We start from the raw sequence: 72,089 nt of genomic DNA, 5'->3' as shown, positions 1-72,089 counted from the left end.
ATCAAATCAAAGAGAAATACCAATTTTGAAGAATGAGATTCATATGATATGTGATTCATAAATTATTTTCATTTATTCAAAAGCACCAGCAATCACTGATACTGCAGATATGCTACTGTCTAAAAAGATCTAAAACTTCAGAAAATTCATGAAAGATAAAATTCCTAATTATCGGCCTCAAATCATCAATTCTCAGACCCTAATAATGACCTAAAAAATTATATTTATAGGCTCCACCATCCTGGAAGCTTGGGGTAGATCCCACCCAAAATACTATTGCATTCTAAGGATAGACATAGTTAACATGCAGGTTACTGTTCTCTAGACTAAGTTAACTACCAAAGAAGTTACTGTTCTCTAAACTAAGTTAACTACCAAAGAAGATGTTGTCTTCAACTAGTACTAGTAGTTACACTCTTCATTCTATGCAAGTCTCTCCATCATAGGTGTCATGAGAGTGTGCATGCCAAGGAAGAATATTGTTAGACTAGTCGTTCAAAAATAATATTCTCCCTTTGATCGCTTTAAGTACGTCAATATGTTGCAATTACACCTCTTTTTGTTGAGACAATGAAGACTATAACTCCAGTTCTCATCTACTTATCTCTTGCTTTTCTTCTTAAAATTTTGCAAATATCATTTGATGGAGGATTGGGATGTATTAGGAACCCATTCTATCCAAAATTTAGAAACTTTAATAGTTTCCCTTAACTCTTCCATTTTTTCCACTAAGTCATCCACTACCTTGGTCACTTGATAAGACTACAAGACAAGGTATGTGTACCTTTCCATTAACATTTTGTCAAACTTAACCTTGTTGGAATCAATGAACACTAAAAGGGTGGCGTGAATCAGTGTTCTGCAATTTTTAACCTTATTAACTTGCTCTTTCAACCACTTATGCAAATGAACAAAAGAGAAATGCAGAAACACAAGGCAATCAACAACAACACCATAACACCAAGATTTATATGTGGAAAACCCAGTTAAGGTAAAAACTATGGTGGGATTGAGACCCATAATATTAATATACTCTGTTAGAAGTATAGAAATATTACAATGGGGAATGCACATGCATTCAGGCACACTGCCTAGAACTCACTGTTCAAATTACAAAAGGGCTACAACCCAAAAGGCTCACTACCTTACAAATGATAACAAAGATAATTGGAATGTCTAAACTAAAATATAGCATCTACAAATACCTGGGTACAATTCTGGTTAAGTACAAAACTCTTAATCATAATTTTCTCTACTCTAATGTTCTTCAGTATTCCAGAGCAAAAATCTTTCACTTGCCCACGTGAAACTACGCACAATCAATCACAACCACTTTACACACACACCAATACAAAAAATGATCATCCATTGATCTTTTATGTCCGCAACATGAAATTTGATCTTCTACATGTCGGTCCAAAAATGCATAACACATAAATGAAACGTGTATACCAAGTCGGTTGAATCTGAACCAAAACAATCATGAAGACCAAAAAGAATTGTCCATACACTTCCCATATGTTGTCTGACCATCCTTGAACACAAAAACAACCACCAAAATGATCCACATAATTCATAAAATGATTATCCACATGAGACTTCTAATGAACACTATTCTATCCAAAAACCTATATACCGGATCTTCTAACTCACTCTAGAATCAACACTGGAGGCCACAAACCTGGAAAATGGTAGACAACATATCCATAATGCTTCTTTGAGATCCGCAACACAAGATATTCAATGTAAATGAGACGAAAACCAAATTACTACATACTATTGGATGCCCTGGTCTATCTCGCAGGACCTAACCAAAACTCAATCACTCTTCCGGTATGAATAAATCATGAACTGCGGATGGGTGCAATAGCATTAGTTGCTATCAATGACAACATCTGACTACCTATGAAGTATCTCTTTCCAAAAATCTCCCCCTTTAGCATTGATGGCAACACTTAGTGAAAAATGACTAAGTGTCAGACCAAAACCAAAACACTATACACTGCAACCAAAAATCCAAAATTGCAAAACTCCAAAGGACTCCCCCTAAGCTTATTACAACATTTTTCATTCTTCTACACTCCCCCTTTTACATTAATGGCAAAGATGGGATTCTAGATGTCAAAATTCAAGCCAAAATTCTATAAACATATATACACACAGTCCTTACAAAAAATTGAAAATATATGCAAAAGAGTTCTTCAATGAATTCAAGTGGCTATCCCAGCCCTTCTTGAGACTTTCCAAGATAGATATGAGCCCACTAAATAGGTATGCTTGCAATTTTGTTGATTTAAATTTGTCGATTCACTAGCAGCCTGAGCATTCTGAACATTTGTCAAGGCACTAAGCATAGTGTCCAACTTAGGAGTAATATGATTTCAAAGTTCACTAACTTTGTCAATTATTCTTTCCCTAGCATGGCTCAAACTCCTGATCTTTTCAAGTAAGGATATTACTTGAGCTTCATGACTACTCACATAAATTGACAGTGGATCAACTGACTGAGATATCTGGGCTAACTAAGTTTTAAGTTCCTTGTCCTTCTTCTCAATATCCTCAGTAAATTTGGACAGTGATAGACATGATTTATAAATGTTACCACCTTTGGATAAACCATCTTGCATGCTCTTGACACAAGTATCTAATGTGTCTCTATCATTAGTAATCACCCTCTTCAACATCCGGAGCCTTTTTTCATTAAACTCACTGTGGACCTTTACCTCAGGAGATTTCTCCAGAGACTCAAAATGTGTATCCACCAAATTTATCAACCTCTTCAGTTGTCCAGATGGAATGTCAAATGTGTTCTTATGAAATGTGGGCATTAGATTTTCAAGAACACCAAATGCAAGGGTAAGCAACTCACTATATTCAATGTGAGAATTCAACAAATCCTCACTTGCCTTGGCTTGAGCAAATGAAGCTAATTGAAGCTTCTAAATAGGAGACAGAGTGACAAGGTTGATTCGGCCTTGAACAAAATATGGATCATCAATGATCTTCTTACCAGTGTCCCTTGTAGTGCCTTTGCCCTTAGTGTCAGCTTCAACTTTAACCTCAACCTTCTCCTTCTTTGCTACCTTCTCTACATCAACCTTAGGTGGGATTTCATCCATAGATGTATCAACAGTGTCAACGGGAGGATTCTGAGTATCCTCACCCTCATCTGCTTCTTCTTCACTCTTATCCACCACATCCTTGTTTGTAGCATATTCCAGATTATTCACCTCTATCTAATCAACTATTTCCACTTCCAGAAAAGATGGAGTACCATCCTTTGACTAAGTTTCCAGAGCATTATCCTAAGTTTTCTCAGGGATGACCTCATACTAATTCTGAAGCAATACTTTCTTCAAGATCCTTTTTGTATTTTTAATAACTTCTTGAGTTTTGCCAATCATGATCTTGTTTACTCTGGTCTTGCTCCTAAACTCATTCTTGGCCTCCTTAAGAATTCTTGCAATCTTCTCATTTGCAATAATAGGGTAGAGTTCTACCAACACATTCAATTAATATTTCTTCTTCCTTATTAGCAGTTCTCCTCCTCATCTCCAAAATATCATACAATCTCTTAGGTATTTTAGAAATCATTTCTATTAGAGCTCTATTATACACATTTAAATACTTGACAGTAGCTTCTTCTATAGTCCTTTTCCCATTATCATCAAAATTGTCATACCATTCAGTCATTGGCTTCAAATTTCCATTCTTTACAACCTCATTCACAATTTCATCCAGTGGCATATAAGGTTTGACTGTAAATCTTACTTTCTTAAAGACTGAGTCAATTCCAAAGGCTTTTGGTTTCTTACTTCGCTTCTCTCCATTGGATGGATTCTCCTTAGCAACTTTAGTAGCTTTAGATGCTTTTGCCTTTACCTCCTTCACTACATCATTAGACTCTATTTCCTCATCATCCTTCACAGTCACAAATTTTACTGTCTTCCTCTTCTCTCCTTTGTAGGATGGCATGATTGATGATTTGACAAGACCAAAGGAGGGAGTTGTGCTCCTTGACTGTCTTGGCTTTGGAGCAGAAGGTTCTGGTTTAGATTTCTTAATGGTCTTCCCTTCAGACAAGATATTTCTTTTTCTCGCCTCCCAGACCGCCTCTTTGGAGATCCCAATGCTTTCAGCATATGCTTCAACCTACTTCCTTACTTTCTTTTGGATTTCTGGCTTCTTTAATTATTTATGCAGTTTGAGGCTCTTCTCAGCCTAGGTTCTGAAGCTCTCTTCAACAGTGTCCACTGGTTTGCTAAGCAAATGTTGAGCATATAGCTCAAGAATTTCTTTCTCCACTTCACACCCCATGGGCATGATCCAAGAAGTCCTAGGTTCCACAACTTCCATTAAGCATTGATCTGTGTCTACCATGAAGCAAATTGTATCTTGTTATTTTTCAACTATTTCCTTAGGGATCCTTTCCCTATCATGCATTTCACTCTGAAAGTTCTTGAAATAACCCCAGAGAGTAGTATTCCAAACCTTGGCATCACCAATTTTTTGATCTACATTGCCACAGGTCTATCATACGCCCATTGGACTTGACCTACTCCCGAAACTTTGTTCATGAAATAAAAGTACAAACATAGGATCAAGGTTCCATACTTGAATGGGTGCTTCTTGTCCTACTTGATCTGCTTCGCATTCTTTATTAGCTCACTTTGGAGCAGTTCACACAAGTCATATTTCTTGTTCTCCTTCATCATTTCATACGCAGGATAAATAGTTGTTCCTGATACAGAGCTATCCCTGTTGGAGTAATATATCTTGTACCTAATCACCATTGAAGCAAATCTAACATTATATTCCAAGATATCATTGATTGTCATGGCTCTTTGGTCAAATTTTGATCTGATTGCATTTGTAACCATCTGGTTTTTTACAGCCTTCAAGGTAGGTAAGTCACTGGTTGAGCAAAGACCAGTAACAACCCTAATAACATTCTTTGTGATCTTGTATTGCTTGTCCAACCACATAAATTCATCATGCATCCTGTTGAGCACGTAACGGACCCATTCAAGTTCATGAAATACTATAAATTTGACGTATTGCACAAAACCCTTTTCCTCCATAGCTTTGAATTCGGGTTTCAAACCACCAACCTCATCAATCATCTACTTGGTATATAAATTCAGCATTTGCACACTTCCAAGCTCCTAAATATTGTAATGTGTGAAAACCCTAACATCCTGAATATGAAAAATGACATGTGGAATAGATGAGAATGCACTCTTCGGATCATCCTCCATGAAAATAAATGGATGTTTCTTTAAGTCTAGTCGAGCCCTTTAAGTAATGTCTACGACTAGAGGGGTTGTGATTCTAGAGGCGGCCATTTCAAAAAAATTAAACTTCAAACTTGAAAGGTTTCATTGATAAATACCTTGACCACTGGATTAGGAAATTCACACGGAAAATCTTCTTCACACTTTGATCTATGGATATTCTGCTTGCAAATCTCTCTCTTCTTCTTCTCTCGAATACAAAGTGAGAAATGAAGTGATTAAGTCACCTTTTATCTTTTGCATATCTAACTTTTAGGTAAAATAAATGCACTTTTCCCTAATTCTTCCAAATACCTTGGATACATAGACAGTTCTTCAAGAAATCTTCTGCAAATCTTCAAATCTACTCATACTCTTCCTGAAATCCTTCAAAAACATTTGTATCACCATAATACAGCTTTTGACAATTTACCGATCTTCCGACACCAACATCTAGTAAGGGAGAAAAAACTTCTTAACCTAAGTCTAATTCACTAAGTCTCGGAGGAATTTGCAGCACCAGAATCAGGTGCGGGAGAAAAGACCCACTTCTATTACCTAAGTCACTCTTCTTAACCCATGCCTTCTTCATTTGATCTCTGATCTCTTCAACTTTCTCTTTTCCCTTATCATCTGCCTTCATATTCGTGTTCTTGTCTACTAGACCATTCCTATTCACATTTATGCTTCTACAGAATCTGGCAATGTGACCGGATTTATTGCAATTATAGCATACCACATTTCCTTGTCTAGGCCTGAAATTCCCTTGAATTCCTCTTGATCTGCATTGGTTAACAACATGTCCAAATCTACCACATGCATAACATATGATATTTATCCTATTTGTAAAGTTATTCATCATACTTTTGCATTCATTTGACTTATGACCATACTTATTGCATTTGAAACATTGACTAGAGAAAAATGGACCATTCTAATTCATTCTATTTCTACATTTACTCGCCATATGACCAAATTTATTGCAAACAAAATAGTTACCATTGAGCTTATGGGCATTAGGTTGCCTTATCGAAGACCTTTTAGCTTTGTTCTTTTGATGTTGAGACCTTTGACCAGATCCAGAGCTTTCACCTTTCTCAAATCCAAGTCCTCTCTTGTCATCTTCAGTCTTCTGACTTTCAAGCATCTCATTAAGTTTAGCTGAACTAATCCCAAACTTCTACTTGTACTCATTTGTAGCTTCAAGATCATATCTAAGAAGATGGATCTCCTTTCCAAGCTCTTCCGTGGTTTCATGCAAATCATGCTCAAGTTGACCATTCTCACAACCAAGTATGATGCATTCATTAGATCTTTCTTTAAATGATTGAGCAAGCTTCTCCTAATTCTTCTTCCTTTCCTCAATCTCCTTGGTCAATTTCATTACTAAATATTCCATCTCATGTTTCAGGGTTGCATTCTCTCTTGCAAACTTCTCACATTCCTTTGTCTTCTCCTTGAAGGGTTGGTCATCAATGCTTTCGTTTACTTTCTCCTTCAGCTTATCAACAAGTTCCTTTCTCTTCTCCCTTGACTTGTTCAACTGATCTTTCAACGATTGTATGAAGTTTTCAACATCTCTAAGATTTAGTTTCATCTGTCGGACCTCTGCTTGGGCTTGATCAAGATCCTCAAGTGCCAGAATGAGCTGATGTTGAATACTACTGAAATCCATTGATTCACTCTCTCAGATCCTCCTCATGTTGTTAGGCTTCTTCAAAGGAACTAGGATCTGATACCAATTGTTGGAATCAATGAACACTGAGAGGGGGGTGAATTAGTGTTATGCAATTATTAACCTTAGTAACTTGCTCTTTCAACCACTTAATGCAAATGAACAGAAGAGAAATGCAGAAACACGAGGAAATCAACAACAACACCATAACACCAAGATTAATACATGGAAAACCTGGTTAAGGGAAAAACCACGGTGGGATTGAGACCCACAATATTAATATACTCTATTAAAAGTATAGAAATATTACAATGTGGAATGCACATGCACTCAGGCACACTACCTAGAGCTCGCTGCTCAAATTACAAAAGGGCTACAACCCCGAAGGCTCACTGCCTTACAAATGATTAAAAATATAATTGGAATGTTTGAACTGAAAGATAGCATCTACAAATGTTTGGGTATAGTTTCGGTTAAGCACAAAACTCTTAATCACAAACTGCTTTGTTTTGTTGTTCTTCAATATTCCAGAGCAGAAATATTTCACTTACACATGTGAAACTAAGCACAATCGATCACAACCACTTTCCACACATACATCGATACCAAAAATGATCATATCCATTGATCTTTTATATCTGCAACATGAAATTTCATCTTCTACATGTCAGTCAAAAAATTCATAACACACAAATGAAACGTGTATACCAAGTCGATCAAATCTGAACCAAAAAAATCATGCGGACCAAAAAGAATTGTCCAAATACTTCCCATATGTCAGTTGACCATCCTCGAACATAAAAACAACCACCAAAACTGATCCACATAATCTGCACAATGATTATCCACATGAGACTTATGTTGAACATTGTTGTATCCAAAATCTTGTATACTGTATCTTCTAACTCACTCCAGAATCAACATCGGAGGCCACAAACCTAGAATATGGTAGATAACATATCCATAATGCTTCCCTGAGATCTGCAACACAATATATTCAATGGAAATAAGATGCCAACCAAATTACTGCATACTGTCAGATGTCTTGTTCCATCTCACTGGACCTAACCAAAACTCGATCACTCTTCTGGTATGAGCAAATCATGAACTGTGGATGGGTGCATTAGCATTAGTTGCTATCAATGAGAACATATGACTACCTGTGTAATGTCTCTTGCCAACAAACCTCTAGGGAAAACTTCTTAGCAACATATTGATCCCATTCTCTAAGAATTGATTCTTGGATATCAAGCCATCTCATGTACTTGTGAGTACACATTCTCCAAGTATCTTTATCACATATTATTCATATTCTTTCAATAAAGACAGTAAGGAAATATGTCCCTTCAACATCTTAATTATGTATCGCTTGGTTATGTCTCTTTTAAACTCCAACTTATAGATACAACCTTATATAACAATAATATCTTCACCGTCGACCAAGTCTTCTTGTTTGATTGCATCTTCTCCAGGATCCTTGATCTTCTTTAATACACAGATTTGCTTTTCATACCTTTGGGATTGTGTATCCCATTAAGTAGAAAAGGAAATCATTGCATTCTCTATAGAATGTGTATCTTCATATATTTCCATAGTCTCTCGAAGTAAAAGCCTCATATTTTCCAACTAATTAGTGGCCAATAAGTCTACAATTGAAGCCTTGTCCTTCATAGTATATAGAGATTTGATCTCCTTTTGAGGTAATGTTGATAATGATGGTTGTAAATCTCTAGACTTGGAGTTCAAAGGGGTTGCTAAGTCCATGAGCACCTGTCTATATTGTTCTAGCTAAGCTTTTGCTTCTCGTTTGGACATATGTTCCTTCTTGATCCTTGTTTGGATGATGGCGGTGGCAGCATCAAAAGTGGCAATCTCTCCCCATTTAGTTTATTTACCCAAGTTTATTTGGGTGACTTAGTAATTAGCTGGGTTTTTCTCTTCACTTTCTTTATTAGGTGTTGGAGTTGGTATACTTACCATGACTTCACCTGATTTGCTCCTAGACATTTGATGTAGAGTTTTAACTTTCTTGCTCTTCCTAGGAGAATCAACCATAATTTTTTGTGGAGTCACCTTAGGTAAGAACACTTTCTTCTTCTTTTCCAAATTGAATTTTAACTATTGAGGGACATTGGAGTCTTCTTGATTCCCTTGAGAAGTAATCTGAGTAGTTATTGCATAGCTATGAGAACTTTTTACCTGTTCCTATACTTGCTTCTCCATATGAGGTTTTGATTTCTCTTCACCTTTTGGTTCATCAGTTTACAAGGACAACCAAGACAAATTATCCATTTCTTCTTGATCTCCTTCCATGGCTTCTTCCTATTTTTCTTCACTTTGCTTAGTCATTTCTTGTTCTCTTTTCTCCTTCTCTTTCTCTTTCTCTTTTGCTTTCCTGAGGAGTTCTTCTTGATCTTGTGGTGTGAGGAGCAAGCGGCTATCTTCTTCATCTACTTCCATTCCTGTCTCTTGTTGGTCAGGCCCTTGTTGTTGAAAGGTACTAAGAAATTGATCATTTTTATGTGTAGTCACTGGAGGCTGAGGAGGCTCATCATCTTGTGAAATAACTAGAATTTGAGCTAATATGGATCCACCTATTTAATGACTCAAAGAAGTTTATTCTTCAACTTGAGTTGCTCTCTTCTTATGAGTAAGAATTATAATGAACTCTTGGTCAAATTCTATTTCATTTGAATCAATATCATGAATTTCTACTTGCTCAGAGGAAGATGGTGGATGTGTTTGTTGAGGAAACTAGAGTTGAGAAGATGTACCTTAGGTCCTGGTTCTGTTCTTCTAATGTTCCTTCTCTTGGATTCATTCCTATTGTCATCATTATGGAAGCTATAGAAGTTTGTGGAGTAGCATGTAGGCCAATGGTAACCCCATGTTTTGACCTTGCTTTTAAGGACTTGGATTCTTTCATTTTCTTATCTAGGTTTTGCTGTAACTCCACCTTCCAAGTTGTTGACATAAGTGTTTCCACATCTATAGGAGTTGGCTTTCTTGAATCCCCTATCTTCTTCCTATGGTACTCCTGTGTAGTCCTTGATTCGAGATTCTCTATGGCCTTCCCTTTTCCTTTCTTCTTTGATGGACTGACTTTAACTCTTAAGTTAAGCCATTGTCTACTCCTTTGGATCACCCCTACAATCATATTTTCAATTTTTGTGTCCTCGAGATCATACCACCTAATTGGAGAGAGAGGTCATTGATCTATCTTTTGTTCCTCATATACTAGGTCCAAGATAATCCCATCGTTGGAGAAGTCTTTTGTAATATCATCTTCTATATCAAATTCTTTCATCTAAAATGTAGTCAATCTGCAAAACTTCTTCCTTCTCACATCAAAATTGTCTTGCATCCCTGCCCAAAAATCTTCCAGTGCAAGCTCATGTCCCTTATATGTATTAAAGCTTTAAATTTCCCGAATGGGTCATATAACTTATGAGAATAATAAAATTATTTGATATTCAATGCTCGTAGCTCATGAATTGTTGTCTTGGCAGTCTACAAATTTGAGCATTCATAATGTGCTAACTTGAATGGAAAGCCTAGTCCTAACTTATGTTTCAATGTCATCAAATCTTGCACCTCTACAATCTTCCTAAAAAATCCAATAAAACTATTTTGTTGTTGCAATAATGAGGGAGGAGGAAAGGATTTCCTGTATATCCACTCAACTTGATATGTGTGGACCTTGGGTTCTAAATGAACCATATTCCCCATGTTTCCACTAAGGCCATTGCTTCTTTGGAGAGTCTATATCCCACATCCCCCATGAGCCTGCAAATGACTGCATAAATGAATGCATCATTTACTCTCTTAAAATGATTGTTTGCTACATTGAAAGGCAATTGGGTATAAAATTCACAAACACTTTTATCACGTGAGGCTTCTCCTGGTCTTCCTTGAGTGTTAAATCCAAGATATACCCCACTCCTAGCCACCAGCCACACCACATAAGAGGTCATGAAGAACCTCTTAGTATGCAACACAATGCAAATCTGATTGTGAATGTTGTCAGAGATAATATGAGCCCAGTCAAAGAAGTATTTTCCTTTAAGGATAGTATAGAAGTAATAATGCATCGATGAATGATAATGTCTCGATCCCTCCATCCCAATGGCTCTATTTAGCATTATGATTATGTCACAAGGGGAATCTTTGAACTCACTCATGTGAATGTTGTTTGTCACCCTCAATCCTATCTTTTGAGGCTCCAAGAGCCAAGAATTGTTCAGATGTTCTTTGTTATAATCAACATACTTATTAGATTCTTGTGAACCTTCTTCTTTTGTACCTTGCAGTTTCTAATCAAACTATGGAATTTTGAAGGTCAAGGCCAACATCTCTAGTGACAAATCAACTACAACATTGGCCCTATCATCCCTAGTCACTATCATATGTTCTTGTCATAATGTTGTGCAATTGACATGATTAGTCTATTGTTTCTATGGCTTGAGGAAATGTAATGTTGTTGACCAAACCAGATCTTCCAATTTTCCTCCAATTGCTGTTAGGATATTTCCCATATACTGCTTATTTAATTGCCTCAAGATAAATATGGCCAATCTCTGTATTGGTGATCCATCGTACACTATTTTTGAACTTGGATGGCATTAATCGGCCTTGGTACTTATACTTCATAGTGACAAGAATCTTTTCGAGCTTTGTTTTTGTCTTTGTTTTCCTCCTAGTTCCCCAGGGACATCCATTTTTTCCATAAGACCTTCTAAATAAACAAAAGAGAGGATAAAGTAATCATCATTTCTTAGAAGAACTAATTTACACCCATTTATATCTAAGTTTGAAGGCACAAGACTCTGAAAATCCAAGATTTTGGAGTTCTGGGGTCAAAGGATTGGAAAAAGAGGTAACTGGACTTGAAGTCTAGAATTTTGGGATTCCAGGGTCAAAGGATTGAAAAAGAGATAACTAGACTTGAAGTCCGGGATTCTGGGATTACGGAGTTTGGAAATATAACTGCCCAGGAACCCGAGATTCTGGAATTTTAGATGTAGTGGGGAAAATACACTTAAGTCCACAACTCCAGGACTCTTAGATTTTGGGGTTTGATGCATTCTTCAAAAGACTTACTTTGGAACTCTGTGATTTTGAGGTCTGGAAAGAAAAATCTCCAAAACTTCGGGATTCTGGGGTTCTGAGGTTAAAGAAAGGCAAACAGAAACCTCTTTAGAAGCACACATAGGACTTCTAGGATTCCGGAATTCCAAAGTTGATGCAAAAATAAGACCTAAGGACCAACTCTAGAACTTTTAGTTCTGAGGTTAACAATTTATCACGAAGGGAACGTTGGGATATCAGGATTCTGAGGTTCTAAGGTTAAAGTGCATACATGAACAAACTAGAGCACATATGCAAAACTAGGGGAAAATGAAATACTTGAAAACCCTAAAGTCTAGAGGGAAATGATTCAATCATGGGGCAAAAAATAAGGGCTAAAGAACAATCAGGAGGCCAAAATGTCATATTTATAAGTAAATCCAACTTATTCCTAAGCTAGGAAAGCAAGAAAAACCTAAACTAACGCCGATGCAAAATAGAAAAAACATATCAGAGCAAACAAAAAGAAAGCAAAAAAAAAAGAGGGAGTTAGGATCCTACGTCACACCAACAACAACACCAAGTAGATCCAAATACCACGTAGATTCCACAATGAGCAACTCACTCACCAATCGCTAATGTAACAACAAAGCTCTGTTGTGCAAAATTTTGAGGGTATGAAATGAAGAAAATGAGAAGCCACGGGGTATACATACTCCTACAAGGTCGCGGGGTTTAGGGAGTCTGAAGTCTCAATGCACAACAAACCCAGGACTCTAGGATTTTGGGGTTTCACAATTCGGCATAGCCCGAAAGCTATATCAAACATAGGAACCCGAAATTCTGGAGCTTCAAAGATAGGAACAAACAAACAAACAAACGAAACCTGAGATTTGGAGGTTCCAAGTTCGATTATCCCAAAGGCTAGCACGAACTCGAAAACCTAAAATTTCAAAATTTTGACAAAGAAAAAAAGAAAACAAACAACAGAAAAACAAAGAACCGAAAAGTTGAGATTTTGGAGAGAAAAAGAGGAGACCTCCTAAACCTGAAATTTCCAAATTTTGGAAACAAGAAAGAACAAAGAAAAAAAAATGTTAAAAAAAACAAGCAACACAAAAAAATAAAAAGGCAAAAGGAAAGCCAGAAACAAAAGCAAAGAACAAAAAAGGGGGACCCAAATCTTACCGAGTAAAATGCAGGAGTGAGTATGCAACACATAACAGGTTGGTAAATTAGGGTTAGGGTTAAATTAATATAATAAAACAACTTAATTACCTAATTAACCATTACATTAGGGAGGAGAGGAATCTAATAGATCTAGCCTTGAAAGACCAAGATTCTGATCAGATTCCTGGTTCCTTGGATTGGGGCTTTCCCTTGCTTAAATTGAATTGAATTGAATTGTTAAAGATTAGGACAAAATAGTTGATTATTGAAGAGATGGGGCAAAAACAGTGAGTTATAGATGCCGTAGGGAGACACCAACCTAGATATGGGAAAAATAAGATGTCACGGATTTGTTCCCAAAAGTTCAGCTTGATTTTTTAGGACCAGGTAGTATCAATTTGCCATGGTCCTCTGAATTTTCCGTCATCGAAAGTTGAACCTATTCATCTAAGTGAATTATGTCAATCCTCCCAAATGCAACTTTGTACTTGTTTATTGCACACAGAAAGGAGGGTGATATTGTTGGGAATGGGGGTTTGCCTATGTGAAAACCTAGTTTAAAAATTAACCTTGAATGAAATAATGCAAATACTGAAATAAATGAGGGATATTGTTGGGAATAGGGGTTTGCCTAAGTCAAACCCCAGAATAAAAAATAACCTTGAATAAAATAATGCAAATACTGAAATAAATGTTGGATAGATATACCTCAAACCTGTAATTGTTAATGATGATGCTTTTCTCTTTGAATGTAATCACAAATGTTGTATGAAATGGCATGACAAACTGAAAACCCTACTCACACACACATGCTTGGATAAGATTGAAGTAATTTTGCTCAACAATGGTTGAATGATGAATATGCGGCCTTGAAGATCTTTGAAAATGCTTGATAATGAATGCTTCATAGATGGATGAATACTTTAGGCCAAATGTGGATGGAGACTTAGATCTAAAATGAATTGATATAATATCTTTATATAGGAGGTTCTAGGTAAACTACGATTAGGTTCATCTTCAATGGTCACATGTAGCCATGAGGATCAAATCTTATCGATGAGATATAGCCCCCACCCTATTTCAAATTGGGGCTAAATTGAGAAAGACCATGACATTTTCAAGTGTCGTGGTCTAGACCAAGGCATTCCATGCCATGGTCCCATCACAATCAGGACCAAAACAATGTTAAAATGGGGTGGGTATCCCATGATAGGACCCACAAAAGGTTGTTCATGGCCTCAAAGTTGGAGAATAGGCACAAATGGACCTAAAAAGGGAATGAGGATAGGACACACTAAAATAGGGGTACAAACATGAGGTATAGATTGGTCCAGTGACAATTTGTGATACTACAATTTTTTCACAAAGTGATAGGCCTCATGTTCCATTGTAGGCCAATAGTAACTTGTTTTGAGGAGATTTGTAGCCAAAGTAAGACCAATCAAGCGTGCCCCACAGATAACTTTGTGTACCTTGTGTAATGCTCTTTAAACCTCTTCCTTGTCTAAGCATCGCAAGAGGGTTGGATTGAAGTTCCTTCGGTATAGGGTATCTTCAAGAATAGTGTAGCAGGTGGATCAACAAATGAAGTTTTGTTGTTGAGTTTTGGTAAGGTTAGGTGAGATGGTATTATGGTGAAGGTAGGCATAAAGGTCTCAATACAATGGTGAATCAAGACCAACATTTCATATACCATTTCTATATCAAGTACATCATATGCATGTGACAAAAGATGCTCAACCAAGAATTCACATTTGTGACTATTTTCCAACATCTGTATTAGGGATTCAATGGTAGCCATGGCATTGACAACTTTGTTGTCAGATTGGGGAATTTGCTCAAACTGAATTCAAGTGAAATATTTCTTAAAGTCTTCAACCATTCTGCAATATGTGAGCAACTTGTTATCCTTGGTTTGATACTCATCGTTGACTTGTTTAATGACTAGTTGTGAGTCACCATAGACATAAAGATCAATGATCTTCCACTTGATAGCTATGCAGAATCCTGCAATGAGTGCCTCATATTTGACAATGTTATTCGTGCATTGGAATGCTATTTTGTAGGACTTTGGTATACAACTGGCTTGAGGTGTAATAAACAAGATGCCTAACCCTGATCCTTATTGTGTGTAGGAGCCACCAAAGTGCAATTTCCATTGGGTGGATTGTGTGACTATCATAATGACATCATCAAGGAACTCTATGATTAATGGATGGTCTTCTTGCAAAGGTTCTTCAACTAGTTGATTAGCAATGACTTTCCCTTTTATAGATTTCCGATCCACACACTCAAAATCAACCTAGTTCAGGAGCATGACCCATTTAGTTGTTTTGCTTGTGAGAGTTGCTTTAGAAACGATGTACTTGAGTGGGTCAATTTTAGCAATGAGCTTGATTTTGTGATTAAGCATATAATGTTGCAATTTTTTAGTACTAAAAACCACAATCAGACATGCTCTCTCAATTGGTGTGTAATTGAGCTCATAACCCACTAATGTACAACTGATATAGTAGATAGCTCATTCCTTTCCTTGTTCATCTACTTGCCAAAAGTGCCCCAGAGAAACTATTGTAGCTGATATGTATAGGAGAAGAGGTTGATCTAGAAGAGGAGGCATTAGGAATGGTGAGGATGCAAGGTATTCCTTAAGTTTCTCAAATGCCTTCAGACAAAGACAATCCCTCTAAAATTTGGTATCCTTACAGAGAAAGTGGGCAAATGATTGACACTTATCAACAAGTTCGGCAATGAATCAATGGATTTCTTGAAGTTTACCTTGTAGATTGTGCAATTGCTTGAGATTCCTACGAGGTGGCATGTCTATTATAGCTTTAACTTTTCTAGGGTCAACCTCGATGCCTCGTCTTGACACAATGAATCCTAGGAGCTTTCCTGAAGTGACCCCAAAGACACATTTCTTGGGATTAAATCGTACTTTATATTTCTCAAGATGCTCAAAGAATTTTGTAAGCACAACGATGTGTCCTCTTGTTTTTTATTTTCCCAAGAGGTCATCTACATAGTCCTCCATGATGTTATGGAGAAGATCGTGGAATATTGCAATCACAACTCTCTGATAGGTAGCCCCAGCATTTTTTAGTCCAAAAGGCATTACTTGATAGCAAAATGTTCCCCAAGGAGTAGTGAAAGTTGTCTTATGCTAATCTTCAGTTGCAATTTTAATTTGATTTGCTTTAAAAATCCATCCATTACATTCCATGCCCAACTGCAAGATATACTATCATATCATTGTTAGGCAATAGGAAGTCATCCTAAGGGCATGCTTTGTTGAGATCTCTAAATTCTCATGCCCTCAGTTGGTTTACCAACTGGTACTATATTGGAGACCCATTTTGGATAGTCAATAGAGCGAATGAATCCAACATCTATCATTTTTTGTAGCTCAACTTTGACTAAAAGAGTTATTTGGGGATGCATTTTTCTCAACGTCTGCTTAATTAGTTTTTCATTAGGATGTATTATGAGGTGGTGAACTGCAAGGTCAAGATCTAAGTCTACCATATCAGCATACCTCCATGAAAATTTTTGTTGTGAGGAATGCAATGGTATTATTCTTTTCTTGGTCATTGAGATATTTTGCAATGAATGTGTTATTTGGATTCTCAATTGTCCCAAGATTGACTTCCTTTGTTTCTTCAATCATGATGGAGGATTTTTCATGTTGTGGTGGTATTATGATAAGCAAATCAATTATCTCATCCTTATTGCCTCATCGAGGTTTTCACTAGTGGATACATCTTTTATTTTTACTTATTCTACGTCCAATAGCGCCTCATCGAGGTTTTCACTAGGTGGCTTGTTTTTATTTTTGTTGTATTTTTGGTGAATAAGAGAATTGATTTGGCTACCCAAGTACGGACTCTCATTTAATTGGAGCCCATTGACTTTATTGTGGCCTTCAAGGTCATGTATTTCTAGGATTGCCCAGATAGCATTGTCATCTGCACATATGTCAAGGGCAGTCGGTCCTTGTTGGTTCCAATCGATTAATTTGGCGTATATGATTGGGAGGTCAAATGAGATGGATGGAATGATGGTGCAAATGCGGGTATCAAACAAGAGATCATTGAGGTATTCAAAAGGCACTTTTTAGAATTCCTCTTCATAAGAGTCGTCAACAACGGAAGGAGGAGCTTGAGGAGCACTAGTGAGGGTTAACTTAGGTTCTGGGAAATAACCAAAGCCTCTATTATGCTTCTACGATATAGGTGAAATAGCCTCCTTTATGCCTTGTTCCTTAGGTCCTGAACCATGTCCTTGATATCCCATTTTGTCCACAATAGGGTATGCCTTAGGATATTTCTCTTTAGGGTTATTGAATAGTTCATCATCTTCTCTATAGAGCCAAGAGGCGACATCATCTTCAAGGTTTTCTTCATCCAATGGACCCCATTTCTGAAATGTAGTATTTTGACATTGTATGGTGGGCTTCTTTTGACGTTCAATCTCTTTAGGCCTGCCATAATACTTAGGAGATGTAGGGAGGTGACCACATCGAGTGCATTTTGAAGGCTATACTCTCCACATCTATTGTCAACGATCTTGACCTTGATCTCGGGTTGGGTGGAGTTGGAAGTCGAGGCGACATTGGAGGTATCAATGAAGGGTGAAGAGGTGGGTGTATTAAGAGGGCAATGATGGATATGTTTCCCTTCCAAGAGATTGCAATATTGAAAGGGTTAGGGACCAACGAGAATAGTGATTTCCCTACCATTGTATGGAAATTTAAGGCATTGGTGATAAGTGGATGGGACAACTCAAATGGATTGGATCCAAGGGTGACCAAGAAGGATATTGTACAGGAGATCAAGGTCGAGGACTTCATAAGTTGTTTCTACCACTACTGACCCAACTTGAAGTAGTAGTGTAATCCTGCCTCTAGAGACTCTCTTTGCATTATCATAATCTTTAATTGTAATCTTGCTACTGGAATCAACGATATTATCAGGGTATCCCAGTTATTTTATTAGCTTCATTGTACATAAATTCAGACTGGATCCACCATCTATAAAGACACTTTTTATTTTATGCTTATGAATGAAGGCTTCGATATGGAGGGGTTTATTATGTGATGGATCATTGGATACACATTGTTGCTAGTGAAAACAAGATGATGTTGTGCAACGAGCTTACCTATCAAGGTTTGGAATTGTGAGGTGTTGATGTTATTAGGAATGTGAGATTCAAGGAGGGATTTCCCAAGGATTTCCTTGTGAACGAGAGAGGTCTTAAGCACACCAAGAATGGATATCTATGAAGGAGTTTTTCCTAAGTGATCAAGGATGTTGTAGCGAGATGTGGATGGGGTGGAGGAATATGGAGGATGAGGAGGAGGGGCTCCTTGGATAGTGACCCTTCCCCTATGGATCATTATGTTAATATCAATGAGAGAAGAGGGAGAAGGGGCTCCTTGAATAGTTACCCTTCCTCTTCAAGTAATTGGATCATAATAGGCTCCTTTAATGGTGATGGCATCAACTTGGGTGTTGGCCACCTCTATTTGGATGACAAGGGAATCAAAGGATGAAATGGTGTTGGTGTAGTCATAGGACACGAAGTGAGATTATGAGGCTTTTCCCTTAATGTGCTTAGGAAGAGGATCCTTATAGACTTTGAGCTTACCATTGCATGTGTTGGATTTGGCACCTTCAACTTCAACATCACCCTTATCAATAGGGTATTGGATATAGTTCTTAAGTTTCATGCATATTTTTGTCTCATGGCCTTTGATATGGTGGTATTTACAATACTTGTTCTCATTATACGACATAGGTTTGGGTTGATTTCCGTCATAACGCCAAGTGATGGGGTATTGGACCATATTTTGCTTCACTAATTATTGAAAAACAATGTCAAATAGGTTGGTCAAGAGGGGTATACTCACGCTTTGCTTGTTATTAGATCGGGGTGGGCCATGGGGAATGGAAATGTTGGCATTGTTTTGGGGTTGATTTTGTTGTGGGGTGATGTTGTGGGTTGATTAGTCTTGCTAGGTGGATTAGATAGTATTTGAATTGTTTGGACATGCTTAGTGCCAGTCACATCGTCATTCACCACATTTTTGTTTTTAGCTCAAAACTTAGGATTGCCATTGGAGGAAGAACCTTGGGAATCCCTTGGTAATGTTTGATAATACCTTGCTCCAAGAGTGCTCTTTCTAAGGCTAAGCCCTTTTTAGAAACCTCTTCAAATTCGTCAACGCATTGGACACGTAATCAAAAAGACATTTCAGGTACAAGGTTGTGAATGAACATTTCCACTCGGTGTGCTTCGGGGATATCCCAAAGAAATCTCCTAATGAGGTGACACCATCTTTGTAAAACGTTTGCAAAGGTTTCCCCATTCCTTTGTTTGGTATTACATACATCCAACATGGATACCTCACTCTCAATGTTATATCTATAATGAGCCACAAAAATTTTAGCGAGATCCGAGAATGAGGTAAGTTAGTGAACCATTCAAGGGTGGGGCCTCCTAGACTCGTTGGGAAAAGTCTTGTTAAGTAGACATCACTATAGGAGACTTCTTGACAAGCTATGAAGAACTCTTTAACATGCTCTCTAAGATCTCCCTTTCCTTTATACTTGTCAAATTTAGGAATATCAAAGTTGGGAGGATAGGGAGCTATAGAGATCAATTTATCAAAAGGATATGGACATATTTCTTCAAAGTTATAAGCTTTCTTTTGATGTCCCTCTAGAATTTTAAGTAGATAATTCACGTCTTGGAGTTCTTTGGCCAGATCAATGAGTTGAGGGTTATTGCTTTGTTGGTGATGAAGGGGACAATATTCATGACACGGAGGATGTGTGTTGGATGAAGATGAGTGATGGCTAAAGGTAGGGGTGATCCCTGAATTTATCTATTGGTAGGCGAATGTGGTGGCATTATAAGTATTAGTAGCAAAATGAATATTAGGAGGTTGTGATGCTTGTATGGTACTCGCAGGTGGAAGGCTAGTGTGAATGAAGTTAGCCACATTGTTCAAAGGTGCAATGGAGACAATTGGATGAGAAGTTGGATGGGTGATTAGATGTGTTGTGCTTTAAGGGACGGTACTATGTTGAAAGGGGTTGAGAATGATGTTGGCATTGCATGAAGATTGCATTGGAGAAGTATAGTGTTGTCATTGATGTTAATTGCAAGCGGTAAAGCAACAGGTAATGAAGCAAGTGTTGCAATCGGTATTGAAGCAGTGAAGTTCAACCAGTTACCCTAACTAGTTGAGAAGCATAACCTTAATCGATGGAGCTTGGAGATCAGTTGTATGACCGAATGATGATCAGTGATAAATATGCCACGTAAGCATGTTGCACGTGATGAGTTTTGAAAAGGTTTTGGCATGTAAAGATAATCGTTTATCTTGGGAATGATCAAATTCATAGTATGAAGTGAAAAACACGTGATGTGTTACAAAACTCAAAGTGCGGTGATCCAGGAGTAGTTGTAGATGCCTAGAAGAATGTGAAGTTGATTGCATGTAATCTAACGGTCAACATTGAACCGATATGTTTGTAATCTCTATGAGATTTGTAGGGTTTGTGTTGTGTTACCGACCTAATGTATTTTCTTATAAGGTCGATGATTTGATTCAATGAAGTGTTTGCATATTTGGTTAAGTGTGTAAGTGATTGTTGCCGAACCAAGAGGTGTATCTGCAGAATGATGTGAAGGAAGATAGGAGCAGTAAAGGATTTGATTCAGCAAGGAAGTGTTATTTCCAGATCAGTCAAGAACTTGTTGTTCTCTAACCATTACAATAGTAAAATCCCTTAATTGGGTATGCTTTAACGGGCTTCTTGTTAAAATCCTCTAACCAGGTGATCCATTAGCTTGGATTTGAAATCCTCCACCGAGGTTACCTTTAACAGGGTATTGTGTGTGTGAAAAGTGACCCTGTATCTGTAAGCACAACACTTCAATCAAGTCATTACATGCATGGTTAATCAGATATAATCAATGAATAATAAACCATAACAAATCGACCCATTGCCTTCTAAAAGATGCGAGTATAAGATTGCTCTCAGATTATTTAGCAATACCAGTGACTAGACAACATCAAGACGAAGGATTTTATCTATATGAACATGATGAATGCTAGATGGATGCAATATTAATCTAACAAGATTTAAGCAATATTAATCTAAATGATTTAATCAATATGAAATAATAAATATGCAATATATCAATGAGTCTAGAGCAAAACAGCATAATAACGATGTATTTTCCAGCTTCTCTTTGAATGAGAGATGAGCCTAAATTTATAGAAAATTCAAAAAGAAACCAACGGGTAAGATCAATTGATGATGAGCGGGCAAGATTTTCCAAGAGGAAGCACAATCCAGGTGAATTGATGTGATTGGATGCTTTTCTCAGTTTTAAAGGAAATTGAACTAAAATTAAGATTAAATCAAGAAAAAACTAATTTAAAGGAAATTGAACTAAAATTAAGATAAAATCAGGGAAAAACTGATTTATTATCTATTTCATTCAATTTTAATATTTAATTGTTTTAATTGCTTTCTTTGAGATTATTTATCAATTTTTAATTTGTTTTTTCAAGATTGTTTCCAATTGATTTCTTTTCTCAATTAATTCCTTTCTTGGTCAATTAATTCCTTTTTTTGATTTATTTCCATTTTTGAAGATTTGTGCTCAATTGATTTATTTAATTGAATTAATCCCTCTTTTTGATTTGTTTCCTTTTTTGAAGATTTATGGCAATTTGATTTATTTAATTAAATATGCTAGGATATTTAATTAAAATAATTAAGATAATTGTTTAAAATGATTTACCTAGAATGATCTATTAATTAAATAAATATTTAATTAATATTGAGTGATTGATTTTGCATGTGACATTTGATGATTTTAGGAATTAATTGTGTGCTCAAGATTTATTTAATTGCCTTTGGTTAGGACCTTGGTGACATTGTCGAGATTAGGGGCCCATGGTTTAGATGACCATTTTTAGGGTATTACAGGTATTACCTTTAACAGGGCATTTGTAGTCAATCCCTTAACCAGGTGGTCCTTAACCGGATATGTTCCTAACAGAACATTGTTGTATAAGCTTCTAATAAGGCTTGGCTCCTAACAGGGCGAACTTCAGAAGAGTTCAAAATACTTGTGGGTATTCATCCCCACCGTGTTTTTTCCCATTTGGGTTTCCACGTGAAAAATCATTGTGTCAAGTGGTGAATGATTTTGTGGATATGTTTTTGGTATGGTTGATATGAATGATTGGTAAATCTGCATAGATATACCTAAATGATTGGAAATGATCTAAAATGTGTTATTACTGGTATGAGTGAAGAGGTTTATGGTTTTGGTCAAAGGGCATCTAACTTTCAGATCTGTTGCATTATATCATTGATGGTTTAGGTCAACTGGTAAGGTTTAGCAATGTTGCTGCAGATTTGATAAGTGTCTAAACTGGTAAACTTTGTGAGTTTTTTTTGAGTTGGAAATAAGTTTGGTGAAAGCCCAGTTAATTTTCTATCTATTGATTCACCCCCTCTCAGTAGTTGACCGGATCTTTATAGTTTCATCATATTATCAATTGGTATCAAAGCCTTCCAGGTCCTCTTGAGTATAAGCCTAACAGCTTGAGGAAAAGATCTAGGAGAAAATGATGAAGAGAGAAGGTCTGAAGTTTAATAGAGATAACTACATAATCTAGAGTGATAGGATGAAGATTTATATCAAGAGCTTAGGAACTCAGTATTGAGATCAGGTTGTTACTAAGTTTAACTTGCCTAGTGGAATTCTGACAGATGATCAGAAGAAGGAGCAACAGGAGAACAACCAAGCATTGGAGGCCATCATCAATACATTGTCTGATTCAGAATATGTTGATGTTCATGGACTGGAGACTGCATATGAAGTTTGGAAGAAACTGGAAGAAATCTATGGTGGTGATGAGCATGTAAAGATAGCCAAGGAAGAGAGTCTTAGAGGAAAATTTGATGACATGAGAATGGCTGAAGGTGAAAACATTCAACAGTATGGTCAAAGAATCAAGGAGATAGTTGGAGAAATCAAAAGTGTTGGAGGTACAGTGGAGGATGCCACTGTGGTTAGCAAGGTATTGAGAACCCTTCTACCGGTCTATGCTATTAGAGTTGCAGCCATTCAAGAACTCAAATCTATTGACAAGACAAAGGTAACTCTTGACTCTATCATTGGTAAATTAACTGCATTTGAATTAAATGGTTTTGATGTTAGTGTTCAGAGGTCAGAATATGCATTTAAAGCCTCAGTCTCAACCCCACCAATAAGGAAAAGCAGAGAAGTAAGTTATAGTCATGAATCTAGATCCAACAGAGAGGTAGATAATGATGATAGCCTGATGGAACTTGAGGCATTGTTGGTCAAGCGGTTACCCAGAAGTACCAGTAAGTATAGAGGTAAACTACCACTGAAATGTTTTACATGTAACCAAATAGGACATATTGCTGCTAACTGTCCTAATGGAGATAGTGAGGAAAAACGAGAGAAATATAGGAAGTTTAAAGGAAAGGGAAAAAGAAATTGTTTCATTGCAGTAGATGGAGGTATTACTGATGAAGAATCCGAGGAAGATTCAAATGAGGACATTGTCTTTGTTGCTATCAAAGAAGACATGTCAGATCAGAAGACATTGGTCTCTCACTTGGATAATTCAGATGACTGGATTATAGACAGTGGTTGTTCACACCACATGACTGGTGACCAGAGCAAGTTTCTAACATTGAAAGAATTTGATGGAGGTGTTGTCAGATTTGGGAATAACTCTCCCTGCATGGTGAAAGGCAAAGGATCCATTTACCTGAATGGTAAGAGTAGTGCAGATGATGTCTACTGGGTTGAAGGTCTGAAGCACAATCTGTTGAGTGTTGCACAACTCAATGACAAAGGTTACCCGTTAGAATTCAAGAATGGAGTTTGCAAGATCTTTGGAAGCAAAGGTGAATTGATTGCTACAGGGAAACAAACCAGAGGTAATCTTTTCACTTAAACTCTAAAGTCAATAGTTGTTTGATTGGCATCGGAGGTTTTGCCATGTGAATTTTGATAACATTGTAAGAGTCAGCAAGTCAAAATCAGTAAGAGGTTTGCCACAGTTGGACAAACCGGTGAATGCTTTGTGCAAGGAATGTCAGTTAAGGAAAATGACATCCTCAACCTTCAAGAGAAAATCTTTCTCAGCTGAACATTTGCTAGATTTGGTTCATACTGACCTACATGGACCAATGAGGACTAGGAGTATTCAAGGAGATCGGTACTTCATGATATTTACCGATGACTACTCAAGGATGATGTGGGTCACATTCTTGAAAGACAAGACAAAAGCATTCAACAAATTTAAGGCATTCCGAGCCTTGGTTGAAAATGAAAGTGGAAGGAAGCTGAAATGTTTAAGGACTGATCAAGGTGATGAATTTACTTGAGAAGAAATCACTAGATACTGTGAAGACAATGGGATCAAGAGGCAGTTATCTACACCAAGGACACCACAATAGAACGATATTGTAGAAAGGAACAACCGGACAATGGTTGAAGTTGTTGGGACTATGTTAATTCAAGGAGGTGTAGCTAAAGACATTTTGGAGAGAAGTTGTCAGCACGGTTGTTTATACAATGAACCGAATACTGGTCAAAAGAGGTAAAGACAAAACACCCTATGAATACTGGTATGGTAGATCACTGAATGTCAGTTACTTCAAAAATTTTGGTAGTAGATGCTTTATTAAAAGAAGTGATTATATTGGAAAGTTTGATGCCAAAAGTGATGAAGTCGTATTTCTTGGTTACTCCACCAAGAGAAAAGCTTACTAGTGCTACAACAACCAGACAAAGAAGATCATTGAAAGTGTCAATGTCCGAATAGATGAATTTCCTGAAAAATCTGAAGAAACCAGCAAGAAGAAGGAAGAAGAAGAACCAAACACACTATTTTTAGAACTGGAACCGGTAAAGCCAGAAGTTAGAGAGCTAAACACATAAGCCTCAGTTCAACCAGGACGGGAAGGTCCAGCAAAAGATGAAGAAAGTGAAGAAGAAGTATAACCTGAAAAATCAAGATCAAGTTATTCCAAGGTATGTCAGACTCAATCACACCCCTGATCAGATTATTGGAGACAAGGCTACAAGTGTGTTAACTAGAAGAACGCTAAGAGAGAACTCTTGTATGATCTCCACCATTGAGCCTAGAACAACAAAAGAAGCATTTGCAGATGAAGACTGGATCAAGGCAATGGAAGAAGAACTTGATCAGATAGAGAAGAATAATACATAGTCTTTGGTACCCAAACCGGAAAACAAGAACGTCGTAGGCACAAAGTGGGTATTAAGAAACAAATTGAATGAAGATGGGGTAGTGGTCAAGAATAAAGCCAGACTGGTATGTAAAGGATATGCACAAGAGGAAGGAGAAGATTATGGTGAGACATTTGCACCAGTAGCAAGATTGGAAGGAGTAAGGACTCTACTTGCATTTGCAGCATACAGAGGATTTAAAGTATATCAGATGGATGTCAAAATGACATTCATAAATGGAATATTGGAAGAAGTCTACATAGAACAACCAGATGGTTATGCATTAATTGAAGAAAAGGATATGGTGTGCAAGCTATATAAGGCACTATATGGCTTGAAACAAGCACCAAGAGCATGGTATGAAAGATTGCACTCTCACTCAGTAAAGCTGTGTTTTCAAAGAACCAGTGAAAATAGTAACATATATCTGAAGACAGAAGGAGATAAAATACTGGTAAGTGAGGTATTTTTTGATGATATCATTTTTAGAGGTAATGATGATATGTGTCATGATTTTGCTAATGAAATGAAGAATGAATTTGAGATGTCACTGGTAGGTGAGATAAAAAAAAATCATAGGTTTGCAAATCCAACAAATGAAGGAAGTTATTTTTATTACTCAATCCAAGTATGTGAAAGAAGTGTTGAAAACTTTTGGAATGGGAGATTGTAAACCAATTGGAACACCAATGGTTATAGGCTGTAAATTGTCAAAGGAAGATGATTTTGCACCAGTTGATGAAAAGGAATATAGATCCATGATAGGTAAGCTACATTATGTTGTCGACAGCAGACCGGACATTGCTCATGCAGTAGGATTGGTTGCTAGAATTCAGAAAGATCCAAAGGAGTCACACATGGTTGCAACCAAAAGAATTTTCATATACTTGAAAGACATAATAGATTATGGATTATGGTATCCATATGTAGGAGACTTTGACTTAAAAGTCTATACCAATGCAGATTGGGCAGGAAATGTTCATGATAGGAAAAGTACAACCAGAGGAGCATTTTTTGTTGGAGGCAAATTAGTGTCTTGGAGCAACAAGAAATAGAGATGTATCTCTCAATCAACAGCAGAAGCTAAGTATGTTGCTGCTTACATGAATTGTACCCAAGCAATCTGGATGAAACACATATTGGAGGGTTTCAAGCTGAAGATATTAGAACCGGTAAGAATTTTATGTGATAACACTAGTGCGATAAACATTTCTAAGAACTCAGTGTTGCATGCTAGGACAAAACATATAGAGTTGAAGTATCATTTTCTGTGAGAGAGTTCAAAGAAGAGATGTATCATTGGAGCATGTTTCCACTAAAGAACAGCTGGCAGATATTTTTATTGAGCCTCTACCTAAGGCTACATTTGATTACCTTAGAGGTAATTTAGGGGTTGTACCCCTACATGAAGTCAACTAAGCAGATGTGGAAAACATCAATCCCAGAGCCTATTGAAAATCTTGAAGGAGGATAGATGAAGAATGGAGCTACTCCACAGGGGAAGCAGCTAATTGCAGATCGCTGAAGCATGGATGAGAAACAGAATGGTTTACCTTCACTTTGGCATAGTTATCAAAGGGGGGAGAAAAAATGTATATGATTGATAGCCTTATATGTTAAGGAGAGAAGACAGATTGTAGACCATCTACCAGCTGAAGACATGAAGATACAATTGAAGGATAGTTTATGTTAGAAAATGTAAACCAAGATTCCTATACCTGTGTGTATGCTTTACTCTCAATCATGACAATCAACTGGTATTGATATTTTTATTGTCATCAATGCCAAAGGGGGAGAATGTTGGCATTGCATGAAGATTGCATTGGAGAAGTATAGTGTTGTCATTGATGTCAATTGCAACCGATAATGAAGCAGTAAAGAAATTAGTTTTGAAGCAAGTATTGCAACTAGTATTGAAGCAATGAAATTCAACCGATAACCCTAACCAGTTGAGAAGCAGAACCCTAACCAATGGAGCTTGGAGATCGGTTGTGATGATCTATGACCGAATGATGATCGGTGATGAAGATGTCACGTAAGCATGTTGCACGTGATGAGTTTTGAAAAGGTTTTGGCGCGTAAAGATAACCGCATAGGCGAAGACACCAATTGCAGGTGCAGACGTTGTTTCACAATTGAAGACACCAAACTACAAAATATTAACAAGAAATAAAAATAACTATAAAAACATAAGGTTGAATAAAAACAAAAAACAAAATCTTCACTGTATTTTTGTATTTTTGTGATTTTTTTTAAAATTTCAATGATTTTTAGATTTTAACTAACAGAAATATATTATACCTACACGGAGACAACGAACTGCAAACCAAGACACTGAACAACGAAGAAGGTGATTTACAAGCGGAGACATTGATTTATTAACTTACAGAAAACAGTTAGTCTAAAACCTGCAAAATTCTTGCAAAAACAACCTTGTTAATAACATCAAAAAATCACAAGCTATTTGTTAGCTGGTTAGCAGGAAGAATCCACAAATAAAATGTTATTAAATGCAAACAAAATAGACTGCAAAATTGCAAAACAAAATATACTACCAATCTACCCAAGTGCAAAATAGAATGTTAATTTATGCTAGGCAGAAGACGACAATCCAGAGGTACAAATGTCGAACCGTGAATCGAGATGCCAATATGCAATCTGCAACACAAAGCTTCACAAAAACTCAAAAAAATATGTTCGTAGCAAAGGAATGTGGGTCCCACCGAACGTGCCAAAATGAGAGCTATAAAAATAAATGTCTAAATATTTGAATATGAAAATCAATGCAAATAAAGACAATATACCTTCATACTTTGTGAATAAAGCCAAATTGATTGCACCCTTGATCACTTGATTTGCTCTTGGATTAGGATGGTATGTGGATTGCTCTACAATTGCATAACATGAGGATGGTCAAATTAGCAACATAAGGATATGATTATGAGTAATCTAAGGCAATTTTGGCATGATAATGGTATGACAAAGGATTGATGATTTGTGAAGAGAGGAGGCTCCAATTTATAGTTTTTTTGGAAGAGAAATGAATGGCAAGGATTGGAAGGTGATGAAGGGTTGAGATTGAAGGAGATGAGAGTTGGATTGAGTTCATAGCCTTATGACAAGTATCACAAGATGGAGACATTGGGAAGGACACTTCTCATGGGGAAGAGGGCAAGGTGTGTGAGCACATCTTGGGAAGAACGTGAAGATGACTAGTGGACACAAAAATGGCAAAGTGGAAGAGGTGTAAGAGGTGGGAATGTCAAATGGTGCAAAAAGGAAAGTGCATTGGGAAGAACACTACTCACACGTGTTAACACCAAATAAAATATTTGGTCAAAAAGTGTAGGAGATTTGAAAATGGCATGTGCATGCAAGAGGGTAGTCACATCTAGAATTACTAAGTGTTATGAACCAAAAATTAGAAGAAATAAGGAATCAAGGGGATTAGTTAATTAGTTAGAAAATAATTAACTAAATTAGATTAGAGGAATATTGGAAGATTAAGCTAAAAGTAGGATTTGATTTATATTTTAAAATAAATCAAACCTTAAATAAATTAGTAGGATATATAATTAATTAAATAATGTGAAAGGAGAAATAATGATTTAATTAATTATTTGGTGGGAAAAAGGAAAAGCAAATGTTAGAAGAGGAAAATTAATTAAATAAAATCTAAATAATTTTAGGTGTTTACACCAACAATTAGAATCGGGTTTGAATGAAATGGTAGAGTGCCTTACTCTTTGCAATGACACGATATACGAACCAAATATGTATGTTTGTCGCACAAGTCAATCCTATCTTACGAAGAGCTCTTGAAACTGCTTTTGGCACTTTGCGAGGGTCATTAAGATTTGTGATCTGTATCACAACGAAAGAATTATTCCGCCACTATCGTCTATCTTTACCTCATGAATGGCATATTTAAACATGATGCTGGAAAAAATAGTGTAGCTTTTGAAAAATCCAAATTTTAATGTAACTTCTATGAAATAAGAACAAAAAGTATAAAATGTTTTACCACTAAACGTATAGTCCTGTGCACATTTGTGTCTTTTGGGCTTCTTGCATGTATCCAGAGCATGTTCAATTTCCATGGGCCGCCTAGAACTTGAAACTAGGAGCTCCCATAAGCTGTTGCTCTATATCTGACCTACTCATTCAGTTTGAAATGTGGATGCTCCACATTTGATTTAGTTTTTGGCCCCAGTTAAGGAGAATATAACTGTGAAGTTTGTATTAATGGCTTCTGTTGTCTGTTAGACTGCAAATTATAGCTTGTTCTCCAAATACCAGAAAATATGTACAATTATGAAAATTCAAAAGACAATAAATAAGAAATGCAGAACACAACGAAACTTGGGAAGTGTTCAAGCTAGGCGTCATTTAAAAAAATTTGGTGTTCAATATAAGTGACAATAAATAAGAAATAAGGTGATTAGATTGCCTCATGGAAATTTCTAAAGATGTGTCAAAATAACAATTATTAAATATGGTAAGTGTCAAATTATACTTTTGGAAATATTTGGCATTTATTAAAAATAAAAAATCAAAATCAAAACAGAGGCTTTCGAGACCCTATGCATTAACATTAATTTAACAAGGTGGATGGATGCAGCCATTTAAAAGGATTGTGCTTCAAACATTAGATATAACCTACTATGCTATATTTAATTAGATATTGGCGAGGTACAAACATGCATATATTGAAGTGTGTTAATGTGGGGGCATTTTCTTTGTTTTCCTTTGTTATTTTTTTGAATCCAGGTGCTAATTGGAAGGTCACGAATTCAGTTGATAATTTTATCCCTATTTATGCTTTTAAAGAAAGGTCTCAAATTTTGCGTCCATATTTGTCACATTAACAACTATTGCTTCAAACTCGGGCATTCTTCTTTATAATCTTTAGGTTTTTGACATCAACGTATGAAACCTAATTAGAATTATAAATAGTGATGATTGCTTTGAAAGTAGTTATTCACATCTGAGTATACTACTCTTCTGAGCACTCTCAGCCGCTATTTGAAAACAAAATACCACAAGCACATGTTGATAGGAAAGCATATATACAAAACTTATCAGGTATCAATATATCTGAGATGACTGGTTTCCCTATGTATAATTTGACCTGACATTTCAGAAATTTGCATTTATACTATTATAGTACCATACTGAAGCTGGCATGCAAATAACTGAAAATATGGTTTTGAAATGACCGATGCCTCATGCATTGAAGCAACTTCCATTGGACTAATATCATCTTGTGCTTACCAGCACAATATTGATAGATTAGTTACTTCTTCCAGTACTCTTGCAGAGTTTTGGATACAACATCCCAGACATAAGACGAGATTACTCTCCAAAACAATATTTTGACAATTATGGACATGATCATACAGAATGGCAAAGCAACATAAAACTTGTGTGCATCTACATGAAACAAAATTGACTTGACTGACGTTAAAAAAGCATATAGGTCATTTCTTCTATAGTAGCATGGCCTGATGCCATTAGCATTAAGTGAAATAATGTCCTTGCTTAAACAGTAAAAGCACACATCACAATTCAAGGAAGAATGAGTCAAATTACTCAAGAATAGTTCTCAATAGAGGGATATGCATCAATTGGATACAACAAAGCAATAACATGATAATGACTCTTATGAACTCAGACAGCCAATTATTGGACTGCCTTGATATGTGAAATGTTAAATCTTTCACCCATTTCGCTTCAAAATGATAACTGGGAAATTATTTCTCTCTCTCACAAAAATAAAATGAAGAATCAGTATGTACTGCACTTTAACAGAATCAGATCTTGGACAGAATTAGTGGCTCAATCAATTAAAAATGGAACTGTTCAAGAATCAATATCTGAAATATCTTTTTAAAAAGTCCTACAACTCCTAACTTGTGCTATTCTGTTGCCCCTCACTAGTAGAGGCCTAAAAATTTCCACCAGAAAATTCCAACTCCAGACCATATCAAAACATTGAATATGGCACTAATGAATCCATATTTGAAAATATCAGGAAGGTCAATATATCCAGCTGCAGAATAAAACAAAAGTTGATCAGTTTAGATCAGAAAAGCACACAAAATTTGTATCCAATGAGCGGAAAAACAGAACAAATGCTGCAAGAGACCATTTTCATATTCAAAAGCAAGAAAGAAAATTACCGCCATAGTATACAGCTGCTTGACCACTACTGTAGTGAGTGAGAGCTCCAAAGAGATTTGTGTTATATGCCAAAGCAAGTGCTGCAAGTACCCCAGGTACCCCAGCTGCTAAATGCATTGCTAAAAAGGCAGAGTACAAAGCTCCCACATGTCCTGTTTGACTTGCAAATAGGTAGTGAATCAAAAAGTATGATCCCTGAAGAATTGCAAATGCTGCAGGCCAGCTCAAGGAAAATGTTGCAAGAGATTTAGCAACACAACCTGACATCCACTGAACGATGCCAGTGTTGGTCAGCTGGCCTGCCATTCCTACAAGAACTGCAAACCATGCCAGTGTGTCCCAAGCGGACTTCTCACTCAAACAGTCATCCCAATCCAAAACGCCCAAAAGTAAGAGAATGGAGAGACCCAGCATTGCTGCTACAACACTTGCTATTCCAAGCATGTCCCTGTGATTTATAATAATTATCATATAAGCACTCAAGAAATATAGCTAAAAATAAATATTTCAACAACAAATACAATTATAAATATCTAGAAATACAATTTTGATTGGACACCTTTCAGTAGCTGTTTGTTCTTAAAAATCATAAATCGAGGGTGAACTTCAGAGTTCAGGCACATCTTTCAAAAGGTACATTTAGCACAAGAGAATACCTAAAGGTTGGATATATATGCTTTAATACAATGATATACATCTTCCCTGAGGCCTTAACACCTCTTTAGAATCCAAAGAATAATTTACTTTTATGGTACAATGATATACATCTTCCCTGAGGCCTTAACACCTCTTTAGAATCTAAAGAATAATTTAGTTTTATGGCTTGCACATTTGAAACATCATTTTAAACTACAATCAAATTGTCCTACTGTGTCATCTACAAGTTTCTGTTGTAGAATATATCAATTACCGACAGTGAGTGCTACGGACGCATATACAACTAATGTTTCAACATTGGATGATAAATTTTCTCTCAATCCTTCATTGCAGGATGTAGACACTAACAGAACAGCCAAAAATAGCTCAATAGCTTAGAGAATAAGAAATCCCTAAACATTTGGGAAATCACTGAATTGGTCTCCAAAGTAACAAAACAGTAACCTTCACAAAAGGGAAACCTAAAACCACCAAAGTAAAATAATAATCAATAAAGTATTTTAAGGCAGAAATCTAGTCACTAAACTAGTTAACATACCCACACAATACCAAGAACTCCAATTCATAGATGGCTTGGAACATCAGTAAGAGACCCACTTGCAGTAAGATCCCAAGTCCTTGAGAAAGAAACCGCTTGCATTGAGAATGAAGGAGCCAAACACACTAACAATTAACAAAAAAACATAAGTTTAAAACAAAATCAGCCAACAAGATTAAAGAAACATTGGATGCAAGAAAGGATGGAAAGGATCCTATTTAGGAAATTAGTACCCTGAAAATAACTGAGACACCCAAGAGCAGAATAGAAACCAACAAACACAATGTAACCCAGAAAAAAGAGAAAAAACAATCAAGAGCAGGATACTAGGCAAACATTGAAGTCTGGAATCCACCTCAAAATTGATAATACAACTACATTTTTCTCTTGATCAATCTATAACATCAAATTCAACTTCCATCCATAAGCATATACAGCAAAGACAAGGCGTCATGGAAATTCAAAAACAAGAGACTTGGGTATTTAATATTTATTTCACAAAGGAGAGAGAAGGATCAGTTCTTGAGAAAATTGTACAAGAAATTGTTTTGACAGACATTACCGGCTGGGCTTAACCATCACACATGTTTGCAATCAAATGGTAACAATGTATTATGTTGTTATCTATCTAGTATAAACCTGCATAATTTAGAGAATGTGTTGAAACTATATGGTCCACAGTTAACAACCCACTGCATATAAGTAAGTGCATTCATATCTTTTTGGACTGATCCTCAGTCAACACATTTCTGGGTGCATTGATATCTTTTTGGACTGATCCGCAGTCAACACATTTCTAGATCAGTTCTTGAGAAAATTGTAAAAGAAATTGTTTTGACAGACATGACTGGCTGGACTTAACCATCACACATGTTTGCAATCAAATGGTAACAATGTATTATGTTGTTATCCATCTAGCATAAACCTGCATGATTTCAGAGAATGTGTTGAAAGTTTGAAACTATATGGTCCGCAGTTAACAACCCACTGCATATAAGTAAGTGCATTGATATCTTTTTGCACTGATCCGCAGTCAACACATTCCTGATCTGCAAACATGCATGACATTTGAGCTGGGCAAACATTACCCAGTGATCACTAAACTATTAATGCCAAGTACCTACCCATTATTGGAATTATGATGAAGATATAAAAGAAATAATAAAATTATTCAATGATTAATTGTTCATCCAAAAGACCATGTTCGCAAGTCATATTCAATTTAATAAAAGATTAAACGGAGTTAGTAATGTGATTAAGATCAGCAAATCAGCATAGTTAAAGAAATTTTTCTTGAATATCATATTTATCTCCTCAACTCCAAAAAAAGGCAAGCATCAAGAGCTGATAGACAATACTGTCATGTTGGCAATATACTTATCAGACTACTAATGCAGCATCAGGCATCGGTACCATGTCAGCTTTCCTATCTCGATTTGGAAAATAGGTTGGTACCACTCAACTTTAGAGATCATGGACAAACAATTCAAATTTCAAATTCTTAAAGATAGAGTGACACTGTTAAAAACATGTGCTCATTGCATTTTTTGAACCACTTGAAGTCCACTTTAAATGAGAGATTATGTAGTCAATAGACATAGCTTCAAAAACTCACCTAATAAGCAATAACAAACTTTGAAACATTTACTGGAGACCACAATCTACCATTTCCACAGATGTTTCAATAATTCATTATCCTAATTAGATTTGAGACTTGTGATATGATATTAGCATGAGGGAACGACACTTCTACGGAATAATGCATCTCAAAAAGAGATAGCGTGCAACATAGCAAAATAAGGAATTAAATTGGATGGCCATGGCCCATAATAATTAAACAGATACTACTCCTTGATTAAATCTTATAATATATGACTTCACAGCTAGCAATAGGATGTCATTATAAGTGTACATCCATCCATCATAATTTTTATTAATCCTCTACTTGTCAATTTATTTAGATATTTATGGGATATTTTTGCCCTTTCCTCTTGAGAGTTTGCTTCAAAGACGCATTCAAAGCTCAAATTTAGCTCTAGATTTTACTAAAGCTCGTGTCTGTTAATGTTGATGGTTAGTGCCGACTATGTTGGGCTCATTGAACTGACAAATCAACAATCCATACTACCATACAAAATAGTCATTCAGTAATAAAGACCTTTACAGCTATATTTGATTTGGGCATTTATCTTTCAAATTATGCAATCACTCATTTCTACATCTTGCAACAGATTGCCCTTTGTTTGTAGCTTGGTGTCAACATGATATCCTGAAGAGAATCTATTGGACAACCATATCAGACTATTTCTCTAACCTATGAAAGATTTATAATTCAAAAGATGACAGCTAGAGACTGAATATCGATCATGCTATGACAGTTATAGGTTACAAGGAACTACACATCACAATATCCAGATGGATGGACCTCATAAAAAATACTAACCACAAAGCACAGCAATTCTGACAAAAGTTACAGGAAGGATTGGTTGATCTCTTTTCCTGGAAAGCCACAATTACTCAAAGCCGTATGGATTCAAGGAACTCAGCTTGTATTCAATTCAAGGAGTATTCAATCAAACTCTCCATTTTGTGAGTGAGCTAATTAAAAAAATTCCAAATAATAAGATAGCACATGCATGTCATGCATTTTTCAAGGTGTGCTTGTAAAGGTGTAAGAGAATAAACCATACCCAAAAACCCACAACGAGACTGCGAGAAGCATTGTTGCAACCATAACCCATTCATTTTTTGTCATGGGTCCCATTGCCTCTAGCTTTTTGGCTGCCATAGCAGGTGCCTCTGGAGTATCTTTGATTTCTGGTGGGTAGATCTTGTACAAAAGATAGGGGACTGCCAGAAGTGCAACAGTGGCTGGCACACTTGCAACCTTAAACCATGTCACCCATGGGTTTGAAACCACCACCCCAAGTTCTTCTGCCAGTTTGAGGCATAAGAGATTCTGTGCCGCTGCAGTTAGAAACAGAGCACTTGAGTTCCCACATGCCTGCCAGTTAAAGCACAAAAAGTGTGAATGTTTAAATAATCCTATTCGTTTCAAACAGAAGCTTTACACTTAACAATTTTGGTACCAACTACAAATAAGTATTTCCTTATTTGATATTCATCAGTATGTTCCAGCAAATATAACATTTATCACAGAATCAAGAAACTAGCAAAGAACTTATGCATGCAAGGAATCCTGGAAAATAGAAAAGGAAACATTAGAAAGGCATACAATTTTTTATTTCCTAACCCACAAACATTTATTTTAACTACAAAACTATGTTACTCCAGATAATAAAACAGAATGCATGAAAAATTCGGTATCCAAAGCAAGAACATCGAAGTTCCCAATTTAATTAAAAGCCGAGGTATACATTGAAAAATATATAGACAAGAGAGAAATAGATGAGAACACTAAAATATAAGATAAAAATTGAGTTACTAGGTTTAAACTTTTTGTTGTCCTGGTCTGGTTTGAACCGGGTCTGAGTTTGGGGCTAGTTTGCTGCGGGATTCGGCGCTCAAAATACTTCTGCCACTGAACGCATGGAGAATTTGCCATTTTTTTTTTAAATTGTAAGTGTATTTTTTTGCCAAAAAGGTAACTTTGATGGCCCCTTCCAACCCTAATTTGACCATTGAAAACAACAAAAAGTTAAAACCTATTTCATTTATGCTCAATAGAAAGAAAAAAAAAACATTTTTCTCCATTGGTGAACTTTCTTTTTTGCTTGACATTGGACAAAGAGAGTTGAAGATTGATTGCTGCATGATCAAAGCTGGTTCTTGTGCTATTCCTACGCAGTTGCAAATGTTGATTTGTTCTCAAAGACATTGTAGAGGAAGATTTCAACAAAAGAGGTGGGTTTATATTTTTTTTTTCTAATTTTTCCTTATTTTTACAAATTGCAATTAAGTCTATTTTATTTTATTTTTCATTTTAGTTTGTGGCTTTGTACCTATCCATGTTGTATATAGAATTACTGTGTTAGGTATTAAAATGGCAAACGCTTCTAGCTCTGGGAGCCAACCCCGCTTTAAAACAAACCCACATTCTCCCCTTTAATAATATGTGGAAATGGTACAACAACTTCCAGGTGGAGGAGGTTTTATTTGAATTTATTCTCGTTACAAAGCACAATATAACAGCTCATATAGTCGAGTGAAAGCACATTTGGGCTTTATCCCCAATCAAAGCATCAAATTTTGTCTAGGCATGCCAAAAGGTAATGGCCTTCTTGTAGAGGAACAAGTATTGGCATATATGAAAGAGGAAGCAAAAGAAGACAAAGCAACAAGGAAAATAGCTACAAGCACTCATCCTTTGCTAAGGACTGAGAAAGGATTGAAGGTCTCTCCATCACCTTCCAATCTTGAACCTACAGAGGGCCACCCATTCTTGTTTGTACCTCAAGAACAACCTATGACACATAAGAGGACAAAGGGATTGTTGAAAATGGCATTTCACAATAAAGGTAGAGAGATTGGCGAGCAATACATAGCTAGATGTATCCATGCTAATGGATTGGCATTTAATGTTGTTCGCTCACCTTATTGGCAAAAAGTGGTGAGATCAAATAATGAGGCTCCAAAGGGGTTCAAGGGCCCAAGTTATGAGGTGCATGCTTCCATATTGGACCACGAAGTGAAACATGTAGAGGACATCTTGAAGGACAATGCCAAAAACTATAGGGCTGTTGGGTTATTGATTGAGTGTTATTCACACAATTTTTGGACAACTTGTGTCGTCCACTCACTCAACCTAATGCTGCAAAAATTGGCAACAAAGTTGAATGGATCAACAGGTGTATGCTGATGTCGAAGAGATCCAAATGTTCATCACCAAGCACCATATGTCACAACGCATATTTAGGCAATTCTAACAATTGGAGTTGTTGAAGGTAAGTTAAATAATAAATAGGTTTTACTTTAGTAAACCTTTTAATTTAATTTTAATTTTTTACTATTTTGATTTTGAAATAGGTTGTTGGCTAAAGGTCCCTGCAAAATAATTATTTGTCACAACTGTAATTGGAGGGGGGCTAGTAGGCACCCAACATCTGACCCTATAGATGGTAGGGTTTTGGGCAATCAATGATACCAGATTCGTGGTTCTTCTAAGTCAAACTTGAGACCCGTTTTACCTCCAACACGTGTTGAGACGACTTGTGAAGGTTTGTGAGGCACTATCTAGCATGGTAATCAGCCCTAATAGGAGAATGATACTAGATGACACTTGAAGGGATTGTGATGAGTACCTCCTGAGTTTCATTGAGCCTATATTGAGCATGATCTATTATACTGACATGAATATACCTTGTTTGGGTGAGGTATATGATGGCATCGACTCAATTATTGAGAAGATGAAAATCATCATAAATGAAAAAGAGAAAAATCCCAAAGAAACATTCTTTAAAGAACTACAGCAAATCATGGTGGAGAGAGAAAAAAATGACCACTCCATTGCATTTCTTGCCTTTGTGTTGAGTTGCAAGTATAATAGTCAACATCTCCTTACTAGCACAAGAGTTGCCCTATATGGAGATCTCGAAGTTGCTCAAGGGTACAGGGCAGCAAGTCACAGACTCTTTTCACCGTGACATCAGCCTACAATGAGGGCTGAATTCATGAGTTTTTCAAGCACCAATGATTGTGGTCTTGAAGCTCTTTGGGACAAGTATAGGGTTGATGTTCATAGTTGGCGGTACTTCCATAGAGAATCATGCCAGCACCTACAACCTCCTGTATCACAAGTAAATTCTCAGTTTTATAAAAAAAATCTTTTAACTTGCTTTTACGTTTACTGTTTTATTTATATTTTAATTCTATTTGTAACTTACTCTCTAATTTCAAAATCTTAGTAGATTGCTAGTTCATCTTCATCTGAGAGGAATTGGAGCACATACCCCATCCACTCAATAAAACGCAATAGACTACACTCCAAAAACACGGAGGACTTGGTGTTTGTGCATTCAAACTTGCATCTCCTCATATACAAAGAAAATTCATACAAACAAGGGGAGACAAAGTAGTGGGATGTTGATCCAGAGCATGCAGAGTTGGATGATTTAGTTTCCCACCTTGCAACACTTGGAGTTGCTGATGACCATGAGCTACCTAGTGTTCATGCGACTGAGAATGCTAGACCACTGCCAATGCAAGTGTCATTGCCACTGCCAGTGGCACTATTTGTGGGTCTTCTAATTTACCATAGCATATGGAGAATGATGATATTTTTTATGACCCATATGATATTTGATCAGTGATGGCTGATTGTTGACACTTGACATTATTATTTTTGAACTGAGACATTAATATGGTGATGTATTTTGCTATGTTAAATGAACTAAAACTTTAATATATATCATGACAGTCGAGTTTTGACTATTAATATGGTGGTGTATTTTGCCATTTTATTTGACTATTAGCATAGTGGTGTATTTTGAACTTAATTACGGCTGCATATATGTATAAAAAAGTTATTTTTATATGCTTTTGTACAGACATACCCAAAATGAACCCAAACCCAAACCCAACCCCCACCCGAGCCCAAACAGGAACCAGCAACTTAAGATTAAAACAACAGGAAACAAACATTAAATGTGAATCCCATCTTATATCAAGTATGCACCTTGGATTAAGGCAATAGGATTTCAAAAATGACAAAAAGCAAGAAATGATGGTTAAAGTAGAGTGTAGGAGCCCAATCCTGCAGCATAAACTTGTTATATCCAATTTTCTTCCTTTCTAGAATGGCTTGGGGGGTTTTGATTAATAGATTTAATGATGATAGATGGAAGGCTGAGATTGATTTAAGGTGCATGGATACAACTGCTTGAAAGAAAATTTGAATTTTGAATTTGAGATGGAAGAGGGATTAAATGCTAGTGGTTAGTGGATGGAAGGCTAGGATTGACTTGATTAGATTAATGGTTAGGATTAGAAGTTAATTTGAATTTGGATTAAAGGTAGTTGGAGATGGATTGCTAGATTTAGTTTGGTTGATTTGATGGCTAGGATTAAAATGTTGACTTTGTTTTGGATTGATGGGTTGTATTTACTTTAATTTTAAATTGTTGATGTGAAATGATTGTTCAATCAGTGGGGAATTATAATATGATTTGGGAATTTAGGATAATTAATCAAATAATTAGATCGTTTGTTCAATTAGGGGGAATGGATATAGGATGTTAGTTTCATTAATTAATGTGATGATGCTGTTTGAGGATAAGTCCTAATTAATTAGCATTGAGATGATATAAGTGTTGTTACAATGGGCCTACTATGGTGTCGACAGTGGCAAAAGTGGTGGTGTTAGATGTGTCATTAAAATGTGGTCAATTCTAGGTGTCTGCAATAGGAATCAACAAAAAACGAGATAGGGAAAGCGACGTTCTTGAATTTTAAAGGGATATTTAGATTTAATAGCACTTACAAAAAATTTCCAAAAGGACACATCATTAAGTATAGAACATCAGGTACAAGTAAGTTGAAAGACAACCAATCAAGCTCATGAAATATCAGTCAAATGAAGAATTATTACTCACGAGAAATGGGTGACTGAAGGGATCACTTAAGTGTAAAATACTGGCCAATTTTGATATCAGAAAAAGGATGTCTAAAAATACTGTGTTGCATAGACTCCCAATTGCTTAAAGACGTAATGTGTTCCCTTCTCAGATCACAAACTCATAACTGCAGTGTCCAGGCAGATTGTATTCTTTAATTACAGAGTTGATGTATTCATCAATGAGTCTGCATGATATCTTAATTGCATGGAGGGGCCTATGACTTCTTTCTAGAAATTGGGCAAGAAGTGGATTCCAGTTCTTGTGGATGCTAGACAAAGTGATCTCCGGAATGACATTTGTACACCAAAAAAAGCTAAGCACATTTTTTGTGGTTGTAATTCAGCATATATACTGACATGTAATGAAGATTATAAGTTGTATGCATTTGGTCAATTTAAAATGTTTTCCACAGAGAATTTTCTGTTCTAGTTATCATAGTAATAATAGCTGAATGGATAATCTTATTGCTGTACCTTATGTCACTATTTGGAAATGGCATGTTTTTATCATCTTAGAGGGGCATTAGCTTTGCAACAATATTGGAAACTGGGATTGCATCTTGTTATTTACAGAACTTCTATAAAAACAGAATTTCAAAATGTGAAAGGTACATATTAGCATTATGATACGTAGAAGCATGCATTACCCATGTAACAATTTAAACAAAACTAGATCTTGTTCGATGTTTTGTAAATGGTAAGGGTTGTGACGTATTCGCACATCACCCCATTGCAAATGGGGACCCCCACTTTTTTCTGCTTTCTAGGATAGTGGTAGAGGCTTTTGCTATTTGCCTTTGCGTTGAAGAAGTGTAGTTGATCAAGAGCTAATCAAGTCAAGTCTCTCTATCTCTTGATTAAGTGAGGTCAGTCAGTTTTCAAGGCTTTCGAAATGAATGATTTACATCTTTTGCTTGTAGAACTAGGGATGAAATGCTAAATTTTGTTTGATTGCCTAGATCAGCAACCGAGGCATTTACAGCACTTCCTTTGCCCAGCCAAGGCATAATCCCTTCCACTTCTCCCAGCACTGCCAGTGGATGCCCAAACCCGATGACTCCCATTTCCATTCCTCACCATTTCACCCTTCCACTTCCTTCCTTCCACCCCTCTTTGCCTTCACCACATCCTTCACATCTCCCTTTCCACTTTCATTTCTTTCCATTCACCCTCAACTTCCCTTCCACCCTTCCATCCCTTATCCCTCCATCTTCCTTCATCTTTCACCCTTCCCTACACCCTTCCTTCCACTTCCTTCCTTCCAACCTCTACCCACCTACCTTCCCATCCTCCATCTACCTTTCCACTCCAATCTCCTACCCTTACCTTCCATCTCCTTCCACTTCCTCTAACTCCCTACATCCCTTATCCCTCCATCTTCTTTCATCATCTACCCTTCTACTTCACCCTTACCCTCACCTACCTCTACCTACACCTACATCCTCTAACCCACATCTCACCCCTTATGCCCTTCCCTACCTTCCTACCTTACCCCTTCCATTCCCATCCCCTGCCCTTCCTAACTCACTTCACTACCCCTTATACCTCCCACATCCTTTATCCCTTGTGACTCCACACGGCAGCACGTATCCTACCCCTTCGTACCTTCCACCTTACCCCCGTGGCACCTTTCCTTACCACTTCAGGACCTTTCTTCACTTCCCTCAACCACTTTTGTGATCCTCAACATCCAAATACTGTTGGGGATTTAAATTCAAAATCAGATCATAAAAAGAGCATAAGTAAATGACAATACAACATATTTGAATTAAGGTAGTCAGATTCTAAGGAGAATTCAAGAGGTGCAGATCTAAGTGAAAAATTTGGCAGACATGAATTATAATCTACATCAGATTTTGGAAACGAATTTATGCAGTCCTGTAATGAATTCAAGCAGAGATTAATGCAATTTTGTGAAGAAGATCAAATTTAAGCCAAATTTGAGGAGGGAAGCAATTTGTGAGGACAAACAAGTTGTTCATATCCAAATCTGGGTGTTTTCCTCCCTAATTTTATGCAGGTCCAGATCTGATATGTCATTTGTAGGTCTGAAAGTGCATTTCCAGATTCGAATTATCATGTGCAGAACCCCTTGGTGCTATTTCCAGATGTTGAAGGGTTTTATGAAATGAATCCCGTGAATCATCTCACATTTCCTTAACCTAGGGTTTTTGTTCACAATTTTTATCTAAGTGTTTTCTTGGTCTTTCAGGTTTGGTATGAAGATGGAGGACTAGGAAAGATGAGCATTCAAGGAAGCACGGAGGATCAGTCACATGGAAAAGTCAAGAATATCAAATTCAAGATAAGCACTCACATTTCAAGACAACATCAATCTTGAGATAGCATTCAAGGATTACTTTACATGAAGGAGAATACTACAACATGTAGGAAGCAAGTGAACCACTAAACACCGCCTTGTCTTGGTCCAATGAAGTGATCAATATTTGATCAATCAAACTGACTTGAGCAAAGGAACACCTAGGAGCAAATTAGCTGGTGCAAATGAGGCATTGATACCTGCTTAAAGCAAAATCATTAAATACAAACAAGACCAAGAATGCTGACTTGCTGGAGTCATACTTGTGCAAGTGAAGAGTCAAATACCACCACACCAAGCTTGGGCTAGGCAAGAATCAATTATGCAAACCAAGGGTTCTAAACCGACTTTGTATAAATGAAAGCAAAATTCAACTTGGACCTGGTTTGACCTGCAACTTGAAGGCCAAATCAATCTTCATATAAAATAATGACTTCAAAAATATATCTGAACACCAAATTTTCAGAATTTTTTTAAACAATGAAAACCCATTATAGTAGAGACTGTCTAGATTCGAAATATGTATTTTTTTTTTAAAATAGATCAATATTTTTAAGTGTTGGGTCATTTCCTTTGACCCCTGAGATCCACAAAAAACTTCCTTTGCCCTCCAAAATCCACGAAAAACTTCCTTTGACCCCTGAGATCCATGAAATTCTTCCTTTGCTATCACTGCCTTTGACCCCTCCAAACTCCGAACTGGCCTAGAATGCATTTCCTTTAACCTCTTCGAAGCCCGACCTGGGCAAAAGGTTGTTTGAATGCTAATTGGGGGCGAATAAGGCAAGTGTCTTTGATATTTCCTTTGCCCTGTCAAGGCCACGACCTGCTTAATAGGCACTGTCTTTGCCCCTCAAAATCCACGATCTGGATGACAAAGCCCTCTTGGATGGCTGAGGTTATATTGTTTTTGATGAGATTGCAGCTTGCTTGACTTGAGTGAAAAAGGAGATTAGGTTTAAATGACTTCCTTTGCTGCTTCCAATCCACGATTTTGTCCAAGGTTACTTCCTTTGCCCTCTTAAATCCCCAAAATTCTTCCTTTGCCCTCTTGGATCCACAAAATCCTTCCTTTGCTCACTCAGATCCACGATAAGGATAAGGGAATCATTGGCACCCATCCTAAGGAAGAGGTCCGCCACTACAAGTAAAGATGAGATTTGATTTTAAATTTTCAAGGCAAAGTGAATTCATCTTCAGCAAGGTAGCGAATTTATTTTGCATCAGTCACTAAGAGTGATAGCATATTAACCCAAGGTTGAGATTGTCAAACTTAAGAGCAAATTTTAGTATTCAACCTGGTGGAAAGATTTGGTGCAGGCAATCAACTGGCTACATCAGCATCAGCATCAATATCATCAGCATGAAGGATGGAGGCAAATCCAGCATGCATATGTCACGAAAGTCTACATCAAAAACATGGAAGGAAGACTCCGTTATTCAAAGGAAACATCAAAGTAAAGGCATTATAAGGCAAGAGTGGAGGTCATCGGCATCAAGGATAAGATCATCCTCATGGAATGAAGGTCAACATTACGAAGGATCAACATAGAGGAGTTCAAAGGGATGAAGAATGACGCACAATATTCACAAGAGCAAGCATGGAAATGCATCTGATAAAGAAAAAAAATTCACAATCTTGAAATTCCTCTAGAAATACAAGAATCACTGCCAATATTGCCAAAAGAGCTAATCCAAGTTAGACGATCAATTTGAGCAAAGTCATCATCACATTAGGAGCTTGGACACGTTGAGTATCAAGAGATATTGCCCAAGGCATCAACACTCCTTCATGATGACCTATCAAATCTACCAAGTCTACCAAGCAAACTAAGGTGGCATCCTTGTCACGACTAACCAATCAAAGGGTTCTACATCAGCATGTCCAGATGCAATGTATCCGACTCATCCATGGAGGCACAAACTTTGAGGTACCTAACCTCATATTCTATTGGTTCACATTCAGTATTGAACCTAAATGTAATTTTCTCATTGGCCAAAGGGAGGTGTTGTAACAAATCCTAATTAGGGATTTGATCTTGTAATCATGGCCATTGATGGTGAATCAATCTAAACCACTCATTGTAAAGAGTTATCTATAAAAGGCTCAAATCTTCTCATTTGTAAAGGTTAATAGCAGGTTAATAGTTAATAGATCAGTAAGCAAGTTAATAGTTCAGTAATAGCAGATAGCAGCAAGAGTAGAATAGGAAGAGAAGGCAGAGATTGTTGCCAAAGTTGTAAATAAACTTTCTTTTCATTTAAGTTATGATGAAATGTGTTGTTTCTTCTACAATTGCATGGTTTCTTTTTGGATCTTCATGTTAGATAATAATAATTAGATGAATGAAAGAACTTTGTGCATGATCAATGGTGAAAATCATATATCCATACCACTAGCAATTTGCTGATTGTAAATTTGCCTTGTGTGGTCAACTGAAATTCTTAAATGAGCTTAACTTCAATTGCTATCACACTTTGATATACATTGTCTTGATGGTATCCTTGTTGTTGATAGTGATTTGAACATCATTTTACTCTCCTTAGATGATCGCACTAAGTTTTGTGGAGTTGTTGCTTTGCATGTCAAAACAAGGCTTAGTGGAGTTTCACCAAAGGTTGTCCATTGCTCTTGCATTCTTAGGATTAGATTATATTTCTTAACCCTATCTATTTTGCTCTTTTATTTTCCAAGTAAATAGTTAGAATCTAAGTTCTAGCAACATCCAAACATTCAACATTCAAGTATTCAACGTAAGTCCCCTTGGATAACTAGCAAACATATCAAACCAATTGAGCTATTCATATGTCATGACCTGACTATAGAAACCTTGGAGTCATCTTGGTTGATCATTCAATCTAGCATCCAGGAAGATTTTGATCAAGACGGATAGAATACCTTTGGTATTTTATTATGTGTTAGAAGTGTCTAAAAAACACATCAATAGTAAGCATGGTCAAACCACACATGCTCACTAGAGCATAGTTAAAGCCAAAATGCCATCTAAAGCATATGTTGGAACTCCCAATGCCATTTGGCCAATAATGAAGATTGGGACAGTTACTTCTATCTTGAAAATCGTTGTTTGACATCTCAAATAGAATCGGATTATTGTGGCATGGAAGATCAGATATAAAAAGGAGAACAAAATATTCAAAATTGTCTTCAAAAAATTGATGTGACAGTCAGGAGCTGGTTGATGTCAATGTAGAGACAGTGAGAATACAATAGATCGAGCTGGCTGTAATATTCTATCTTGAAAATTGTCTTTTAATATCTCACATAAAATCTTATTACTGTGGCATGGAAGAGCAGATATAAAAAGGAGAATACAATAGTCGGCTGTAACATTCAGCAGTAATTTCAGGTCAGCTTAGCATTAAGTGGTCATTGGAAGGTTAAACTGCCATAAAGGAATGGAGCATATGCCAATGTTTCAACTTGTAAGAGGGACAGAGCAGCCTTCCCTAAGATTGCCTTGGGGATTATGTATTTCTGCAGTTTATATAACAATAATTATTGTTTAAGATCCACAATCAGATATGTACATTTAATTTTGTAATTTGGTTTTGCAATCAAATTCATTATTCCTAACATCAATCAGGTTTTAACCCTGGAGACACATTCCATGAGGAACATCTACACCCTGGCTCAGTCACATGCAGTGGAAGTGCTAGCTATCACTAATTGTGCTCCCTTCCACATTGATAGTTCTATTCAGAAACTAAACACAGAGATCCTGACCTATGCCAGTAGCAAGAATACCTGAAGTCAAAGTTTTCAGAAGGTTGGGACTGGTACTGGTATAGGAGAGGAGGATGGTTACAAGTATGCCATTTTTTAAATGGAAGACAGATACTTGGAGATGGCCAATATAAATTTTAATTTAGAAAATAAATTGTACAATGGCTATATAACTTTAAAAAAATGTCGATGCTTAATATTAATGGAGTGATTAGAAAATGAGTTTTGAGACTGTAGCTTTGCAGAATCTGCATCTGGTTGTATTTCTTAAGCTTATTTTTGACACTATCTCTAGGGGTAATCGAGAGTCGGCTAATTCTGAGGCCCATGTCAGATCCCTCTTGGGGCATTTCTTAAGAGATGGATCTTTTTTCTGGGTTATATACTTAATAATGAGGCTGAGATAGAGGCATTGATTATTGCGGGGGATTCAAAAGTGATTACTGCTGGTCTGGACAAAGATGCTGCTAAAAGTCAGAGGCCAAACAATTACCCATCAGGAGCCTGTCATTTGTGTGAAGGATTCAAGCAAGTCATCTTCCATCATTGCTTTACGGAATGTAACAGAGATACAATCTTCTAGCTAATGCAGGCATCAACCAGCTCCCCTTCTCTGCCCAGATTAGCAGCAATTCAGGGCAATGGAAATGCGTCCACCTCATTCTTTCTGCAGATTTCCATACCCCTCAAGGAGGGTGTTTAACTTTAGCTCTTACTTCAGCTGCTACGGTTCAGATCTTTGTACTTGACATAGGAAAAATTTCCCTTCTGTAAAGGCCTTATTATTAATTGAAATGGGTGTTAATTGCTGCTTGCATGGCATTACTTGGAAAGGCTAACAGCGGCCAGTTTAAGCTATATGTCCCTTCCAGATCTTGGCACATGCAAGAATCTTTGTTTGGTGGTGGCAAGCAGGACTGCATCCCCATTGTGTTTGGTTATTAATCTGCAGCATTCAGATGTTTTCTTTCATGCAAGATTCTTGCAACTTGTTTTGTGCTACCATCCAAGATAGAGCAGCACAAGAGGATTTTTGTGATTCCCTAAAGGAAAAGTTTCAGATCAAAGTCTGAAGAAAATATTTTTGATTCCAGACTTAGAGACCCTGAAATTTATCAAGCCCATCCTAAGCCAGAATATGTAATTGGGAACACTGGAATTCTCATAACTAGGTCTTCCATTACAGCTGATTTCAAGGAAAAAATGAAGGTAAGGCCTCCAAATCTGGTGACCAAAGAGTGGATGGATTCACAAAAACGTGCAGCCTGCAGCAGATAATTTCATTACCTGCGAAAGCTCGAATAAGAATGGAGTCAAAGCAGAGAATCAATCAAAAGCACAACTGAGGAAATCATTTCCCTCTATAGGGAAATTCAAGTAATTTACACATATAAAGAAGAATTGGTTCAGAAAGAAGGACCCATTGCTTTTTGTCTTTCGTGTTGGATGCCTGAGATCTGATGTTTCTTCCTTTTCCCCCCCTCCTCAAATGAGACCTTCCCTTTATATCCATTGTGAGGGAGAAGTCACAACCCTTCAACATGCCTGCTCTTCGAAAGAGTCACAACCTTTCACAATCACCAACCTTTGAAAGAGTCACAACCTTTCACAATCACCACCCCTCGAAAGTGTCACAACCTTCCATAATTTCTGGCCTCCTCTAGAAGAGTCACTTATTTACTTACTTCCCATTCACTCCTCCCTTCCATAATTTCTGGCCTCCTCTAGAAGAGTCACTTATTTACTTACTTCCCATTCACTCCTCCTTCCATTGACTCTTCCTTGATTCACATGCTTCCTTCTTTCTTTTCTCCTCCCTCCCCCTCTCAAATGAGGTTCTATTCTCCCTTTTATATCTCATGTTCAAGGGAGTCACAACTTTTCATTTCATGCCTTTTGACCATTCATTAACTTAGTTAAATTTTAATTGTATTTAATTTTATATTTTCATTTAAATGTTATTTTTATTATTTTGTGTTTTAATTTTATTATTATTTAACATTAAATTCTATTTCAAAGTGGGGGCATTACAACAATAGTACCTTTGAATGGCTCTCGATCTTTTTGGGATCACAAATGATGATAGAGCTCTCAATTTTGTGAAGGAGGAGGCAGATCCAAACAAAGTTGTTGATGAGAAAGCGGAGTAAAGAATAGAAGACAAAGAGAAGGCAGAAATCTTTGACGTCCACCAAACTCATGTTGTTTACGAGGGGAATTCTTTTTCCCCAAAAGCTATTAAGTCAAAGGAGAATTTAGAAGAACAAGTTGGGAAAATGATTGCTGAAGGCCACTTGGAGAAGGATGGTGTTGAAGTCTTAAAAAGAGAGGGAGAGAATGAAATCATTTCCTTGGAGAAGAAACCTGATTGTGGGGAGCATAAGAAGAAATGAAGGAAGTCGAATAAGGGAATTTTAAACTTGGAAGGGGAAGTGGATGGATAGATGAAAATAAATATCATGCTGAGTTCTGAGAAGGGAATCCCCCTTCCAAGTGATCAATAAATATCACTTCATGGAATGTTAGGGGACTCGATGCCCTTAGCAAAAAGCACTTAGTTAAGCACCAAATGTTGGTGTTAGAAATAAGCCACACCCAGACCGACGATAGACTGGTCCAAGAGAGGCCAGTAGCTCAATGGTAGAGCACTCCAGCAGCGTATGGAAGGTCCTAGGTTCAAGTCCTAGCTGGTCCATGTCTCAACATGGTATCAGAGCCAGGTCCAGGCTAGGAGCCCCAAGCACACGAGAGGTGTGGCTTAAGGGGGGGTGTTAGTGTTGGAAATAAGCCACACCCGGACCGACGATGGACTGGTCCAAGAGGGGCCAATACCTCAGTGGTAGAGCACTCCAGCAGCATATGGAAGGTCCTAGGTTCGAGTCCTAGCTGGTCCATGTCTCAACACCAAATAGATATATATAATTTGGATATATTTCTGATTTAGGAAACTAAACTTAACTCCAAAGATGGAGTTATCACAGTTCCAAATTGACAAATTTGAAATAATTTTTGTGAGTTTGGATAGTTCTTCAAGGGGATTTGGCCAATTAGCATGAAGTTGGTTGGAAACTTGCAAAACTGACTGTTTAGTAAAGTTACTTGTTTATCCTCTGATATTCAATTCTTTTTTATTAATGTTTATGCCTGACAATTGGCTTCAAGAAAAAACTTGTTTGGGAGGAGATTGCACTAATCATTGATATGTTCCCTAAGTCTTTCTTTATTATTCGGGGGACCTTAATGCAGCTTTGAATGATAAAGATATGTTGGGAGGGGTAAGGAAAAGAAATGAGTCTCAAACAAATTTTATAGAGTTCGTCTCAATTAAAAACCTTCAAGACATTCCTCCCTCGAATGGAAAATTCACCTGGACAAATCGCACAATGGGACTGTGTAATATTGCAAAGAGACTTGATAGATTCCTCTGTAGTGGGGATTGGGGTTCGTTTCCCTCAACATGCTATTGCAACAACTTGCCTATTCTAGTTCAACTCAATATCCTATTCAGCTCTCAAATAGAGAGGACTCTCAAATAGAGAGGAACATAAACCAGATAGATACCTTTTCAAATTTGAGAACATTTGGATGATGTTGAAATGTAGCTAGGTCGAATCCCTAGCGTAATTAATTTTAATGTGGCCCTTGGCCTTAAAATTAATTGTATTGATACAATTGATTAATGTTTAGGGCTGAGCCCCACCTTGGATAGCTTGTAATTGGGCTGGGCCCAAATAGATACCAATGTAACTTGCGAATGTTAAGGGCAGGCCTTATTTGGGTGCTCAACTTATGTAACTTATAATGGTTATGGGGCAAGACCTATTCATTGTGTAACTTGTAATTCAATAGGTCGGGACCTATTGAATATGTAACTTGTAACTTGGGGTAGGTTCTATGTAATTTGCAAATTGAATTTGTAATTTGGCACCAAGGCCGACCTAGGCATAAGGGTTAAAGGCATGTATATAAAGGAAGTGACTTGAGGTCACAAGACATAGATAAAAGTGAATGTGATCTGCACTACTTCAAAGGTCAACGAATTCAGTCACAAAGTCAGCAAGCTAATCATAGGTGCCAACGAATCCCATCTAGAGGTCAGCGAACTCCTTCCAGCTGTCAGCGAACTACTAATCTGCCCTTGTGTTCTGATCTGCAATCTTCAGCAAGCGAAGTAGAGTTACAGACCAGCGAACCCTATCAAGACTGAGCGAACATCTTGCAAGGCTGAGTAAACTTCATACAAAGACAGCACACTCAAATCTGGGCTGCCGAATTGAGCTACAGGGATTTGATTCTTCAAATTGTTATATCTCAAATAAGTTGTGCTTGTGCCCTAGAAGGCTATATTGTAAATCTGCTCTGTGGTTAATATAATATAATCTGAGATAGTTGTTGCTGGGTTTTTCACCTCCAAGAGTGAGGTTTTCCCAGGGTACATGTGTGTTATGCGTATGATTTACTCTGCATTTTGATTTTCTGTTCTATACTGCTAATCTGAAAGCTAAAACTAACAGATGAGAGATAAGGATTTCCTTCCCAATATGGAAAGATGGTGAGCAATTGAACATCAAAGAGATAGAAAAATGTTCACTTGATCACAAAGCTCAAATTCTTTAAGAACAAATAAAAATCCTGGAATAAAGTACATTTCAAAAATACATTTGAAGAATACATAATCTCAATGAAGATAGTCTCAAAAAGGGTATGGACAATGATGGTTATGTGAAAGAAAACGAGTTGATGGGGAATTACTAAGAGTTATTGGCTCAAGAAAAATGTTTTTGGCGGCAAAAATCTAGGGAGGTTTGGTTAAAAGATGGAGATAGAAACATCAAATTTTTACATAATTCTACTAAGGTCAGAAGGATTTACGATTGGATTGAAAGAATCAAGAATGAAAGGGGTAGGTTAATTGAGGATGAAAAGAGAATAAACAATGAAGCTATTGTCTATTTCTAAATATTGTTATAAGTGGGGTGGATTAGATTTGGGTAGTCAGAACTTGATTTTAAAGACCATTCTAAACTTGTCAGTGAAGAGAAAAATATGAGCCTTAGCTGCCCTTTCACTGACTAAGGGATGAAAACAGCTCCATCCTGATAAAGCCCTTGGGTCAGATGGATTTCTGGCTAGATTTTTTCATAAATGATAGCACATAGTGGGAAAAGATGCAGAAGAATCTCGGGAGAAAGGCACCCTAATGAAGGATATCTACTCTATGCTTTAACAACTACTGGCTGATATCTTTGTGTGACACAGTTCATAAATTCTTTACCAAAGCCATATCATATAGATTGAAACTCCCCATCCCCAATATAATAGTTGAAGAGCAGAGTAGCTTTGTTCTTGAAAGATTGATTTTAGATGGGGCTATTGTGGTTCACGAAACAATTCATTCGATATAGTCAGCTAGAAAATGCAATATGATTTTGAAAGTTTGATATCAAAAAGGCCTATGATAGGGTGGATTGGAGATTTCTGTTTAAGGTGATGGAAGCTTTTGGTTTAAACAAACAATAGTTGGATTGGATTTTCAGCCTAATTGCTAGCCCAAGAATTGCAGTTCTTGTAAATGGAAGCCCCCAAGGATTCTTTAATGTGTTTCATGGGATTCAACAAGGAGATCCCCTAGCCCCTTATCTATTTATCATAACGGCTGATGCTTTGAGAGAATCACCCCAAAGGATTCTTTGATATGTCTTGTGGGCATAAACAATGGGATCCCCTAGCCCCTTCTTCTATTTATAATAATGGCTGATACATAAAGATTTCTCTCAAAAGGTTACTGAGAACATTCTTAATGTTTACTCTGAGGCTTCTTGTCAAATTGACAACTCTGCCAAATCTGAAGTTTACTTCTTCACCGAGTGATAAAGACAAATGGAAATTTTAAAAATCTTAGATTTAAGGGAAAGTGTGTTACCTAATAAGTATCTAGTTTTCCCATTTTTCAGAGGTAGATGTTTAGCCCAACTTTGGGATCTACTTTTGGATCTGTGTTTTAAGAGGATAATGTGATGGAAAGGTAAATGGCTCTTGTGGGTTGGTAAGATTATTATGTTGAAGACAGTCATTTCTGCCATATCTATTTTTCTAATGTCTTGCCTGAAGTTGTCTGCAGCAGTCAGACAAAAACTGGATCAAAAGATGAGAAATTTTTTTTGGCAAGGTTCATATGAATAAAAAGATTCAATTGATCGCATAAAAATTGATTTGTTAACCAAAGCCCTATGGAGGAGTTAGTTTGAGAAACCAGATAACACAAATTAAAGTTCTTGGAGCTAAACTGGTTTGGAGTCTCTTCTCTAAGCCAGAACTAAAGTAGTCAAGGACATTACAAAATAAGCATTTGGATGACCATGACAATTTTCAAATTTTGACCATATCTAATCCTACTCATGGTTCAAGTCTTTAAAATTTCATGTCACCTAACTTGAGAAGTTTGCGATGGGAGAGCAGCTCAGTTTTGGGAAGATTCATGGAACAGTTACTTCATTTTAGACGCTTATGCCCATTTTAGCAGTTCCAAGTGGATGTTATCTCAGAAATGGGGTTGTGTTGTGACCATTTCACACATCGCCCCATTAGAATGGAGACCCCCTCTTTTGCTTTCTCTTTGCTTGTTTTTCTCTCTGCTTTTAGGTTTTTGAGTGAGTGAGTAGTCTCCCTGGGCTGACTAGATTAGGGCTAAACCTTGGAAGCTCGTTTTAGGGTTTCTTTCAAGCTAAGTCTAGTCTTGTTTGGGAAGTTGTTAGTCATCTGCCTGAAAATTCAAGATTGCCAGAATGAAACATGCCTTTCAGGGGAGTCAAGTTGGTTAGGTCAGGGGCAAGGTGAATAGGTCTCATGTCAGGTTAGGTCTAGATTGAAAGAGGGTTTTGCTTGTCAGGGTCATGTTTGTTTACCCCTGTTTGTTTACCTATCTAAGTCAGTTGAGCTGAGCTAGTGAGGATAGGGAGTTGATTTGGTTAAAGTTAAATGGAGAATGAAGCGGATCAAGGTGACATCTAAACCAAAATGTCAATTTTGCTCCTGACACTTTCATAGGGTCCAGAGCGAAAATCTTTGTAGACTAGATTTCCTTCACAATTTTGGCTAAGATTTTGCATGTTTGAGGATGAATTGATATAACTTTGCCTAGAGAGAGATTTGATTGATTTTGGAGAGCAAGATGATGCCTAAAAGAGGATTTTCGCTCCTGACCCTTCCAGAGGGTCCAGAGCGAATTTCATTCTAAACACAATTTCTTGCTTTGAGTAGACTTGCAATCCGGTTCCTAGCCTTGAAAATGATCTAACCTTGCCTTGTGAAATGGTTTGAAACTTGAAGACTGAGCAATTTGGCCTGGAATGAAGATTTCGCTCCTGACCCTTCCAAAGGGTCCAGAGCGAAAATCTTATTTGAGCTTATTTTTCACTAACTTTGGCTAACTTTTCATGTGCAGGATCTCTTGGAATGAAGATTGGACATCATTTGATACATTTGAAGATTTGGAAGCGTGCAAAATGAAGATTTTTGGACAAGAAAGGTGAATTTCGCTCCTAACCCTTCCAAAGGGTCCAGAGCGAAATTCTCAATAGCTCCCATGTTGCAATGAAAAGGGTCAAATTTTGGGCATAAGTGAAACAAGAACAACTCCCTTTTGCCTCCTAAAGAAGTTTCAACTTTGAAGAATGAAGGATTTTGCTTAAAACCTAATTTTTGCTCCTGACCCTTCCAGAGGGTCCAGGGCGAAGATCTTTATAGGAGACATTTATTGCCCTGTTTGGTCAAATTGAGGAATCTAAGGCATCATGAAAGGAAGAATGATCATATTCAAACCCTCAGGTATGTATAGAAGTCATGAAGAAATGAAGGATTTTGCCCAAAGAGGGAAATTCGCTCCTGACCCTTCCAGAGGGTCCAGGGCGAAAATTTTCATATCCTTCTATTTTTCTTGCAAAAATCTAGTCAAGCTTGGCATAGATGAAAGAGTCAAGCTTGGCATAGATGAAAGAGGAGTAGTGTCCTTTTTCTTGAGAGGTGAAATCAACTTGAAATGATGATTGAATTGAGCCTAAATTGAGGAATTCGCTACTGACCCTTCCAGAGGGTCCGGGGCGAAAAACTTTATAAAAGGCATTTCTTGCTCAGTTTGGTCAAATGGTGATGCCCAAAGCATGTTGAAAAGAGGGATGGACATGATCTTGCTTTGAGAAGTGTTTGATAGCATTGAGTGATGGAGATTTTAGCCAAGAAAGGCAATTTCGCTCCTGACCCTCCCAAAGGGTCCAGAGCGAAATTCCTTGTAAACCCATTTTTAGCCTTTCTTGGATATGAAATCCTATTCCTAGCACAATGAAAGGTGAAATCCCGCTTAGCAAAGAAGTTTCCAGGTGGAAAATGAAGGATTTTGGTCAAAATGGTGAAAATCGCTCCTAACCCTTCCAAAGGCTCCAGAGCGAATTTTCTCAAAAAACAATTTTTGCTATCAAATTTTGCTAAGTCAAGTAGGGGATAAGATGAAACATAGAAGGAATTGCCCCTAGGAATATGTTGAGGTTGGAAGAAATTATCAAGAGGTGAAGGAATTGAGCCCAATTGTGAATTTTGCTCCTAACCCTTCCAGAGGGTCCAGAGTGAAATTCCTAAAAGCACCTGTTTTCTTGCAAGGACAAGGCGACTTTTTAGATTTTATGGCTTGAATGGGTGTGAGAAGGTATGTTTTGACCTTTGAAGATAATTGAGATAGTCAAGAGGAAGCAACCAAGTCTAGAAAATGATTTTCGCTCTTGACCCTTCCAGAGGGTCTAGGGCGAAAATCCTAAAACCTATCTTTTCTTCCAAAGATTGGACTAGACCAAGCTTAGACATGAGTTTGACAAGACGTTTGAATTGCCTTGAAGTTGAATTGGAATGCTAAGGATGCAAATTTTGAAGCCAAGAAGGAAATTCACTCCTGACCCTTCTAGAGGGTCCAGGGCGAAATTTCCAGATTCTCCCTTTTTCTTGCAAATTTAAGACAAGATTTTGCTATTCATGACTTGGATGGGAGTGAGGCGTGATGTTCCATGCCTTGGGAATGATTCAAAGATGAAAGGATGAAGGAATTGCCCTAAAATAGAAAAATCGCTCCTGACCCTTCCAGAGGGTCCAGGGCGAAAATCATAAAACCAACATATTACTTTCAAGTTTGTGCTAAGGCAAGGATATACCAAGGTAGAAAAGACCTTTAAGACCACTGACGAATAAATTTTTGTTTCAAAAGTTGATGATTCTAGGTTAGAGAGGGAAAATCGCTCCTGACCCTTCCAGAGGGTCCAGGGCGAAAATCTAAAAAACCCCTATTTTACCTTGCAAGAACAAGCCAAACTTGGGTGGAGTGAATGAGGAAGACCATTGCCTAGCTTTGAGTGAAAGATTCAACAAAAGTTGATGAAGGAGTAAGCCTAAGGAGGAAAAATCGCTCCTGACCCTTCCAGAGGGTCCAGGGCGAAAAACCCTAAAATTACCTTTTTCCTCCTGATTTGAGTGAAACTAAGCCTGGAATTCAATGAAAGAGCCTATTTGGAATGCCTTGAAGAGGTTTTGGACCTTCAAAAGTGAGAATTTTGAGCTCAGGAGAGAATTTTGCTCTTGACCCTTCCAAAGGGTCCAGAGCGAAATTCCCTGAAATACAATTTTTCCTTCAAAGTTTTGATGAGCTAACCCAGTGATGGAAGGAAATGGACCCTGGAGATTGCCTTGGAGGAGTTTAATGATCAAGCTAAGATGAATTTTGGCCTAGAATGAAAAAATCGCTCCTGACCCTTCTAGAGGGCCCAAGGTGAAATCCAAATTTTCACCTAATCTCCTCATGTAAAATACCAAAATTTGAAATGCAAGACTTTAATTAGGTATGAACTCACCTTCCAAGAGATTTTGGAGTCAAGGAATGGGATATTCGGGACCAAATTGAAAAAATCACTTCTGACCCTTCCAGAGGGTCCAGGGCGAAATCATCAGGAAGCTTCATTAAGCCTCAATCAAACCTTGATATTCCCCAATTTGCACTAAATTACCCAAATTCAAGACATTTGGGAGGTTGAATTAAATTCGCATTAATTAAGGCATTGGCAATTTAATTAATTAAATTTTGGGCCTTGAAATAATTGAAAATCCACCTTGAAGGCATTAAAATTAATTTTAAAATGTAAAAAATACAAGGAGAGCGCTCAAAATCATTATTGTGCCTTTACAAACAAGTCGGCCATCTTTTGAAGGGATTTTTATTTTATTTTATTCCCTATTTGCCAAGTCGGCCTTGAGGGGAATTAGGGTGAGCGCCCTATATAAAGGAAGAGTGTTATTTCAAATTTCAAATCATTCATTCATTCCTTCTAAGTGTGATTTTGAGGAGCAGATTGAGGAGCGAAATCCAGCAGATTGGAGGCGAATTTTTGCTAAGTGTTGGAGGCTAAAGAAGGTGAAGCTCTTTTGAAGGTTAATCAAGGCGTAATTCATCCAAAGGAAGACCACAATTCAACCCTTGTCCAGCAAAAACCGGTCTTCTTTCATCATTTTCAAGGTTTTATAGTTAAGCATTCAAGGGAAGGTATGAAGAATCATTTTGATGTTCTTATTCAAGGCTTGTTTTGATTTTCATAGCAATTTTTTTTTTTTTTTAAAAAGGGGGTCTAAGTCTTGAGAATTTGATTTCATTCATAATTAATTGAAAAATGAAGAATTCTAGATTTATCATGACGTTTTCAAATTAATATCTTGAATCTTTCCCTTGAAAGATCTTAAATTCTATGCTTTAAGGTATGAGGCTCAAGGACTAACTTTAATCTTTTGTGTAGGCATCAAATGGCGACCCCCAAAGCCGGAGGATCAACTACTTGGCAGACCCTCATCAAAGAAGATCAAGTCAGGACAAGGACGATCTCCTCCAACCCAACATCATCAAGGAAGGCCTTCTCCAGTCCGGCATCATTAAGGGCGACCTTCTCCATCTATCTTCCAGTCCAGCATTTGAAGGAAGACATCACCAAATTGAACATCAACCAAGTGTTGGACAAGGTGGCATCCCAGTCATCACTCCTCCATTCGGGTTGCTCCACCTCCGCATGTCCAGATTCAATGTACCTGGCTCATTAAAGATGGCACAAACTTCGATGTACCTACCCTGGCTATCCATTGGTCGAATATTCCAAAGAAGACATGTGTCCAAATAATGCAATTATTTCATTGGTCAGAATTAAGTTTGTTGTAACAAACCCTAATTAGGGTTTCATTGTGTAATCTTGGCCATTGATCTTGAATTGATCCAAGCCATTCATTGTATTTGAGGATGCTATATATGCCCTCACTCATTTCATTTTAAAGGGTTAGAAAGGTTAGATTTGAGAGCAAAAAAGTTAGAAGTTAGAGAAAGAGAGAGCGCTTAGAGAAAAGAAAGTTATTGTGTAGCAAGATTGAGTAGTGAAGAAAGAATTTTGAGCAATTGTTGTCCATTTGGCTTTGAGATCAATAAAATATTGAAGTTATAGTGTTTTATTGCAATACTTGTGGCTATCTTCATGATTGTTTATCTTCTTGAATCACTCTCAGTTGAAATAGAATTTAAGTTTAAGTTTGAAAGACTAAGTGTTGTGCTTGATCTTTGGTAAGATTCGCATTCCAAACCACTAGCTTCTTACTGATTGTAAGGACGCCTTGTGTGGTCAACTAGAAACATTGAGATTGCTTAAAAATTCAATCATTCTTGGAAGTATTGATATGTATCTCTATGATAGTATCTATATCCTTGATGATTTGAAAGTTATTGAATCCCCTTAGAAGATCGCATCAATTCCAGTAGAGTTGTAATTTCTTGGCAATACTGAAATTGTTAGAATCTTACCAAGCCCAGTCTTCATTGAGTCATTCTTAGGATTAGATTAGCTTTCCTTCCTTGAAACCCTTATCTTTTGATATTTTTTTTGAAAGTCTGTTAGTGTTAGGAAAATCTTGTTCCTGCAGTTGAAAAGAAAGTAATAGGAACAAGCTTTCTCTGAAAGTACGTAAGGCCCCTTGAAGAAACAGCATACACAACGACCACTGGTGCTTATCCACACGTAGAGATCCTACAACGAAGAACCTTGAAGTCATCCCAATTGATCCTTTTTGCGACATCTTCAGCATTCGGAGGCTTTATTCAAGAGAGGATAAGATACCTCTGGGTATTTTATTCTGTGTTAGATCGTGTACAAAATACACATCAACAGGTTGTTTTGTGGCAGATTATGTGAGCCAATCACAAATTGTAGCATTACAAGTTGGGAGTGGAAAGTGTGTAGGACATTGGTATTCCATAGAATGAGGCAAGGAGCTTACAAGAAATATTGAATGAAAGAAGGATATGGCTTGTAAATGTAGACTTCATCAAATGGTATTGTTCAAAGTTTGGGAGCTATTCAGCTAAAATTGGTTATACTGTGGTGGAATCATGTGAGGGAAAAACTTAGCTCTCAATTCATTTATGCTAGAACAAGGTTTTCCTCCTGAAAGCTAGAGTTTTCTCTTGGCTGGAGTTTTTTTGGGCCTCTTTGCAAAAAAAATCCTTACTGCAGAAAAGTTTGTGAAGCTGGGCTACTATGGGCCCTTGCGCTATTTGTTGTGCAAATCTAATGAGGAAACTACTGATCACCTTTTATTGTGATGTCATGATGTCATTTTGCTCAAGAGTGTTGGCAATGGCTATGTGCCAAGTTGAGGTTGAAAAGTGCCTTGCCTAATGACATCCTTAGTCTCCTCAAAGTATGGCCTGTTTTAATGAATCAATCCCCTTTTATTGTTTGTGGATCATCCGCCCCTCTATTTTGATCTGAGAAATTTGGAAGAAACGAAATCAAAGAATCTTTCAAAACAAAGATATGTACAAGCTCTCTTTACAGAAAAAAATAGAAACAGCCATTGTTGAGGTGGTCAATAATCATACAAGATGTACGACCAATAAAGGGAAAATATTCTTAACATGGGACAATTTGGTGACCAAAAGATGGAATGGGCTCATTATTGCCCCCTATTAATGGAGTTTCAAGAGATCAACTTCAAAAAAGGAGAGAAGCAGGACGACAGGTGCCTACCTCAATTGGTTGACAAAAACTAAACTTTGATGATGCTTCTAAAGGCAATCCCGGTAAATCAGGCACTAGTTGTATTGTCATAAATTCAGATGGCGCTTTTGTTTGTGAGGCTTCAAAAATGCTCAAAGTAGGACCCAGTAATGAAGCCAAATTGCAAGAGCTTATTCTTGGGTTGTAGCTCTATAAGATGTTTGGCCTTAAAAAAATTGAAATAGAAGGTGACTCTTCTATAAGAAGTTTGGCCTTAAAAAAAATTGAAATAGAAGGGGACTCTGCTATTATTATCAATGTGGTAAGAGCAAATTTTTCCCCTAGTAGGAAGATCAACAATCTACCTGTGATGGTGTCATCCCTGCTACAAATGTTGGAAGAATATATTATGAATCACATCTATAGAGAGAGAAACATGAAAGCAAATTTTCTTGCCAGTCTAGCAATTGATAGTGAAGACAATGGACAAGTGAGGCCAAGTTTATAACTTTATATCAAAAAGACTTCAGATTTTTGCCCACAACACAATTTGAAAGTTGCATTCATTATTGTTAACTCCCCAAATTTGTTAAACTGAGATTTTAAGATGCAGCACTCTCTTGCGCATCTATGGCAATGACGATTTTCTCAAGACCGCCTGGTTTTGAAGAGATGGATTTCTTTTTGGTTTCTGTTAGTTTTTCAGAATGGACACTCCAATTAGACTAGTTTGTGGGATGCCCAAATGTCTTTCTTGGGCAAAATTTGAAAGCAAAAGTTGAGATGTGTGTTTAAAAGACCCAGTGGGTTGTTGCTATTTGTTGCTTGAAGCATCTTAGGAGATGAATTCATGGAAGCCAATCACAAATATAGAGTAAATTCAAATATCTCATCCATATTTGGGGAATCCAAAGAAATCATTAGGATTATGGCCTCTTCTCTGGTATACAATCATTTTCTTGGTGATTTGGAGGGTATTCTTGAAGAAGATTTTGAAAGAGGAATTCCAATCTCCGAAGACATTGTCAATTTGCAAAATTGGGTCCCTACAATGTTGTGGCTGCCATTTATCTCCACTAATCAATTGCAAGAGGCACAAAGGAGAAGGAAAGCCTCAAAGGGGTTGAGATCTCGAAAGTAGGCAATGGGAATTGTAGCTACTAGAGATATTGCTTGGCTCAACTCTTTCATCTCGAACAATTTGGAGGATGAAGCTGATGGTCAAGGTTCTTAAAATATGTGAAATGTTTCTTCTATGTATAGGTTAGAATATTAGTATAGCATTGGTGGTCTTCTATATTCTGAAACTTCAAGGATTTTTGTATACGTTCCCTGGTTTTTGTGGCTATAACTGTTTTCACCTAGAAATGTAAAACTTACTTTAAACTGGGTCATAAATATATGTGGGGCAACTCCCACAGTTGTAGTTTACCTATCAAAAAATAATCTATGCAAATATAATATATTTCTTTAAAAAAGGTTCAAAATCTAAAGCAACTCTGAGCTTCTTTCTCCAAACTTTTCAAAAAGGTCATAAAATATGTACCTGAAACTGCGATTGAACTAGATATGCTCCCAGTTTTTTCGACGATTTATCATTTGGCAAGCTACCAGATGAAAGTGACAAAGATTTGATGATTGGCAAAAACACTCCACCTGCTCCAGGGCAAATTTCAAGGAATGAATATTTTAAAAACTTTAAAATTGTTGATAGATCTTTCCAATAAAAAGTTAGGACATATACTTATTGTAGACTAATTATAGAGATTACAAGAAATAGATGCATGTTTTGGGAAAACTAATAACATTAGATAAAATTTATATTTAAGACTTCACAAAAAAAATTTCAAAATTCTGATAAATTATGTATATCATTTTTTTAAAATATTTTAAAACATTGAAAATCTAAGAAATACATTTTCAAAAACTTCTAAATGGTAAGTGTATCCATTGTTTATAAAGATATTTACTAAACTCCAAAATATAAGTACTTTTTCAAGAGATTGCTCAATTGTATTTACTACTCTTCAACTTGGCTCTTTGGGAGCTGTCAGGTAGAGACAAGTCAAATAATTTCAAGATGTTTTTGATGGTCTGTTGGCAAAAGCAACAAACAGAGACATGTTGTTAAGTGGTCTTGGTTTTGTCTTCCCAAGGTTAATGAATGGTCAAAAGGCTTGAAATGAATTGATGTTAGGGGCAAAAACCTCTAATTCAGCAGATTTGTAAGTATTCCCGAAAAATTCACAATAAGATTGACTTTGACTATTGCACTATGATTTATTGACATAAATATAATCATAAATTCTTAAATCTTTGATAAAGCTGTTATCATTGTGAGAAAATCTTATTTAAGGCAAAAATCAGGAATATCCCAAAAGGGGGCATTACATGTGTTGGTGTTGGAAATAAGCCACACCCGGACCGACGATGGACTGGTCCAAGAGGGGCCAGTAGCTCAGTGGTAAAGCACTCCAGCAGTGTATAGAAGGTCCTAGGTTCGAGTCCTAGCTGGTCCATGTCTCAACATGGTATCAGAGCCAGGTCCAGGCTAGGAGCCCCAAGCACACGAGAGGTGTGGCTTAAGGGGGGGTGTTGGTGTTGGAAATAAACCACACCCGGACCGACGAAGGACTGGTCCAAGAGGGGCCAGTAGCTCAGTGATAGAGCACTCCAGCAACGTATGGAAGGTCCTAGGTTCGAGTCCTAGCTGGTCCATGTCTCAACAACATGTGGATATACCTAGCAAAATTATTTTCATTGATGACCACAAGGTGACGAATGGACACATCAAGGGGTTTAAGAAAGAATATAGTCCAGAAGAAGCTTCGCTAAGGGGTTTAAGAAAGAATATAGTCCAGAAGAAGCTTCGCTGATTAGAGTTAAGTGGATAAAGGTTACAAAACTTGATAGCTACAAGAGTTTAGCAAGGAATGGCAAGCACACTTTCGCATAAGACAAGCCAATTAATTTGTGGTGCTATATGGACCTTTAGGATAGTTGCACACACTGGCCATTTGTCTTATATCTCAATTTTCTAGTTTCTCTATTGCTAAAAAGAGTTGGTACAAATATAGCTTTATCTACTCTTTTAAAAGAGATAGAAAGGCTTTTGATCCCTCCCCATTTAAAAGGCCACTAGGACGTAGCCAAAACATGTCCCTAAAGGACATTAATACTAGAAGCATGAATTTCCCCATAATATGAATGTTGGATATTTTCCAAAATTTCATCTTAGGTCTTAGGATACTTCCTATTCTATCCCTTCAAGAGCTACATCAATATCCTATTAAGCATCTAGATTTGACAACTAGTTTCTAGAATTAAAGCACTTGATCTCTTTAATGTTGTATCCACTCTCTTCAATGATGTGGACCAAAAATCATGCACCCCTATCTAAAAGAATATAACTTGGAAAACCAAAATGAATCCAAACACTAGTGAAAAGAATCTGTTTGTAATATTTGTTGGGAAATTTTCAATCTCTATCCAATGAATTAACATTAAAGACTTATTCTAGGGGTATGACATCAATATATGAGATACAAGGCTTGGACTACTACAGTGTGAAAATTTGAAATTTGTATGCAAATATGAAAATTAAGTTGCCTTAACGTAGAATTGCCATGATTAGATCAATCTTCTTTATGATGCTAGAAATCAATCAACATATCATGCTTAATAACACCATCTTAGTGAATATATAATAACAAAAAATAAAAGAAAACATCACCATAAGATAGCAGCAAAGAGACACAAATCAGCAACATAAAGGCACCAAATAACACAAGAGTTACAAGGAGAAACCATTGTGGGAAAAAACTCCACGAAGGAGAGACCAAGTATGCATTATCTTTGAAACAAGATTACAATTTGTCACACATTTCCATTCTCCTCTTTGCCTCCAACATGGCAGCCCCTGTGTGCCTGGGAACAACCTCTTTATGCTCCAACCTATCAATATTCTTGCAAAGTAACTCTACATTCAATTCATCTTAATTTCCTCATCCAACGAGCCGATTTTATAGGCTTGTAAAGAGGTTTTAAGCACCAAACATGGCACAAGATATCTCCTTGGTAAGTATCATTCAAGCCAAAAGATAATAACCACACAAAGGAATACAAACTGCTCTGATGCCAGTCACATAAGTAACATAGATGTTCCTTCGCAAATTCAAGAACAAAAAACTTATCTCAAATTAGGCCATTCTCGTTGATTATGTAGAATATCCTCTTAAAATTTGCTCAAAAAAACAATTAATTTTTTCTTCAGAAACAAGCTTCTTTACTTGTTGTTATACATTGTTATAGACATACCATGAAACAACCAAAACAATACTCAACACAAGGGAATATCCTAGAGAAACCCCATATGTGAACTCTATAAAGTAAACTCGAGCTTTTTCTTGCCACTAACTTCTCTTCAAGCTTCCAATCTTGTCACCTTCTTGAGATCTCCAAGAACAACAACAACATCCAAATAGTATCCAAACCTTGCTTTGCCCTACAACTTGCTCCAATGCAGTTTCTAGAGAACTTGGATGCTACAACTCCTCAACCAAAATATTTTAGAGATCCCAAAGAAGATGATAAGATCCTTAAAGGATGTGAAAATACAAATTCAACCAGATTGAACAAAGAGACAACTCAAAACACCAGAGAACATGAAAGAGAATGTTTTCTGCCAGTACTCCTCTATTCTACCTAACATGAGTAGAACTGCCACAGCATCAAAGCCAAATCATCCTGACACAAGTGAATCCACCACAACAAGAGTGAAACTGATTTAAATTTTAAACACAGCCGTCACCAGACTACAACTGATAATTTTGTCACTATGCAACATATTCTGTGCCCTCTCCTCTATTTTCAAGAACCTACTTCAGCTGCCAATGATTCCAATGCGTCCAAATCACCTTAAGACTGGCTACAACCTCTATAGTGCCCTGTACCAATATTGCACACTGCTTCTTGATGAAAATTAATTTAGGTGTATAAGACTGTTTCAAGTCGCCTAAGTCATTTCAAGTAGTATGTGAGATTAGTGATTTGTTTAAATTTTACTTTCACGGTCCAATTCAAATCAGCAAACTTGTCGAACAATTTCCAAAAAAAAAGAATATATTCTAAATCTGTCAAACATCTTTTCACAAACATTCTAAGTTTTGAATCTAACTGCTATGTTGGAAGAAGAATAATGTTTAAGAATAATGTTTATAGAGAAACAAAGATTTAAATGCAAATAAGTAAAACAGGAGCATCTACTCACCCAGGGATTCACACTGAAAATTCAATATCAATATGAAGAGGGCTAATGACGACTCTCTGCATTAGATTGATTCCAAAATAAGAATCAGATACTAAGATTAAGACCCACCCATGATTTATAAGTTTATAACCAAAGGAGGATAAACTCTCAAAGATGCCAAAGGACCCCCAAAAGACATTAAATAAACATTAGTTAACATGCATATATCCTCCTATCTGATATGAAGACCATAACAAAAAGGGCAAAATAGGCCATGATGCACTCCTAACAGCACATTGTGACTAGATTACAAATTACTATGTTGACACAACACTATCAAACTTATTTGTAATTTGCTAAATTATAAATTTATGAAAGAACTTCAAAATTTGATAAATTGTGAATCTACAGTTTTACAACACTTTGCTAAATGCAAATCTGTTGATATATTTTGCCAGAAGATTTATGAGTTTCATATCCATCCAACAGTTTTTCAAAATTGCAAACCCATTATCAAAAATTAGTTAGATTATAGATCTATTGAGCTTTTTTCAAAAGATTGCTAAACTCAGAAACTACCCAACATTTATTTTTATTTTTAAAATTTAAAGATTAACATCAATTAAAGAATACACCATATTAAGAATTTATCATTGATTTTTTGAAAAATTGCAAACTTCTAATTTTCTCTTCTTGTAGATATTCAACATTTTTGCATAAATCTGCTAATTTGTGAATCTATAGGAAACAACTTCCAATATAAGCTATATAATGAATCTAACGTGAGAAAACTTAAAAACTTGTTAATTTACAAATTTATCAAACATTTGTTCCTAAAGGAGACTCAATTGTGAATCTCATTTTATAAAATTAGGTGCAAATTTAAGCAATTAGCAAAAAGTAACCCATAGAAGACACTCTAACTTATTGTACAAAAAAATATTGGGGAAATTCAATCATTTTCAAATTTGTTTGAACATTTTCTTAAAATTAGCGGAACTGCGAACCTGTTGGTTAAAAATAATATGAATAATTAGCCAATTGTGTTCAATTAAGAATCTATGGTCCAAAATTTTGATGATTAAAAAAATATACCCCAAAATGAGAGTCTTGTCTTTAAAAATCTAGCAAAAAACTAGCCTATTATAGATATAGCACTCAAGAATTTACCAAGCAAATGTAATTCAAAATGAGCATCTAGTTTTTGAAATTTTGGTCAGCAATTCGTGGCATATATATATAATTTAAGGTCGAGCGATTTGTGCCAACTTTAAGGCACTTGTCCTATTTACAGATCAAGGAACAAATCCATCCAATCAAGTTGCGTTTCTATATATAATTTGTATATAATTCAAAATAAATTATTTAAACTGAATTTTGAGTCTTTAGATTTTTTGTGAAAATTAGCAAAGTACAAAAAATTGTGTTAAATTACGCATCTGTACTTTGAATAATTCGTTAATTAACTCGAACCACAAATCATTTTTTTTTAATTTATTTTGCTCTTAGTGAAAATTTTAACAATTAACAATTTTTTTTATTTTTTTAAAACCATACCTGCCCTAGCAGTTGTACTGGGCATCGCAGGCGCAATGAGAGCCTCACTGATAGTCAATCCGTACGAAAGCCCAAGCGTGCTCTTCCCTAGCCATTTCACAAAATAAGTAGCGATCCGATCGCCTAAGCCGGTTTTCACAAACCCTCGCGCAAAGAAAAATGAAATGACAATCAGCCATATGACCTCGTTCGTGAAAGCGCCAAACGCCGCTGTAAACGTTAGGGTTTTCGTAATAATGGAAGTCGTTAAGCCGAGAAAAGCCCAGGCGCCTACTGGAAGAGGGCTCAAGACGAGTCCTGTAATCGTGGACAGAAAAATCGCTAACAATTGCCAAGCCTGTAAGCTTACTCCCAGCGGTTTCGGCACCAGGAAGCGCACGATGAGACCGACCGCTACGGAAATCACAAAAGGAAGAGGCTTTGCACCTTGCAAAGGAGCAGCAACGGGAGCATTGCTGTTATTGTTTTGTGATGTAGAGGCGGCTGCAACAGGCCTCTGGTCACGTGATTGACCCTGAGTGGCTGAGGAACCGGGCCGCTGAAACAAGACCCTGCTGGGCAGCAGGCTGCTGAGATTTGACGAGGATTTTAGGGAAATTGGGGTCAGAGAGCAGGTGATTTTAGAACCTGTAGTTTTAAGGGCACGATCGCTGCTGAAAACCTTGGGCTTAAGATGCGACGATCTGCGTGGTTGGCATCTTGTTAAGGAGATCTGAGATGGAGAAGAGATGGGCATTGTTGAGGAATGGAGTGTTAAAGACTCCATCATTGGGTATCGATCGCGAGACCTCTCGCAGATCAAATTAATTTTGTGGAGGTTCTCTTACGCACAACTGAATTCAACTCTCTTAAGCATTACCGTTAGTACTTTTGTTTTATATCAATTATTATTATATCAACTGTTTTAGGTGGCTGGGTTCTTTCCCTGAGCGCTTGGAAATCATCGACTGAATACCGCACATTTGTTGTTTTTCCTTAATGTTATTGATGTGGTTATACCTATTTTTAGCAGTCGAATCCTCATAAAATATCCTAAGTTGCTAATGTTTACTAGTTTTTGTTTGGAATTAAATAATTTATATGTTAATATTAATTTAAATTATAGTTTTTTTTCTTTTAAAAATGCATTGGTGATGTCGAATAGTTTTGAATAAATTCATCATAGATCATGTTTTGTCAAGTGCAAGGTCTTTAATGTTTAAGAATGAAGTTTGAATCATGCTCTTCATAATTTTGAAAGAATAGATATTCTCTAAACTTAAGATTTTACCTCTCAAATCAAATTGTAAAATTAATCAAGATTTAACATATAAAATCCTTCATCAAAAAGATTTTTCTTTTTTTAACTTTTACTAATTTTAGTGTTCATAGAAAATAAGCAATTGATATGTTTATTTTAAATATTCACCAAAAAAAATTAAATGATGATTAATTATATGGTATTATGACCACTAAAACTCTCTAAAGATGTCATCCATACCCAAAGCAAATGAGTTATAAGTTTATTCAAGTTTGACTAGCACTTCCATAATCAATATTCCAGGAGAAGATTTCATATATGAATTGATGCAAAAATAACTCCATAAAGAATATCGGGACATTTATCAATATGACATTTTATTTGAATAAAAATATTGTGAATGGCCCTATGTGAGCGATCATATATGTCATGTCTCGTTTCTAATCAATCTAATATGGCACATAATTGGGTTTGTACTTGTGTCTTCCTTGTTTCCATTTGTTGTGTGTTTCCCTTCTTGTGTATGTTTTTTCTTCCAACTTTTATCTCTTCATCCTATCATGCATTTCATCTATCTCCTATCCTATTGTTGTATTTATTGAAATTTCAAACTTACTCCTACTAGCATGCTCATTGCTCCCATTAATTCCTTGGTCTACAGTATGTGTCTGTTGTTATGGTTGACCCTCAATCCCTGATATTTTATCATGTGTTCCCATTCCCCTCCTAACTTCCTAACATATGCTATATTATTTTCAATGGTTTTTATTTGGTGCTATAACTTTCAAAGTAGAATCTTTCCTACCCATGATCACTATTCAAATTTGAAGTTATGGGTGTGCTTAGTGGTCAACTTGTTTTGTTTGTGGAGGATATAAAAGAGTGATTGTTTTCATATAAGATCATGATCTACACTTAACAAATTCTTTTCAAAATTAATTTTGACCACTTGTGTTTGAGTGTGGGAATATAATGATGAAAACCCTAGTGATTTTCATTGTCAATCTCATACAAAGTTCATTTTTTAGTTTCATTGGAACTTAACTCAAACCCCATTATACTAAACTAATTTGTCATTGTCAATATGAATTATTACTATAGCTATTGATATTATATAAATGTTCAAATATATAGTCATTATTGTAATAAGAAAGAGATCAAAACTTACATATGTTGTTTGTTGTTCTTTTTAAATAATTAGGAGTTATGTTTGTCATTTATTGTTTGAAATGTAACAATATTATTGATACATAAACACTAATTTTAATTTAAGTTGTCAAATATATTATTGAAAACTAGGGCCCGATAATGGTGTTATCCAAATATTAAGTGTTTGTCTAAGGCTAACTATTAGATTTACATTATTGTGTTGATTCAAGATATTATAATGGTATTAGAGCTAGTGATCTTGCCAACCTATGTGTTTAGAGTTCAACTTTTCATGTTTTACTTTTATGTGGCATAGTGATAAAGAAACTAGATATCACTTGAGGGAAATCCAGAAACAAAGATGGTTTATAGAAACTTCAAAGACTAAATTGTCTCCTCTAGATTCCATTGCAAAGCATAACAGTATGGTAGAAAGAGAGAGAAAAGTGAATGCAAAAACCCTTAGGGTCAAGCCAAAAGGAAGTTTGATATGATGATTAATATGATGGCACAATTGCTTCACAAGATGGACAATAATATGAATATGCCCAACTAGCTAATAGATGAAGCAGAAGCTTGTGAGGGTGATAATTTGGATGCCATTCAAAGTTACACATAAAGAACTATTCGACTACAAAACCCGCACAACCTACCTTTCTAAACATGGAGATGGAGATCCCAAAGCCCTACACTCACTATTTGATAATATTAGGGATTTTCATACAAAATACAAATATTTTTATGAGATCCAAAGTGAAATGCCATTCACTAATCATACAAACACGAAGAAGTTCCATAATGATTACAAACACAAGCCTATCATATAAGCCTTTCATAGAGATGTGCAACAAGGTTTAGGGAAGTTGACAAACCCTCCGTATGATGGATCTAACAAATACACAACTTGTGCATGGGTATAGAAGCTATACATATGCATGTCCCTTAGAGCAGTGACTAGAGATGAAGCAATCAAGTTTTCCACCTTGAAATTGGAAGAGACTAAACATGAGTGGTTGTACAATAGTCTAATCAGTCGAGGTCATGGATCCATCACCTCGTATGATGAATTCCACAAGCTTCTGATTGAGAGTTTTGACTGGAAAGATTTTAAAGTTGATTTCAAATATATTTTCTTAACTCAAACAATTTGGTTTTGGTGGAGAACTATGTAACAAAGTTTCAAAAGCTATCGATAATCATGTTAAGTGCCACAAAGAGAAAAACAAATATTATCTTCATCATTGACTATCACAAGGAGCTAATCAAGGCATTTGAACCACCTACCATATAAGAGTTAATTAAGTGGGCTTTAACATAGGAGACTTACATGGCAAAGAATAAGTTCCAAAACAAAAGCTTCATTCCAAATAAGTCTTTTCATAAAAATGTATAGCAAACCAAGAGTTTACCATCAAGACCAAACATTGAGGTGAGGAATGAATCGAAGAAGAAGCTATGTTTCAACTACAAGGATCCTTAGTCACTTGCACATGGCTATATTGCAAAAGGACAATACATTACATTGAGGTAAGATATGATGATGATTTTGGATTTGAGGAACCTAAACCACAAAGTTAGGAACCCAAATAAAGTGATTAGAGAATAATATCAACCAAAAGAGAAAGAAGCCATTGTGGAAGGCACTCTTAACACATTGTCTACAAATCTAAGGTACAACCCCTCTCACATCTATGGAATTCTATGAGGTCAAAGGCTGATTGTATTCATTAGCACTTGTGTCACTCCTAAATCTATTAATGGGGGACTAGTGGAAAACTAAGACCTAAAGATTGAGGGCTTTGAAGAGTTCAATATTATTGTGGCTAATAGTTTCACCACCCAATACAATAGAAACATATACTAGTTAAATATTGGAATGATATAATATGAAGGATGGACTTGCTATGTTTTTAGCATGGGAGACATGAATATGGTGCTAGATTTCTAATGGCTACACTCATTGGGAGAGATTGCACAAAACTCCAAAACCATGGAACTAAAGTTTTGGTTGGAGGGAAAATAAGTAATATTATGAAGAAAGATAAATAAAATACCAAGGATTGTATCATTAAAGAGAATGGATAGGACTTTCTACCATTCGAAAGAAACATTAGAAGTTCAATATTTAGTGACTATCACAAAGCCTACCAAAGGAACAAAGGCATATCATGAGGATGTGCAGAGTGTTTTGGATTATCATGGTAAATTATTCAATAGAATTTTTGCAGGGATATTGTCAAAATGAAGATTTGAGCATGTCATTATGCCAAAGGAGGATGCTAATCCCATCATAGTTACTCTCCCTTGCCACCTTAGGAGACATAAGGAGGAAATCAAAAAATAAAGGAAATGCTAGAATTGGGGTACAACATATCTAGGCAAGTCCCTTTGTTTCCTTTGCAGTTCTCATGAGCAAGAAAGATGACATAATATGGATGTGCATCAACTATAGGGCATTGAAAAAGAAAACTATCAACAAGCAATATGCTATTCCTAATATTGATGAATTGGCATATGAGCTTCAAAAATTAATCTATTACTTAAAAATAGATCTCAAGTTAGGATACCATCGTATCAGAGTCCAAAAGAAGGATATTGATAAGAAGTTTTTTTTGTGTCACTATAGGCATAATGAGTTGTTGGTCATGTCATTTGGTTTAACAAATTCTCTATAAAACTTATATTCATGCATTAATCAAATTTTCTACAAGAATTTGGGCAAGTTCAACCTTGTCTTCTTTGATTCAACATTTTGATCTATAGCAAGAAATGAGAGGAACACCTATGACGCATTGATAGTGATGGAAATTTTGAAAGTGAAAATGTTATTTGTCAAGGTGTCAATGTATGAGTTTTTTATGACAAATATCTTTTATCTAGATCGCATTATTAGCTCAAAGGGGGTATAGATAGATATGGAGAAGATTGAATAAATCAAATACTAACCTCCCTCGATGACCTTGACTCAATTGTGAGGATTATTTGGCCTTTGTAACTACTTTAGGATTTATGTTAAGGTTTCCTCCCAACTTTCAATGTCCTTGAGCAAACAAACAAATAAGGGATATTTTAAGTACAATGAGGGTATGAAACATGTAATTGATATAATAAAAGAGGTATTAATCATGTACCCTATGTTAGCAATTCTAAATTTAACTCTTCCTTTCAAACTAGAATGTGATGCATCGAGAGAAGGAATTAGAGTTACACTAATGAAAAATAAACAAGTTTTATTGCTTTTGAGAGTTACTAATGCATAAAGGTAGAAAGAAAATTCTCCATCTACGATAAGGAAATGATGGTTATCATGCA

General features: G+C 36.6%; 1 protein-coding gene across 1 annotated transcript; it reads right to left on the bottom strand.

The window, feature by feature from the left end:
• Window positions 1-31,076: 31,076 nt before the first annotated feature.
• Window positions 31,077-67,263, bottom strand: LOC131062449 (dicarboxylate transporter 2.1, chloroplastic). Its single transcript, XM_057996115.2, has 5 exons — window positions 66,389-67,263; window positions 61,130-61,239; window positions 35,578-35,891; window positions 31,692-32,140; window positions 31,077-31,561 (listed from the first exon to the last, which is right to left on the bottom strand). The coding sequence occupies exons 1-5, from the start codon at window positions 67,155-67,157 to the stop codon at window positions 31,446-31,448; spliced, it is 1,758 nt and encodes a 585-aa protein (XP_057852098.1). The 5' UTR covers window positions 67,158-67,263; the 3' UTR covers window positions 31,077-31,445.
• Window positions 67,264-72,089: the final 4,826 nt, after the last annotated feature.

Source organism: Cryptomeria japonica, chromosome 8 (assembly GCF_030272615.1).
Source record: "Cryptomeria japonica chromosome 8, Sugi_1.0, whole genome shotgun sequence".
In the NCBI taxonomy this organism is placed as follows: Eukaryota; Viridiplantae; Streptophyta; class Pinopsida; order Cupressales; family Cupressaceae; genus Cryptomeria; species Cryptomeria japonica.
The sequence above is the reverse complement of the archived record's forward strand: the minus strand, read 5'-3'. Positions and strand labels throughout refer to the sequence as shown.

Bases quoted from the DNA above. Each gene is read 5' to 3' on its own strand.
- LOC131062449 (XM_057996115.2), bottom strand. From the start codon at position 67,157: ATGATGGAGTCTTTAACACTCCATTCCTCAACAATGCCCATCTCTTCT. The intron at 32,141-35,577 runs GTATGGTTTATT...TATAAATCACAG, and splicing joins GTCTCGTTGTGGGTTTTTGG to GGACATGCTTGGAATAGCAA. The intron at 31,562-31,691 runs GTAATTTTCTTT...TTTATTCTGCAG, and splicing joins AGCAGCTGTATACTATGGCG to CTGGATATATTGACCTTCCT.